General features: G+C 43.6%; 5 protein-coding genes across 5 annotated transcripts in view; 2 read left to right on the forward strand and 3 right to left on the reverse strand.

Moving 5' to 3' along the window:
- Positions 1–10,436: 10,436 nt before the first annotated feature.
- On the reverse strand, positions 10,437–11,697 carry LOC127192981 (centrosomal protein of 97 kDa-like). Its single transcript, XM_051150355.1, has 2 exons — positions 11,667–11,697; positions 10,437–11,373 (listed from the first exon to the last, which is right to left on the reverse strand). Exons 1-2 carry the CDS (start codon positions 11,695–11,697, stop codon positions 10,679–10,681), a joined length of 726 nt encoding a protein of 241 aa, XP_051006312.1. The 3' UTR covers positions 10,437–10,678.
- Positions 11,698–13,491: 1,794 nt separating this feature from the next.
- Cep97 (centrosomal protein 97) lies at positions 13,492–26,638 on the reverse strand. Its single transcript, XM_051150357.1, has 7 exons — positions 26,519–26,638; positions 25,909–26,075; positions 21,364–21,528; positions 20,503–20,627; positions 17,520–18,312; positions 14,229–14,304; positions 13,492–13,665 (listed from the first exon to the last, which is right to left on the reverse strand). Exons 1-7 carry the CDS (start codon positions 26,636–26,638, stop codon positions 13,492–13,494), a joined length of 1,620 nt encoding a protein of 539 aa, XP_051006314.1.
- A 3,329-nt stretch (positions 26,639–29,967) lies between these two features.
- Positions 29,968–37,134, reverse strand: LOC127192747 (centrosomal protein of 97 kDa-like). Its single transcript, XM_051150048.1, has 4 exons — positions 36,999–37,134; positions 33,494–33,636; positions 31,859–32,017; positions 29,968–30,096 (listed from the first exon to the last, which is right to left on the reverse strand). Exons 1-4 carry the CDS (start codon positions 37,039–37,041, stop codon positions 29,968–29,970), a joined length of 474 nt encoding a protein of 157 aa, XP_051006005.1. The 5' UTR covers positions 37,042–37,134.
- A 9,805-nt stretch (positions 37,135–46,939) lies between these two features.
- Positions 46,940–52,495, forward strand: Rpl24 (ribosomal protein L24). The gene is made up of 6 exons (XM_051150047.1): positions 46,940–47,056; positions 47,165–47,240; positions 47,851–47,961; positions 50,499–50,635; positions 51,072–51,135; positions 52,372–52,495. The coding sequence occupies exons 1-6, from the start codon at positions 47,052–47,054 to the stop codon at positions 52,450–52,452; spliced, it is 474 nt and encodes a 157-aa protein (XP_051006004.1). The 5' UTR covers positions 46,940–47,051; the 3' UTR covers positions 52,453–52,495.
- A 2,760-nt stretch (positions 52,496–55,255) lies between these two features.
- The window catches only part of Zbtb11 (zinc finger and BTB domain containing 11), a 30,010-nt gene continuing 14,941 nt past the window's right edge, over positions 55,256–70,324 (forward strand). Inside the window, exons 1-3 of the mRNA XM_051150041.1 lie at positions 55,256–55,944; positions 62,636–62,871; positions 64,379–64,610. Of these exons, the coding sequence (XP_051005998.1) occupies positions 55,635–55,944; positions 62,636–62,871; positions 64,379–64,610 (778 nt within the window). The 5' untranslated portion in view covers positions 55,256–55,634. The remainder of the gene's footprint in view (positions 55,945–62,635; positions 62,872–64,378; positions 64,611–70,324) is intronic.

Genomic DNA, 70,324 nt, shown 5'->3' on the forward strand with positions numbered 1-70,324 from the left:
AATAAATTATTAAAATAAGAGTAATACCTGCCTTCAGACTGCGCCCCCACGTTGAAGAAGAATTAATATAAATTACAGCTGGCATCAACTATCTTTGTATTTACTGACCACGGTGCTGTAGGAGCCCGGAGATCAGGGAGGACTGAAGCGAAACAGTTGTCTTTAGGACATGATAAGGTCTCCGCACCGATGAACTCAGGGCCCCAGCGGTTGCCTGCATGAGACCTAAGGGGGAATGGAGATACTTAAAGGGTGAGACCTAATGGGGAACGGAGATACTGTTTTCTTTAAGGGTGTGGACCCTGGTACGTCAACCGCTCTCCAGTGGATGGTCCCACACCTGTGAGTATTTGAGTAGCACAAATTGGACTAAGTGGTTGTTTAATTGATTGTTTGTTTGTTTGTTTAATTTAAGAAAGCACAAAGTTAGTGAAGGCTGCTGGAGAAGAATGGCAGAGGAGTTGAGGGTAAAAATGATCAACATAGATTGCACGGAGTTCTAAAGGGATTAATAAAAAGTTATAGATTCTGCCAGGCAGTGGTGGCGCACACCTTTACTCCCAGCACTCAGGAGGCAGAGGCAGAAAGCTCTGAGTTCGAGGCCAGCCTAGTCTACAGTGAGTTCCAGGGCAGCCAGGCCTACACAGAGAAACCTCACCTTGGAAAACAAAACAATCCAGGCATGGTGGCGCAGGCCTCTAATCCCAGCACATGAGAAGCAGAGGCAGGTAGATCTCTGTGAGTTCAAAGCCAGCCTGGTCCACAAAGTGAGTCCAGGACAACCAGGGTTACACAGGGAAAAAACAAAAAAACAAAAAAAACCCTGTTTTGAAAAAAACAAAACAAAATAAAGATTCTGAAGCTAGGGAGCAGGTAGTAGAGCCCTTGTCTGGTAGGTACAAGGCGCTGGGCTTGATCTCCATTGTCACTATCAGCTGGCTGAGGGTGCCACCATGTCCTCCGCCGTGCACTGGGCAGCAGGGTGTGGCAATCTGTCTATGAATTGAGCGTCGGAACCCTACTTGTGTTACAGTCCCTATTCAGGCCTTGATCAGGAGGACCCTTAACCCTTGACACGCAGCCTGTATACTACAACTCTCAGCCTGGGCTCTGAGGCCTTCTGACGGGAGGATTTGCTTGATCTCTGGTTCTAGAGACCAGGACTAGCGTGTTGTCTTCTTTGGTTCCTTACAGCCTTTTTTTTTTTTTTTTTTTTTTTAAACCAGCTTTCAGTCCTTATTTCTCTCCTTCCACTCACCTTCCTCCTGCCCCGGAGTCTCTTCAGCTGCACAGCTTCTTCTTCGGCTGTCAGGTAAGCTGTTGTCTGACACTTTTCCACAACTGGATAGCTGTGACTGGCCTGGCCTTGGCTCCTTGGCCTCTGTTGGGACTACATTCTGAGACTAGGCCACTCACCACACCTCTAGAGTATGGGTTCAGCTGGGCATACTGGTGCACACCTTTAGTCCGAGTACTTGGGAAGCAGAGGCAAGTGGACCTATGTGAGTCCGAGGCCAGCCTGGTCTACATAGTGAATTCGAGATAGCCAGAGCTACACAAGAGACCCTGTCTCAAAAAAAAAAAAAGGAAGGAAGGAAAAGAAGGCCTCATTGCCATATAACCCACTCTCTGAGTATGTGATGGAGAAATGGGAGAGAAAGAAGAAAAACAGTTTGAGCGCTATGAAGAGAAAAAGATCTGGAGACATGAGGGGGGGAAGAAGTAGGCCTGATGTGATTAGCCTGCACTGCCACCAGAGGCCATGGTGAAGTCCCAGCCTGTGCTGCTGCTGAGGGCCATGTCTGGATCCATAGCCTTATAGCAGCAGGGGTCTGTGTTGACATCCACGGCCCATGTTGCCACCAAAGACCATTGGGATGTCCCTAGTCTGGGCTGCAACCTGGGATCTGTTGATGTCCAAGGGCTGAGCAGCAGGTGGTAGAGCTGGTCCCACCCCTTGCCTGGGCAAAGAGAAGAGCTGGCCCTGGCCAAAGCAGCACTGCTGGAGGGCAAACCAACCCAGCTACCACACCTGGCAGGCCCAAATCCAGGGCTTTGAGTTGGCCCACGCCAATATTTATTCTATCTGTCAACTGCTGGAGCATGTGACCTGGCCTGTCATACAGATCCAAAGATGCAGGATCTTCATGACATGGGGCAACAACAGGATATCAGAGAGCAGTCCAGGTGAGGATCCAGTATTAATGGTGTAGCAGATGCCAGAGACCTCAAACCAGACCAATGACTCAGTGCAATGAACATTTGCAAGTAAAGATGTGTGGGCAAAGTATACAGTGTGGGACAAAAGGGTATAGTGTGAGATTTTGTTTGGTTGGTTTTCTTTTTTTCTTTTGGGAGGAGGTTTGCAAGGGTGGAGGGCAAATACAAAGGGACAGGGAGATGAATGGGATGGGGGTGCATAGTGTGAAATTCACAAAGAATCAATAAAAAGGGTTTTTTGGTTATGGTTTGTTTTGGCTTTTTGAGACAGGGTTTCTGTATTTTAGGCCTGGCTGTCCTGGAACTCACTCTGTAGACCAGGCCTCAAACAGAGATCTGCCGGCATGGTTGTAAATGCCTTAAATCCCAGAATTCGGGAGGCAGATGCAGGTGAATTGCTGTGAGTTCGAGGCCAGCCTGGTCGACAAAGTGAGTCTAGGACAGTCAAGGCTACACAGAGAAACCCTGTCTCAAAAAAACAAAACAAACAAACAGAACACAGAGATCTGCCTGTTGTCTGCCTCCTGAGTTCTGGGATTAAAGGTGTGTGCCACCACCGCCCAGCCAATAAAAAGTCTTTTTAAAGAAAAATAAAAGAGTACAGGGTGCCAGGCATGGCTTGTCATGATCACCTGAGCATAGCACCATGTGGCGTGTGCAGCAAGGGCCAAGGATCACCAGCCAAAGGACATTTGTCAGTGACCACGAAAGGCAGGCACCTTCAGGGGTAAGGGCCTGTGTTAATAACACTTTCAACACATCCATTCCTTTCTTTTCAGCTACAGCTTTTTGGTGTAGGGCTGGAGAACAGAGCTGAAGAGTGGCTCAGTGGTTACAAGCACTTGTTCCAGCAGAGGACCTGCAAGGGGTCCCTCCACCTACACAATGTTTCCCAATATTTATTACTCCAGTTCCAAAGGATCCAATACCCTCCTCTTGCCTCCATAAGCACACGTGGTGCACAGACAGCACATGCAAACTAAACACCCATGCACATAAAATAAAAATAAATCTTAAAAACAGTAAAACTGCATCACCCAAAAAATATTTATGAAACTTTGTAGTGCAGGCTGATCATGCTCAGAGGCATTTCTGTCCAACATTTAGTGGACCTAGAGCTAAGCACATCTAAATAACGTATCTGTCATTTCTTTTGTTGTTGTTGTTTGTTTTATTTTTTGTTTTTTGAGACAGGGTATCCCTATGTAGCCCTGGCTGTCCTGGAACTCTCTTTGTAGACCAGGTTGGCCTGGAACTCACAGAGATCCAACTGCCTCTGCCTCCCAGAGTGCTGGGATTACAGGCGTGCACCACCACATCCTGCTGCTGCTGCTGCTGGTGGTGCTTCTTTCTTTTCCATTTTCTTTTTCCTTTGGTTTTTCGAGACAGGATTTCTCTGTGTAGCCTTGGCTGTCCTGGACTCACTTCGTAGGCCAGGCTGGCCTTGAACTCACAGCAATCTGCCTGCTTCTGCCTCCCTAGTGCTGAGATTAAAGGCATGTGCCACCACGCCCAGCTGCTGCTTTTTCTTTTTCTTTTTCTTCTTCTTCTTCCTCCTCTTCTTATACATGTATATGTAAAGGAATCAAGTCAGCACCACCAAGATTCTTGCACATTCATGTTTGCTGTAGCACTATTCACAAATTCCAAAGTTGTGAAACCAACTTGCTGTCCACAAGCAGGAATGGGTCAAGAAAATATGTTACATGTATACATTAGAGTTCTATTCCACTGTTTAAAAAAAAAAAAAAAAAGAGTGACATTATATTATTTGCAAAAAGAAAAGAACAGAAATGAGGCCGGGCGCTGTGGTGCACACGCAACTGTGTCTATCATTTCTTATAAATTACTACTTTAAATTGACCATGTTCAGGAATGTACAGTTGGTTAGTTTGGTTTGGTTTCAAGACAGGGTTTCTCTGTTATAGCCCTGGCTGTCCTGGAACTCCCTGTAGACTAGGCTGGCCTTGAACACAAGAGATCCACCTTCCTCTGCCTCCCCAGTGCTGGGATTAAAGGCTTGCACCACCACCAGGCAGAAAAGTACTTAACTAAGCTTGTTCCCAGAGGGACTCAACCTCAAGAGAAGATGTAGCGCTCCCTTGGATAAAATTCCCTTGCTTCCTTTGTGGAGAAACAACAGTGCTTTGGAAATGACTCTCATGCGTTTTGTTTTGTTTTGTTTATATATATATATATATATATAAAATGTCAACACTCTAAACTTTTGGAATAAAATCGCTCTGAACTTTACCTACTCATAGCTGAGAGCACAGGGAGAAACAGCTGTGGCTACTGATCAGTGAAACAAACAGATGTCAAACCCAAATGTATAAAGCTTTTATTTAAAATTAGACAGACTCAAGTAGACAATATAAAATAGCAAGGCCTCATAAAACAGACTCCAGCCACCTTAAGTCGCACACTACTTATAGTAACATTTTTTAAAAACTGAGAAATAGGACAAAACCAAATTATTTTTAAACTCTTATTGCCAGCTTTAACGATATTCTGAGACATATGACTACGGTGTAGTACAGTGGTACAGTGCTTGTCTCACATGCCAGCACCACACACACAAAATTACTACAAAATATCCAAAGAAATGCATTAGTGCTGCCACTCTAAGGAGTCCTTATGACTACTAGAATCAATTAAAAGAATTAAAATCCAGTGTGATTTCTACCCATTTGCAAATAAGAAGCACCTCATTCTAAAAACACACGATCAACTTCTCTCCAAGGTTATAAGGACCACATGTGTAGTTGATTTTTAATTTTAATATGGCACAATAGGCTTTATCACTAAGGTTTAGAATTTAAATGTTTCTATGGAAATAGTCCCAAGTATGCAGGAGGTGGCTCATTTGAGGCTAGGAGTTCATGACCAGCCTAGGCAACATAGTGAGACCATCCCACCACCACCACCTCAAAAAAAGAAAAAAACGTAAAATGTTCCTTACAAACTACTTCTGTTTCACTTCAAGAATAAGGGTACTATGGCTGGGCACGGTGGCAAATTTTTTTTGCCTTGGATTCCAGCACTCAGAAGGCAGAGGCAAGCAGATCTCTGTGAATTCCAGGACAGCAAGAGCTTTATAGAGAGAGCCTGTCTTTAAAAAATTTAAAAACTAAAATAAAAGTATTACGTATTTAACATTTAAAACGTAACTACAGAGCCAGCACTCAGGAGGCAGAAGCAGGCGGATCTCTATGAGTTTGAGGCCAGCCAGATCTACAAAGCGAGTCCAGGACAACCAAGGCTACCTGTTTCAAACAAACAAACAAACAAACAAACACTACAATAAACCCCTTTTAACACAGATGTGGCAAAATAAGAATATGCAATGAACAACCATGTAACTGAGACTTTTTTTTAAGTGAACGGGAACTAACCCTATGACTGTATTTCCCCTTCCTACTTCAGGAAAAAATAATATTATTGTTATAAATGCAATCTTAATACTTTACATTAAAAAAGTGACCAGGAGAGATCACATAATATTTAAAGCTTGTATATTCCTGAAAGTATTTATGAAAAGTAGAACTAGACTTGTCCTAAATAGATAACAGAGAGATATACCATTATGATGCTTGTATATTTAAAATAACCTAATAAATCTAGGAAAAACATACACTCAAGAATGGCACCCATGTAATTAAAGAACAAAGTTATTCACAAATAACTATGTGGCCAGACAAACATTTTCTAAACCATGCATATTATAGTGTCCTCTTATAGTGAGACATGTAAGAGCAAACTACTGAACTATTTGACAATTATCACCTGCCATGGTTAGACCTTTCTCACACTAGGAACAGCAAGATGAAACAGCAAGCACAGTATTTCTTGAGAAAATTTTGTCTACTTTGGCAATCAATCACACTATCTGTCATCAAATACAGGATAAGAAGATACAGCGATTCCTTCTTAAAGTCTTAGCTTTACTGTTGCCGCTTGTGAAGACAGATTCCCAGGTGGCCCAGGCTGGCCTGAATCTCACTATGTAGCTAAAAGTGGCCTTGAACTCCGATCCTCCTGCCTCCATGTCCCAAGTGCTATGATTACAACTGTGTGCCACCAATGAGCTGTGGTGGCCTAGGCCTTTAATCCCAGCACTTAGGAGTTAGAGGCAAGCAGATCTGAGTTCAAGACCAGCCCGGTCTACAAAGTGAGTTCCAGGACAGCCAAAGCTACAGAGAGAAACTTTGTCAAAAAAAAAAAAAAAAAAAAAAAAAGGTGTGCTCTACCATTCCCTACTACTATTATTGCTTTTTACAGACAATTTTAAGGAAGTCATTTTTTGTGGGGGGAGAACACTTATTCAAGGTTCTGATAGATTTAGCTCTTTGCTACAACTCTGCCATTACAGGCCCTCTCTTAAAAGCTGTTTTTCTTCTTTAAAATGCAGATATTTTCTTACTAAATATAAAGATTAACAGAGAAGGTATAAGGAACACTTGAAATATAAACACGTTTTCACAGTTTACTACTGACTACTGCAACCTTAGACAAGTCACTTAGCATCCCGGGTTTCAGCTTCTTCTTCAAAATCAAGGAGTCAGTCCCTGCTGTGAGGCCAGCACCTCGTTAGAATTGTAGAATAACAACAACAACAGCAACAACAACAACACCAACAACAATAGCAACAACAACAGCAACAACAGCAACACACAATCTTAAGATTCCTTCTTTTTTTTTTTTAATTTTTTTATTAATTTATTCTTGTTACATCTCAATGGTTATCCCATCCCTTGTATCCTCCCATTCTTCCCTCCCTCTCATTTTCCCCTTATTCCCCTCCCCTATGACTGTTCCTGAGGGGGATTACCTCCCCCTGTATATGCTCATAGGGTATCAAGTCTCTTCTCGGTAACCTGCTGTCCTTCCTCTGAATGCCACCAGGTCTCCCCCTCCAGGGGACATGGTCAAATGTGAGGCACCAGAGTACGTGAGAAAGTCATATCCCACTCTCCACTCAACTGCGGAGAATGTTCTGACCATTGGCTAGATCTGGGAAGGGGTTTAAAGTTTACCTCCTGTATTGTCCTTGGCTGGTGCCTTAGTTTGAGTGGGACCCCTGGGCCCAAATCTGCCTATTAAGATTCCTTCTTATTCTTACATGATAGGCGGTTTTTTGAGCTATTGTGTTTTGGGGTTTTTGTTTTTGTTTTGGTTTTGTTTTTGTTTTTTGGTTTGTTCAAGACAGGGTTTTTCTGTGGAGCCCTGGCTATCCTGGAATTCACTCTGTAGACCAGACTGGCTTCCAACTCAGAGATTCGCCTGCCTCTACTTTCTGAGTGCTGGAATTAAAGGTGTGCGCCATCACCACCGCCACCTGGCTACATAGCAGGAGTTTAGGCTTCTGCAGTTAGTCCAACTGATAATTAAATGCTCTCTAGAGTAAGGAAAATTTATATGAGACAAAATAGCACAACTGGACAAACTATCCTGTCAAAAAAAGTTCAATGTTCAACTTCCAAGGCCCCCTGGTTTGTCCCCTCTCCAACCAAACTAACAAATAACCCATAGAGTCACATAAATTACTATTCCTTAGTTATATAAATTACCCTTAAACTTTATAAACCAATAAAAACCCGTTAAGTCTGTGCCTTAGCTTTTCTACATTCTGGCGTATAGTATTTTCATCTACATTCAAGATGCTCTACAGCTCAAAGCAGGCTATGTCACATGCTCATACTTACAGTCGCTAGTAAAAATAAAAGAAAGATAAAGCAGACTATTAGTAATTATCATATTCTGCCAAGTTTTTCATAAAACTATGTTGAACGCCATTTTTCAGACTAGAACAACGAGAAAAAGAACAATGGATTCTGCTGACAATGCCGATCAGCTCAAATGGCTGTACCTGCCATGACTCAAAAAAAGGAGGAAGAGGCTAGAGGAACCATACTCAGGGAGACTCAACTGTGGCGTTTCAGCTACTTCTGAAAATTAACCTGCAGTGAAGCAGTTTGGGTACTTGTGTCGAGAGATGGCTTTTCTTTAACTTTGGGCAGCAAATGAGGCACTTAACTGCAAAAATAGAAAATGCAAAAATAAGAAAATAAGAAAATGTCTTGTCTCATATTGAACAAGGAATGAAAAAGAGGCCTGAAGGATGACTCACAAACACCTGTAACTCCAAGTTCAAGAGAACTGACACCCACTTCCGGCTTCCTCCAGCAGGCTTACACACATGCGCGCGCGCACACACACACACACTCTCTCTCTCTCTCTCTCTCTCTCTCTCTCTCTCTCTCTCGCTCTCTCTCTCTCATATACACACACATATATATACATATATATACACATACAAACTCTCACACATACACACACACAAACACACTCTCTCCCACACACACATAAAATTAAATATTTTTTTAAATGCCAAGTTATAAGATGCAATTATTAGTCAGAAGGTTAAATTTTCAGTTTTTATCTGCCATGCATTTAATGTTACACATCTATACTAAAGAAAATATTCGGAAGACAAGACAGTTGTTCTGTGTATAAAGCACAGAAAACATGTCCTTTTCAAAAGACTTTGTACTTGTGAGAATGAAATGCAAGCCTTCCCAACCTGAATGCTATGTAATTACAAACTAGGCAAGTACAGCTCGCCATAACATAGGAATGTCTCCTCAGCAGAGAATACCATGTGGTCTTCAACTTTATTTTGGAAGGACCTGAACTTTTGTTTTACATACTTTCAGTTGAGAGGTTCTAATGGCTTTAACAGAATAATCGATGGCATTTAGCACCTAAGTTTAGAGAACAGAAGTATTGCCAGTATTTTAAAAAGTTGCTTGTCCACAGGTGGAAAAACAGATCTGTGTTGTGCTATTTAATGACAGCAGAACATTCTAAAAGACATAATGCCAAGCTCCTAATGTCATCTTTGACTGACAGATGTACCTTCAACATTCAAACACAATATTATTCATGAAAATATATTTTTTTTTTAGTTTTTGTTTTGCTGCTGCTGTTTTTATTGTTTTGTTGTTGGGGTTTTTTATTTGTTTGTTTATTTTGAGATAGGGTCTCACATGTAGCCCTGGCTGACCTGGAACACACTATGTAGACCAAGTTGTCCTTGAACTCTTAGAGATCTGCCTGCTTCTGCCTGCCAAAGTGCTGGGATTAAAGGCGTGCGCCATCAGGCCCAGCCTTCAGAGGTGGCACTTTTCAGATATTAAATTAACAACAAGAAAAAAACAGTCTTTAAGGAAAAAAAAAATCCCAGCCTATCAGTAGAAGGATTTTAAGTGTTCTTCATTATGGGACAAAGATCAAGAGTGAAATAAGGACTAAGACACAGCTCACTTACCTAGGATGCACAGGGCCCAGGTTGGTTCCCATTCTCTCCCCCTCTCTCTCCCCCCCTCTCTCTTTTTCTCTCTCTCTCTCTCTTACACACACACACACACACACACACACACACACACACACATACACACAAGAGAGAGAGACAGACAGAGACAGACAGAGACAGACAGAGAGAGAGAGAGATGAATAGTTTTGGCCCTTCTGCTCAAGTATATATAGAAATACAAGCATGAACATAATGATGAATGAATATTGATTTCTTACAATATATTTCTTCCCAAAATATTGGCACATAAATGTCATAATTAAAAAATAGTGAAAAGACAGACATTTGAGCAGCATTATCCCAAATGAGTAGGTTTCATGTCTCCATTCTCTACATCAAAGAAAAATATTCTTGCCCAAGTAATCTTGATCAAGTAAGCTTGATTTTAATCCTATGTGGAATACTTCAAAACTGATCCACAAATTAGCTAAAGTTTGTCATGAGACAATTTAATCACCCCACTTAAAAATCTTATAATCTAGGAGATAGGTGGACAGGTCAGTGGCAGGGCATACGCCTAGCATTCTCAAGGCTCTGGGTTTAACTGCCAGCATGCATGGGCACGCACGCACGCGCGCGCGCGCACGCGCGCGCGCACACACACACTCCTATAAGCCTTTTTCTCCCTAGATTTTCTTATACAAGAAGTCTTTCCTTAATGCAGAAACGGGGAAAAGCATGTTTTAGTCCAAGAAGACTGCCTGGCAAATTTCAGGTGTTCATAACCCTTACCCTCGTCATGTCCCCCACATTATATTCCTTACCATGTAGTGAAGAATTAAATTCCTCCTATTTAAATCACCAAAACTACTTCAAGGAACTGTTTTTGAAACAGTTATTGGTGTAATTATTAAAAAAGAAAGTGCATATGCCTTTTAATATCAATATTGTTTAGTACATTAGCACAATCGAAATGAAGACGTAGCTCAGTATCTCATACCTGAAAAGTATGGGACAAGAATACAAGTTGTAATATAAACAATAACAAAATGGGAGAAAGAGTTGCTCCCTGCAAAAGGAAAGAAGCAACTGAAAATATGAATAGACTCGGAAGTGCCTTTCTGCTTCCCATGCGATCAGAGGCTACACGGTGACACCCACGTGCAACACCTGAAATGCAGTGTCATGTTCCGGCTGCGGCCCTTGGACTCCTTCGTTTAACTTACAGTCCTCTGGTGTCTGGCTAATTTCATCCTGTAAGGCAGGAGATGCTCTTTGAGTCTCGCTGTCGGACAAGGCATCTAACCTTTCTGGAGAACAAGCTCCATGACACTTAGTGTCTCCGGCCACATCGTCTGGATCTGTCCTCTCATCAGCATCATCTAGTTGCTGGACTGAGGTTAAGTACTGTTCCAGCAAGGTGTTATCCTGCTCATAGCTTGAGCTCTCCTTACTACAGTCGCTGTGCTCCTCAGGCATGGCCTCTTTGGCGCATTTCACTGTGTCCGCGGAGTTCCCCAACATGGAGCTTTCGCTGCTTTCTATGAAACTTTTCTCAAAGTCCAAAGAATCCTGCAAACAGTGAACTTGTGTCAGGGAAGAGTGAAAGCCAGAGTCTGGAAATTCTGGCACAGATTTCTCTTGAGGAACTTCATCCTCAGCGATGAACCAATCCAAGTTCTGATCAGAAGACGGGTCCTGACATTGTGGAAATAACGGTGGCTTAGGTGACACCAGAGTGCTTGATATAGGAGGGACATCAGTATGCCAGGAAATTAGACGCTGTTCCACTGTCTGCTGCCAAGCCTGTAGAGATCTTACCTGTAAACCAGAAGATACTGTTTGTTATCAAGTAAAAACTATGCCTTTAAAACTGTCCTGAGGGGCTGGAGAAATGGCTCAGCGGTTAAGAGCACCTCCTGCTCTTCCAAAGGACCAGGGTTCAATTCCCAGCAACCATATGGCAGCTCACAACTGTCTGTAACTCCAAGATCTGACACCCTCACACCAACGCACATAGATTTAAAAAATTAAATAAAATGTTAAAAATATTTTTAAAAGAAACTGATAGTTTTTTAAAAATAAATAAATTAAGTAATTTAATTAAATAAAACTGTCCTGAGCTTTTTACCCCCAGAAGTCACGCAGTTGCCTTCCTTCATCACTCCCCTAGCCTCATCACAGGCCTGACTCCCAGCTTAATAGGTCAGGCACAGTGTTCTGTGTCATTGGTAGCAAAGGGCAATCCCCAGCACAGAGAGCAAGGCCAGAGAAGTACAACAGCATCTTTCTCACTAATTACTGGGTTGATATTGTACAAAATAGAGACAGGCATCTAGTCTCAGTAAGGGCCAATTGGCACCTCTGGGTATAATGGATCCTCTAAAATCATTCTATTTGAGATATACATGCAGACATAGGACTTCTAATTATTTTAAAATATAGTATTTATAACTTTATAAAATGACTAAAAATATTCCACATTCTTGACAATATGACCTTTTATATGTTTAATGTGTAGAAATAATTTCAATTTTTTTGCTATAAAAATTGCAAACTACAGCCAGGCACTCCAGAGGCAGGTGGATCTCTGAGTTCAAGACCAGCCTGGTCTACAAAGTGAGTTCCAGGAAGCCAGGGCTACACAGAGAACCCTTATCTCAAAAACAAACAAACCAAAAAGGGTGGGAGAAATGGCATTTGCTTTTCTTGCAGAAGACCAGAGTTCAGTTCCCAGCACTTGCACAGCAAATCAAAATTGTCTGTGACTCCAGGTCCAAGGCTTCCGCCACCCACTTCTGTCTCCAAGGGCACTGTACACACATAGATCACATACATACACAGGCAAAGCATATGCATAAATCTTTCTTTTTTTAATTGCAAGCAAGAAAGTGACAGAGCTAGGGATGTAGCACCATTGGTATAGCACTAGCCTAGCAGGCATGAGGCCCTGGTTTCGAATCCCAGACTCAGCTGTGGTGATATACACCTGTAGCCCCACCACTTGTGAGGTGCACACAGGAGGATTAGGAGTTCAATGTCATCATCAGTTATGCTGAGCTTATAGCTAGCCTGGAGCACATGAGAATTTATCTCAAAAATAAAATAGATACCTGGGGAGAGGAAAAGGCCATATATGGAAGTTTTAGTTTTGCTCTGACTACTCTCCAAGGTGATTTCTTCTCTTCTTTTTGAGGCAAGGTCTCATACATAGCCCTGTGCTAGCAAGGTACTTTCTAATAGTAGTTTAATGTGTATTTTTTTCAAAGTTTTTCTATACATTCTCAAATATTTATACTTTTAATATATATTTTCAACTTTTTAAATTATTTTTATTTATGGAGGAGCACATACATGCTTGTGGAGGTCAGAGGGAACTTGTAGGAGTGGCATCCCCAACTGCAGCACTCAGGAGAGGAGAGTGGCCCTGCATCTCACCTGGGTAGCATAGTAGAGTGGGGGCAGGAGGGGCATGGGTGAACCAGCCCTGAGGGTGAGAGCAAGGGAGCACTGACCCTGCCACTGTCTGTGGTCTGCTGGGAGGTAGTATGGGTATGGGGGATACCCTCCTACCACCTTCCCCCTCACTACCTTTGGCAGTTGGGAGAACTGGCCCTGGGGTTATGAGAGAGAGCTGGGTGAGCTGGCCCTGTCCCTTGCTGGCTGCAGCACTCAGAAGAGCTGGCCCTGGTGGGAGAAGCACAGATGAGCTAGCCCTAAGGACAAGAGCAAGCATCTCGCCTGCAGCACTTGGGAGAGTGGGTCCTGTGCTTTACTGGACAGCAGAATGGAGCTGGCTCTGGAGGTATGGGTGCCGCTCAGCTGGGCTGGAGGGCATGAAAACAGGAGAGCTGCCCCTGCCTGCTCCTGACAGCTGCACTGGGTGACCTGGGGGAGCAGTGCTGGAGAGTTCACCCCAGTGGAGAGGACAAGGGAGAGCAGGTGCACTGACCAGGTCAGCTACCACCCAGGCCCAGATCCAGGGCTTCAAGTTGGTCCACCCCAAAATCTCCGTCATCTGTGAACTGTTGAGACTCATGAAAGGGCCAGTCCTGCTGCAAAGCTGCAGGATCTCCACGGCACAGAGCAATAGCTGGATAACTGGGAGGACTCCCAGTGAGGATCCAACACTAATGGTGTCACAGAAGCCAGAGAGCACCAACCAAACCAGACTCACTGCAATGGGCATTTGCAAGTGAAGAGGTGTGGGCAGAGAGAGATTCTGTGGGACACACTACAGCTTCCACTACAGGATAGTTTCTATGCTTTGTTTTGGTCTGGCTTTTTGGTTGGTTGGTTGGTTGTTGGTTTTTTTTTGGGGGGGGGGGCAAAGGGACAGCGAGATGAGTGGGACTGGGGTACATGAATCAATAAAAAGGTTTTTTAAAAATTGACTTTGGGGCTGGAGAGATGGCTCAGAGGTTAAGAGGACTGGCTGCTCTTCCAAAGGTCTTGAGTTCAATTCCCAGCAACCATATGATAGCTCACAACCATCTACAATGCAATCTGGTGCCCTCTTCTGGCCTGTAGGTGTTACATGCAGGCAGAACACTGCATACATAATAAATCTTAAAAAAAATATTTAAAAAAAAATTTTAATAGATTAAAAAAAAAATAAAAATTGACTCTGGTGTCTCTGAGTAGAAATGTTCTTTGCTCACATACACTAAAGGAATCAGCAGTAGGGGTTTACCTCGTTCCAGAGGAATCTGACAGCTTCTTCCTGCACACAATTTTTCACACGTTCTTCATCCCTTTCTTTTCTTAATCTACAATGATTCAAAAGATCATGTTGACACAAGGAAGAACGCTCTGAGTTAAACTTCTTGTTACAACTACTAAACAAATGCATTAGAAAGAGATTAATAACCTAATAACAACTGTTTCCACTTTTTGAATATCTAAGCTCAAACTTTACTTAAAATTAAGCTTCAAAACAGAGGCCAAATGAGACATGTCTGAAATTGACATTCACATATTCATTCCATAAATTAGGGGTAGCGTCTGTATGACTGTGAGTGTGTACACATAAGCTTATGTATAAAGCATCCCTTTAGCTGCTCTTCAACTTCCCAGCCAGAGACAAGGTGACAGGAGGCACAGGAAAGGCTGGTTATTCAAAGCTTGCAAACAGTTAATGACCACACAGAAGTACTCAGGATCGCAGAGGGACAATTTTCCCGAGACATTAGCAGAACTAACACATCAGACACCACTTTCCTGTTGGCCCCATGCCGGCGCTCACTGGTATCACAGGCCTCTCCCATCTGTTACTTGCTCTCATACCTCAGTCTCTGCTCTGAGATCACTGACGCCAACTCAATTCTGAGGCCTCCTCCAAAGGAAAGGCTTCCTTAGTTGCTATCCACTACCACTCCGAATATCACCCTCACTCTGTCCTGTATTTTGTTTTGTGTTCACTTTTTAATTTTTGCAGCACTGGAAATAGAAACCATGGCCTTGTACCTGCTAGACAAAGACTCTAGCCCCGAGCTATACCTCATCCCCTTTCAGAACTTCAAACATGATTATCCACTTTCTCTAGACTCGCCACGACATTCTGATATACCATCTGGCAGTCCTGAATTGTAAGCAGCACGCTCCCTTATAGTCTACCTTTCTTGGAACTTTTCCTTAGCCAAAACAGACCCATTTGTACGAACACTGTAGCTCTCTCAAGTAGAAGCCTTTTTTCTTCTTTAATACATCAGGATCATCAAACTGTTCCTCACTGCTTTTTGTTTGCTTTGTTTTTTTCAAGACAGGGCTTCTTGTATAGGCTTACTTGTCCTGGACTCTATTTGTAGACCAGGCTGGCCTCGAACTCACAGAGATCCGCCTACATGTGCCACCCCAGTTCCCTCGCTGCTATTTTCAAGTGATTCTTTATCTAACTCCTTGTGCTGGTTGAGTTCTTTTGCAGCTTGACACAAACCCACAGAATTTTCAATTGAAGGCATGCCTCCATAAGCTAGTCTATGGGGCATTTTCTTGATTAATATGGGAGAGCCCAGCCCACCGAGGCGACGCTAACCCTGGGCAGGTGGTCCTGAGTCGTATAAGAAAGCAGACTGACGCGTGACACAGTGGTGCAATTGATGCACAGATGTTGTGGGAGTAACCAACAACTCTCTGATTGGATTTAAGGGTCACTCCATGATAGAGGAGATGTAGGAGGGGAGGAGGATATGTGTATGAAAAAAAATTATTTTCAATAAAAAGAAAGGAAGGAAGAACATTTTCGAAGGAAGCGAGCACGCTGAGGCAGCTGAACAAGCTATGAGGAAGCAGGCCAATAAGCAATGTTCCACCATGGCTTCTGCTTCAGTTTCTGGCGCCAGGGCCCTGCTTTGAGTTCCTGAACTGATTTCCCTCAGGGATGGAGTGTGACGAGAGAGTTATAAGCTGTAATAAAGCTTTTCCTCCCCACACTGCCTTTAGTCATGGTGTTTTAGCACAGCAGTAGAAACCCTAAGACCCTTCTAAGGTGCCTACAATCTTGGTAAGTTCTCCCTCTCCCCACACTATTCACTGACGTCTCAGCACCAGTCTTTCTCTCTGCCCCATGCCTGTCGTTTGGGCTGTGAAGACTCAACATTCAAACAGATAGTCTACCTAAGAAAACCCCAGGAATCTACTTGTCATAATCTCACCCTATGCCCAAACATTTTTAACCACACCACTTTTAAAACGTCTTCCAAGGACTGGGAAGATGCCTTTGGGGGAAAAAGTGTCTGCCAACAAGACTGAAGACATGAGTTCAATTCCTGGGACCCATGGAGTAGGAAAGACCCTTTACCTCAATTCCCTATCAGCAACTACCTACTCTCTCGTCCTCATTGAAATAAACATTCCCAAAGAGCTGCCACCGAATTCTTTAAGCCTGTCATGGTTTTACTCATTATGCAGGCCATCCCAAACTGGCTTTCATCCCCATGCCACTACAGCCACTTTCCGGTGACCCAGTGGAGAGTTAGCCCATCAGAACTGGGACGTAAGATGTTCATGCCCTGCATGCTACAGACACAGGACAGGGACTAAGGCAGCCTCTGAGCCCTTAAAGTAGCTACTGCAGAGTCTCTTTGTACACCTGAGCTATTGAGTTGTAGTGGAATTTATGCTAACAATGTGATTCCTAATGAACACGCATTTTGTTCTCCTGAGAACCAATTTGCCTGTGGGGAACAAGAAATCTAAGTCAGTCACATGAGTACTCAATGCCTAAATAAGTGACACCAATTGAAAAAACATGGCCTGAGATGTTCAGGAAAGCTTCTCTGGTTGGCACTACTTTGTGCGTGTTAGCACATACCAACATGATAGGATGTAAGCTGCGAGGGAACTGGAAGAGGGCACCAGGAAGCCTGTGAGGTAACTGAGAGAGGACACCTGCAAGCCTGTGAGGTAACTGAGAGAGGGCACCTGCAAGCCTGCACCTGGCCTGCCCTATGGGACTCTCCCTATTTTAATTTGTATGCAACTTCTATAATAAACAGCAAACAGCAACCAAGAACAGAACAATTCCTGAGTTCTTTTTTTGAGACAGGGTTTCTCTGTGTAGCAGGCCTTGCTGTCCTGGAGGTGTCTTGTACACCAGGCTGGCCTCAAACTCAATGATCCACCTGCCTCTGCCTCCCGAGTGCTGGGATTAAAGGTGTGTGCCACCACACCCAGCTCCTTTCGGATCTCTTATGTCAACTACTTGTTCTGTGTGGATTCCCTCATCCCCCTTGTCAAGTTTTTCCACAGTATCTGCTTCTGCCTTGAGAATCATAGACCTAGTCACTCAACGTCTTTCACAATACTACATCCATGTACCAATTGCTACGCTGGGAAAGGAGGTGTGTATGGCGATCTATACTCTCAAGACGCTGTCAATCACAGGAGGTGAAGTACACCAACAGTGGCCACCTGGTGTCATGGCCACAGCAGCAGAGTTCTAAAGCCACTTCAGAACCTGGCACCCCAAGCCGACAGAACCTACCTCCTTACTTCATCTGCTAGGCAGACAATGTGCTCCTGCATTCTGCGTAGCCGGATTTCATAACGTACCCCTTTGGCTTGCGGATTGTAGTTCCTGGTATAAAAGCCCCGCCAACAGGCCTGAAGCTTAGTGGCAGCTGCATTCAGTTTCTGGAGGGTGACTTTATCTTGTCCCAAAGCAACAGGTGTCTGGGTAAAAATCCTGCAGGAAAATTTCTCTGAAGTGGTAGGAGACTTGGCTTCTTCACTATGTGGTCCTGTGTGGGACACACTGTGTCCAACTGACTCAGGAAAGGATGTAAGAGCATGCCTATCCTCCGCCAAGACAGCATCGTTGATCACTGACTCGGGATGGAGTAACAGCCCAGCTTTCTCATTTACTTCCGTACTGATCTTACTTTTCAGCCTTGAAACAGAACTCTCTTTTGTATCCCATAAAGACTTTTCCTTGTCCTTAGCCGAGTCCTGGCTTTCCAGCCCTTTCATGGATTCATCTGCAACATCATCATCATCATCTAGGTCCAAGGCAATGCCTTGTAGCCTCAGCTCCACAGTGGGTGATACTGGAGACAGTCCTGACGCAACCGGCATAAACGTGGACTCTGAAGAGAGCAGGCTACAGTTGAGCTTGTCCTCATCGGTCTGTATATCTTCCAGGTGAAGGTCATTCCGAGAATATCGTGTCGTGTGTGCAGAGGCTGGGAAGTTATTCTTGACAGCATATAACTGCTCATCATTACTGCTTATCCCAACCCAAGAATTGATTTGGAGGACAGGTTCTAGAAGAATCAAGAGAGCATTATTTAAAACAGCAAGTTAGTTATATGAAGAGCCTTTTTAATTGAATACTTAAAACATTTTTTATATTTATTTAAAACATTTTTATATTTATTTATGTACTCTGTGTGTGTGTGTGTGTGTGTCCATGGAGCCCAGAAGAGGGTATTGGATCCCTTATAAGTAGAGTTACAGTTAGCTATGAGCCGCCTGATGTGGATGCTGAACTCTGGTCCTCTGGAAGACTATGAGACACTATTTAAATTAAAAATGTGTATTGATTCTTTGTGAATTTTGTATCAGGTACTCCAATATCACTCATATGCACCCTCCCCCCCCCTTGTGCCCTCTAAAAGAAAACAAAACAAAAATAAAGATAAACAACAACAGCAGCAGTAAGCTCTCACAGTGGGGACTGTGGTGTGCCATAGTATATGCCATAGGATAACCTTTTTACCCAAACACCTTTACTTGTAAATGTTCATTAATGACTCGTTGGTGTGGCTCGAGGCCTCTGGCTTCTGCTACACTAACGATACTGGATCCTCCCCGGACTCCTCTCAGACATCACTATCGTTGCCCTGTGTCATGGAGATCCCGAAACTTTGGATCTGCAGAACTGGCCCCCTCACACACTCCAACAGTTCATAGCGTGTGTGTTGGTGTGGGCCAACTCAGAGGCCTGGATCTGGGCTTGGGTGGAAGCTGAGTTGGTCGGCCCTGTAGCTCTCCTGCACCCTCACCACCAGGATCAGCTCTCCCACTCTGTCCAGGTGAGGGTTGGGACCAGCTCTCCCACTCTCATATCCTCGCCCTTGGCTGGCTCTCCCATGCCCAAACCACCAGGGCTAACTCTACTGTACAGCCCAGAAGGCACTATCTACTGAACCGTATCTCCAGCCCCAAAGAAAATACTTTTAAAAATTAGAAATATTGGGCCGGGGTTATGATTCAATGGTAGAACACTTGTTTAACATGCCTGAGGTCCTAGGTTCAATCCTCAGTAGCGCGCGCGCGCGCGCACACACACACACACACACACACACACACACACACACACACACGGAATATAGGGACCAGCAAGATGGCTCAATGGCTGAAGGTACTTGCTGCACTAGCCTGGTGACCTGAGTTCAATCACCTAAGCACACGTAAAGGAACAAGAAGAAAATTCCAGCCGGGAGTGACGGCACATTCCTTTAATCCCAGCACTTGGGAGGCAGAGGCAGGCAGATGTCTGTGAGTTCAAGGACAGCCTGGTCTACAAAGGGCAGCCAGGGCTACACAGAGAAACCCTGTCTCAAAAGAAGAAGGAGCAGGAGGAGGAGAAAAAGGAGGAGGAGGAGAAGAAGAAGGCGACCAACTCCACAGAGGAATCCTCTGTCTTTCACACATGTAACCATTGCACATGTACCCACCTTCACACCACATACATGATAAAAAAATTTTTTTTTTTAATCAATTGCAGAGGGGCTAAAGATATGGCTCAGTGGTTAACAGTACTAGCTGCTCTTCCAGAGGTCGTGAGTTCAGCACACAATGGCAGCTCACAGCTGTCTATAATGGTCTGATACCACCTTCTGGTGTGCAGACATACATGTAGATAAAACATTCATATACATACATATGTGTGTGTGTATGTGTATATATATATAATACATATACATCTTTTTGAAAAGTTAATTAGAAGTATAACATACACACACATATTTGTGCACATATATGACATGTGTGCATATATAAAGTATGCATGTATGTGTACTCATATATACATATATGTGTGTATCTATGAATCAGAATCAAATGATCACTAAAATTAAAGTAATCAAATATTACAAAAATACATACTTTTCAGGTAGGCTTAGTGGCACACGTCTACACCATCTCAGCCCTCAGGAGGAGGGGAAGGGACTGCAGAGATGGCCCTGTGGTCAAGAGCACTGGCTGCTCTTGCAGAGCAAGCAGGTTTTAGTTCCTAGAACCCACATGATGGTACACAGCTGTCTGCGACCACAGTTCCAAGGGATCTGCTGCCCCCTTCTGACCTCCAGGCTCCTGTATGCATGTGATACAACACATACATAAAGTAAATACTGACAAAAAAAAAGAGGAATCGAGAATCGAGTCAGGAAGATTTGAAACAAGTTCAGGACCAGCTGGAGTGGACCAGGCAGATCTTAGGCACTGGGTATAAATGACTTCCTTACCACTTTCCTGCACCTCTTGACCAGGGCTGGAACACTCAGGTGGAAGGGGCGCCCTGGTTTCAACAGGAGCAAGAGGAGAAAGCTCTTCGTTTTGGCTTTGGTTCATCAACTGCCTCTGGTGAAACCTAAAAAGCAATAACATCTGCTGTCATCTAACACAAACTAAGAAGGGACAGCTCTCCTGCTACCAGAGCTGACAAGGAGTGTCTTTAGCCATTGGCAAACTATAGTCTCCTTTGAATGCATCGTGTTTTAAAAAAAAAAAAAAGGTTACATTTTCTTTAATTGCTAGACAGAGAAGGGAGTGGCAATGCATGCCTATAAAGCCAGCGCTGTGGAGGAAGAGGCAGCAGAATCAGGCATTCAAAGTCACCCTCTCCTACATAATAAGCTAAAGGCCAATCTGGTTTACAGGAGACCCTGCCTCACATCTATATAATTAATCATGCACAGAACCTTAAACCAACACAATCTCATATACAAAAACACTGAAAGACAGGAACTCTGATAAGGAAAGTGATTACTAAACACTTCTGGCCATGCTTGCTAATACTAGCACTTACCATACTACATGACGTGCCTACGTTCAAAGGCCAAGAACTCTTCTTCAGGCGTTGAGGCTTGAACCTACGGCTTCACACACGCAAGGCAAATCTAGGCCAGAACCTTGGCCTATTCTTCCATTATCATATTGTTTGGTTCTCCCAGCCAAGAAATGGTTAGCAAAGCAGCTGCCGAGGGACATGCCACACTGTGTAACTCAGCTTCTGTGCAGTGACTTATGGCCCGAGTGCCGTGATGTGAGCTCTCAGAGGTACGCTCACCTCCAAATCCCTCAGCTGCCACAAATAACAGGCTTACCTCTGTTTGCTCAGAATCTTCTCCAGTTTGGCATCCTCTGCAGTTTGAAGGCCCAGCGCAGAAATAAGAGGACAGACTGTAGCCAGGTACTGGACAAGCTGGATGTGCTGGCCAGGCCGATACGCTCGTCCCTTGCCTTGACTATAGAGCCATTCAGCCTTCAGACTGGGGGTACAGAAGAGACAAGAGCACAGGGGTGGACAATGCCTCGTTAGGCAGCAGTGACTTCCTTGTGAACTTACTTTATAAAAACCACTGGAAATTTCTCATTTTTAAAAAATTACTCAAGTTTTACATACTTATTTTTAGTTAATTTTGAGGGGTGGGGTATAAGTGTGCATGCGCACATGCATACAAGCAAGTGCACACATGTTCCTGCATGAGCACGGGTATGAATACTCATGTGCATGTGCAGCAGAAGGCAGGAGCTGAGGGGTTAGGTATCTTCTATTGCTCCCCACTTTATTTTCTGAGATGAGGTGTCTCTTGGAGCTCACCTTTGGGCCAGGCTGGCTGGCCAGCAAGCTCCAGCAATCTGCCTATCTCCACCCCTCAGCAGCAGGATTACAATCCCTGGTTTTCAATCTATTCCTAATTGATTTCCCTTGGTCTTATGTTTTAATTTTTTTTCATAATTAGACCACTCTGTTCATACTAGCGGCTCCAAATATTTTTAAATTATTCTCAAGGAAGCAATGAGCCTTCTCTCCATTTGCTTCATCAAACAGAAGAAATCTAAAAGCTCTTAATAGCAGTTTTTAAAAATACTTAATTGGTCACTTTTTAAAACTGGTAAATAGTGGAAATTAAATATTGTTAATTCTGGCCGGGCATGGTGGCACACACCTTTCATCCCAGCACCTGAGAGGCAGAGACAAGTGGATCTCTGTGAGTTCTAGGCCAGCCTGATCTAGAAAGAGAGAGTTCCAGGACAGCCAGGCCTATTACACAGAGAAACCCTGTCTCCAAAAACAACAAGAACAGGGGCTGGAGAGATGGCTCAGTGCTTAAGAACACTGCCTGCTCTTCCAAAGGACCCAGGTTCAATTCCCAGCACCCACATGGCAGCTCACGACTGTCTGTAACTCTAAGATCTGACATCCTCACACCAATGCACATAAATTAAAATTAAATAAAATATTAAAAAAGAACAAGAACAACAAATATATATGTGTGTGTGTGCATATATATTGTTATTAATCCTTTATTTTCTATACAAAATTTGCCACTAAATACTTATTTTACATAAGTAATATAACTAATAAAAATGACAGATGTGCACCATTTTGTAACCCTTAGTGAATTTATGGTTTTGGGCATAGGTCATTTATAGCTACTAATAATAAGTTAGACACTAAGTATAATCCAATAGGATCTACAGAGTAGTCCTTCCTTTAAAACCTCAAAACTAGCTGGGCACAGTGGCACATGCCTTTAATCCCAGCACTTGGGAGGCAAAGGCAGTCAGATCTCTGTGAGTTCCAGGCCAGCCTGGTCTCCACAGTAAGTTCCAGAGCAGCCAGGGCTATGAAAAAAGATCTTGTCTCACAATAAATAAATAAAAAAGTCAAAACTGAATCCGAGCACATCTTCATATCCAACCACCAATTTTTAAGTAGTAGAGAGGAGAAGATGTCAAACACACAGCAAATTGACTAAAAACGACCCAGTCACCATAGCCAATCTATGGAGTATACTACTGTAATAGACTGGATGGTTTTGATTAATTTTGTTGTTGTCTTTGGAAACAAGGTCTCAAGCAGCCAGGACTAGCCTTGAACTTGCTATGTAGCTGAAGCTGGCCTTCCCACCTCTACCTCCTAAGTGTTATGACTACCAACTTGCTTGATATTTTAAGATACTAAAAAGTTAGAGCAGGTTGAAGGTGTGGTTTAGGTGGTAGAGCACTGGCCTAGCGTGCAAGAAGCCCCGAATTCAATCCCTAGGGCCATAGAACAGGCTTGGAATCCTGGCTCTGAGGTGGTGAAGGCACGGGGGTCAGCCTCAAGGACAGCCTGGGCTATGTAAGACCCTGGAGAGAGAGAGAGAGAGAGAGAGAGAGAGAGAGAGAGAGAGAGAGAGAGAGAGAGAGAGAGAGAGAGAGAGAGAGAGATTTACAATTAGAGTATGTGGTATGCATCATGTAAGCCGTATTTTCATTTTTAAAATGAATTTATAGGGTCAGCAAGATGACTAAGCAGGTAAATGTGCTTGTCATTCAGACCGTTCTAATGACCTAAATTCAATTCCTGAATCTACATAAAAAGTCGGATTCAGCAATGTGTATCTGTAATCCCTGCATTCTACTGCAAAATTGGAAGGTGGAAACAAAACCAAGCTAGGTGGTGGGACACCAAGCACTGAGTAGGAACAAGAAAAGAAAAGCAGGAACAAGAAAAGAAACATTGTTCCCAAGAGGTGAGGAAAAGAAAACCAATTCCCAGAAGGATTTTAGAAGAAAAGGCTAGCAAGGTGATGGTTATGCACACCGTTAATGCCAGCACCTGGGAGGCAGAGGCAAGAGGATCTCTGTGAGTTTGAGGCCAGCCTGGTCTACAAAGCAAGTTCTGGGACAGTCAAGGCTACATAGTCTCAAAAACAAAACAAAAAAGGACTAAATACATATTCTCTGAGGGCAGAAAATGAAAGGAGGCACATAAAGAGAATAATGCGTGATCCCTTCTATCTCTACATCCAGTTTCCCTAAGGCTCTGATGGATCATGCAACAGTCGCTGGAAGATGCAGCCCTGGTGGGGGACAGGTTCCCAGCTCCAAGGTAGAGACTGTCAGTGATCTAAGGATGGGTTCACAAGCATCAGAAGGTGAGAACCAAACAGTTTGGTATGGCTGCTACAAGTCTCAAATTGAAACACCATGATCATTTTCCTAGACACATCAGAAAGGCCACTGGATTCTACAATAGTGTTAGGGATTAACCCGAGATGCTAATACCACATCCACAGCATGGTTTCTAGAAAAGAGTGTTACAGTTTCCAAGCTACCAACAAAAGAACTTTTAGGAACTAGACTGTTGTAAGTTTGGCATTTAGACTTACTAGTTCCAACCTCTAGAGCTATATTCACTTTTAAAATATTTTTTAATGTGTATTGGTATTTTGGCTACATGTGCATCTATGTGCCACATGCACTTGGAGGACATAAGAGAGCTCAGCATCCCCTAGAACTGGAGTTACAGACAGTTGTGAGCCAGCATGTAGACACAGAGAATGGGACCCAAAAAGAGTAGGCCACGCTCATATCTGCTGAGTCATCTTCTCAGCCCCCACCCCCTTTTTTTTGCATATATAGCTGCCCAGTAGCTGAGTATGATTTTCAATTTCTGACCTTCCTGCTTCCGTCTCTCCAGGGCTGGAGTCCCAGGCATGCACCACCATGGCCAGAGCTTTGAAATACTCTACCACCTCCTCCCCATGTTGCTAAGGCACCAGGAAGCTATATCTGGCTTTTTATATGGGTTCTGGGGATTCAAACTCGGGCCCTCATGCTTGCAGAGCAAGAGCTTCCAACCCAGTGGGCAAGCATTCCACCAACTTGTATTCCCTAGCACTGAGGCTAAGGGCTTATGTAGCAAGGCTGTTCTAGAACCAAGTGTATCCTGGGATGACAATCCTTCTGCCTCTACTTCTCAAGGGCTGGGATTACTGACACATCATCTAGCTCCCAGGTGTTGGGATTAAAGGCGTGCACCACCACCGCCCAGCTAGCATTTTTATTTCTAAACACACACTGTAAAATATTAAATGACTAGCCAGATGGTGGTGGTATGCACCTCTAATTCTAGCACTCAGGAGGCAGAGGCAGATGGATATCTGAATTAAAGGCTAGCCTGGTCTACAGAGCAAGTTCCAGGACAGCCAAGGCTACAAAAAGAAATCCTGTCTAAGAAAAAAGAAAGAAAGAAAAGAAAAGAAAAACAAAACAAAAAAAAAACCAAAATCAACAATCTGTAGCAAACTAGAAATGGTCTTTCCCGGGCTGGAGAGATGGCTCAGAGGTTAGGAGCATTGACTGCTTTTCCAGAGATCCTGAGTTCAATTCCTAGCAACCACATAGTGGTTTCACAACCATCTATAATGTGATCTAATGTGCACTGTATACATAATAAATAAATAAATCCTTTTTTAAGTCTCTTCTTGGCTACCTGCTGTCCTTCCTCTGAGTGCCACCAGGTCTCCCCCTCCAGGGGACATGGTCAAATGTGAGGCACCATAGTACGTGAGAAAGTCATATCACACTCTCCACTCAACTGTGGAGAATATTCTGACTTGATACCCTATGAGAATATATAGGGGGAGGTAATCCCCCTCAGAAACAGTCATAGGGGAGGGGAATAATGGGAAAATGGGGGGGGAGGAATGGGAGGATACAAGGGATGGGATAAATATTGAAATGTAACAAGAATAAATTAATAAAAAAAAATCCTTTTTTAAAAGAAGAGGAAGAAGAAGGAGGAGGAGGAAAGAAAGAAATAGTCTTTCTCAAAGCTTCTTTGATTGATGCCATGTTAAACAGAGCATGTTTACCTTTCCTTCTGAGAAATCACGTATCCATCCAGGACTCTGAGATTCAAACACCAGCTAACGATGTATGGCCGATAGTCAAACCCGGGAATGGACGGGGTGGCCATCACACAAGGATTGTTCATAATTGACAACTGCTCCAATTCACTTAGAGAGGCCAGAAACGAGATCTACAACAAAAGACGTCCTTGTTGAGCAAAATGAATAGTCTGTGTCAAGCACAGGGTTTCCGCTGATTGCCTAACTTTGGCAGCATTTGAGAATGCCACAATTTCCCACTTGTTCTAAAAAGCATCAAGCAATACTCTACTATTAGCCACTGAGTTCCAAAACACTAAAAACCTGGCCATTTGTCCTTGCTGAACAACAGAAAAGGATCGGAATTATCTCCCAGTTAAGAAAACCCTCTTTACTTTTTGTGAGGCACGGTCTCATTCAGCCAGGCTGGCCTTTAGCTTCTAATCCTCCTGCCTCCATTTACCAAGCACTGAGCTTACAGGCATGCAAGGCTATGCCTGGCTTGAAAACAACTCTTTAAAAACATAACAGCAGCCAGGGAAACATGGATGTATATTACTGGCCCCTATAGAGATGTCTCTCTCCTACCAATCACCAGCGTGATGGTAATTGCAGCATCACAACTGAAGCTCAGCCTGATAACCTGCCCATGTGAAGAAGAATCGTGATGCTCTAGGGCCGAGTGTTTCACCGTGGCAGCATTTTCCCCCAACATGGTCGTAGTCTAAAAGTAAGCTGGAGCAACTGTCCTGTCTCTCCTGGACTCTCCCCTTCCTGGATCCCACGGAGCAGCTTCAAATTTTACCTCATTTAAGTCTCGGATTTCATTTTCTGCCAAAGACAGTATAGAAAGACTTCTGGGCAGGTAAGCAGGTGCCATTCTAAGAGAGGTGATGATGTTCCCATGTAAAAGCAAGGTCTTGAAAGAGAAAATTTACAAATTAACAAATCATGAGTAGACAGTCGGGTATGGTGGCACATGCCTTTAATCCCAGCACTGGGGAGGCAGAGACCAGCCTGGTCTACAAAGCAAATTCCAGGACAGCCAAGATTACACAGAAAAGCCCTGTCTCAAAAAACCAAAAAATACAAATAAGTTGCTAGGTGCGGTGGTGCACACCTTTAGTCCCAGAACTTGGGAGGCAGAGGCAGGCTGATCTCTGTGAGTTTGAGGCCAGGCTAGTCTACAAAGCAAGCCCAGGACAACTAGGGCTTGTTACACAGAGAAATCCTATCTTGAAAAACCAAAGTAGATAGATAGATAGATAGATAGATAGATAGATAGATAGATAGATAGGCAGGCAGGCAGGCAGACAGGCAGGCAGGCAGACTACACAGTGCCAAAACGATGCCTATAAGAATAAAGATTATACAGCCAGACGGGGTGTACACGCCTGTGGGAAGGATTGTAAACTTTCTGAAAGCAGTCTTGGCTGGCTTTGCCCTTCGACACACCATGGATACTCCCTGAGATTAACCTTGAGATAGACTGGGTAGAGCCATCCTGGGCCTGGAATTCAGGAAGCTGACCTGGACTATTGTTTCTAACCGACTGGATAGCTAGCTTGGCGGATAAGTGCTTTATAACCATGAGCATCTGTTATCAAATCCCCACCACACACTTAAAAAGCTGGACATGGGGGCTGGAGAGATGGCTCAGAGGTTAAGGGCGCTGACTGCTCCTCCAGAGGTCCTGAGTTCATTTCCAAGCAACCACATGGTGGCTCACACCATCTATAATGTGATCTAATGTCCTCTTTTGGCATGCAGGTGTACATGCAGGCAGACAGAGCACTGTGTACATAATAATAAATAATTTTTTAAAAAGCTGAACATGGTGGCTCATACTTATAACCCAGCGCTGGGGGGAGGGGGCAGAAATAAGTGGATTTTTAGCCAGCCAGTCAACAGCTAAGAACGTGAGCTTCTGGTTCAGTGATACAATATTTCAAAGTAATAAGATGGAGAGGGCTAAAGAAAGATGCCCAACATCCTGTTCTACCCTCCACATGTGCACACATAGGTATGTTCATCTACACTCATGTCCATGCACCACACCCATATCTACCACACACACACACACACACACACACACACACCTCATGCATGCACATGTGCACATGCACATAAAATAAATCACACACAAAGCACATTTCACAAAGGAGATAGATAAGCCACAATTCATACTTTAACAACTACATTTCTGGCTTGCTAGAAGCCAAAGAAAGGTGGAAAGTGTCACTTGCAGACACGGCTAACTCATATTACGTCAGTGATGATAGTCCAAGGGACTGAGGGATGTTGCAGTGGTTAAGAGTGCTTCCTACTCTTGCAGAGGCCTAGGTTTAGTTGCTGTACCAGCGGCTCACAGCCACCTGTGACTGCAGTCCAGGATATCCAGTGCCTGTTTCTGTCCTCCTGCGCACCTGTGTGCATACAGACTGCCAGACACACATGCGTGCACATGCACATAAATTGTTTAGAATTACTGCTGCTATAAAATGACTACTGCTCAGGATGCAGGGAAAGTAGAGCTTCACATTCCACTTCTTTGAGAGTCTATCTGCTGCTAATAATATTCAATTAAGCACAAAATACAGGGGAAAGTTCCAGGCCAGCCTGGTCTACTAAATGAGTCCAAGACAGTCAAGGCTACACAGAGAAACCCTATCTCAAAAAACAAAACAAAACACACACACACACACACACACACACACACATATACAGGGGGGAAACCTATGTATGATTTTTGGTTTAGATTTTATTATTTATTTTATTATTTATGTACTGTACATGTTTTGCCTACATGTATGTGTGTGTACCATGTGTGTGCCTGGTGCCTGTGGAGGCCAGAGGAGGGAATTAGATCCCCTGAAACTAGGATTACACATAGTTGTTAGCTACCATATGGTACTGGGAATTAAGCCCAGGTCTTCTGGCACAGCAGCCAGTGCTCTTAACCACTGAGCCATCTTTCCACCCTCCATGTTTATTAAGTGAAGTTAATTTTATTAATTAAGTTATACTTCATATTGAAAACAGCATTCCTACAAATAGGAAAAATACACACACACACACCAAATAGACAAGTGGACAAAGAGTTAGGCAAATGGATCACTTGAGCCCAGGAGTTCAAGACCAACCTAGACACAGAGTGCTGCCTCATCTAAAAACAAGATAAGGCTGGCCTTGATGGCATACACCTTTAACCCTAGTCTTGGGAGACAGAGGCAGGTGGATCTCTGAGAATGTAAGACAAGCCTGGTCTACATAGCTAGTTCGAAGACAGAATGACAGACAGACAGACATAGCTACATAACAGAAACCCTGTCTCAAAAAACAAACAACACAGACTCCTTTAGGATGAATTACTATCAGACTTTACCATTATATACTTACTAAAGCCCCTAGCATTAGCCAGCTTAAAATGAAGGAAATTCCTCACATTCAGAGGATGGGAAATAAGAAGTAACTGTAGGAATAAACAATCAATCTGGGAGGCATAAAAGGAGTGCTCTTGCGTTCACAAGTTCCAGAAACAGCCAGTGAAACTGTATCTAAAAAGAAAAAATATGGGCTAGAGAGATGACTCCGAGGTTAAGAGCACTGTCTGCTCTTCTAAAGGTCCCGAGTTCAATTCCCAGCAACCACATGGTGACACACAACCATCTATAATGTGATCTGATGCCTTCTTCTGGCCTGCAGGTGTAAATGCAGATAGAGCACTCATACATAAAATAATCTTTAAAAACTAAAAAAGAAAAGAAAAAGAAAAACTTAGAGAAGAAAAAACAGAAAGTTCCTAAGTTTTTACAACAAAGACAACCTGGCAAGCATAGTGGCAAACACATGAAATTTCCAGCACTCCGGCAAGAGGCAGGAAGATTATGATAACTCTGAGACATTAGTGTGGGCTTTACCGGGAGACTCTCTGAGACAAAGATAAAGACGTGGGGGGGGGGGGGATCTTGATATAAAGTATATGGCAGGCTGAGATTATGCCAATGAGACATTTTTAGCAATTATTTGTATTTATGATAATTTTTAAGAAGTGACAGAAGACCCACTTACCTTCAAAGACACCAGCTTCGATAGATCGCCTATCTGGGGTATGTTATTGTCGGACAAATCTAGGTGTTGTAGAGCTGTGCAGCTATTTATTTGTTCCATGGTCTATTACAAAAAAAGCATCACATTACTCAGTACATGAAGATCAACATACAAAATGGACCCCTAAGTCTTTATAGCTGAGCCCCTGCCTCTTCTTGTCATTAGAAGCAGAGTTGAGGAGGAAAAAGGGAGAGTAGGATTTAGAAATTAGTCACATTGCAAGCTTTCAAGGCTGTCAAGAAACGCAAACCATCCCAAATATTGAAAGCCCAAGGAAATGTCAGTGACATCTGTTAGTAGAGAAAAGAATGTACAGAGTTAGAGTGAAGCCAAACAGCCTATGTTAACTCTTGCCTCTGTGGTCAGGGAGGACCAGAGCTAAGCAGTGTCTTTTAGACAGTGCAGGCCCACTGTGCTCATCTGCACAAGGCCAGCCAGCACAAGATCAAGCCAGTTAACATTTAGCATAGAGGCAGCAGGGCTTCCAAGGCACACCCCTGAGGACCTATGGACAGTTAATGGCTTCTGAGAAAGGGAAAGTAGGTTTTCCAGGGGCTGGAGAGATGGCTCAGTGGTTAAGAGCACTGACTACTCTTCCAAAGGACCTAGGTTCAATTCCCAGCACCCACAATGCAGCTCACAACTGCCTGTAACTTCAAGATCTGGCACCCTCCCAGAGACATGCATGCAGGCAAAAACACCTATGCACATGGAATAAAATTAAATAAATTAAAAAAAAAAAAAAAAAAAAAGAGTATGGCCCCTAGTAAGTCAACCATAGTGCATTGGATGGCACTGCACCCACAAATACATGGACAGTAACAATTGGACTCAATGGGTTATTTAAAAAAAGAGAGAGAGGACATCAAATGGGGTAGGGACGGGCGGATCTGCAGAGTTAGGAAAGGAGCATTAGATAAATATGATCAAAATAGGCTGTAAGTTGTATGAAATCCTCCAAGAAAGAATTCATTTTTAACAATTTTGGGCTCTGCAATGTCTCAGATGTATGAACTGGGGCAGGTTATTAAAATTTTCTTAACGATTTAATTTATTTATCTTACGTATATGAGTGCTCTATCTGCATGTACACCTGCAGGCTAGAAGACAGCACCAGATCTCATTATAGATGGTTGTGAGCCACCATGTTGACTGCCGAGATTGAACTCAGAACCTCTGGAAGAGCAGCCAGTGCTCTTAACCTCTGAGCCATCTCTCCAGCCCAGGTTTTTATGCTTCAGTTCTCTTCTCTCCATAATAAGCGTGGTAACTACACCTACCTCACAGGCTGCCCTGAGCTTCCTACAGACCAGGGGCTTAGAGAAGCACCCAGCATCAGGGAAGTGCTCAACAGAGGCAACTGGTATTATCAATTACCTTAGTCCCTCACCCAGCACATCAGAAAGTAAGATATAGAAATGGCTGCTAATTTATCCAAGATGATATAGCTCCTGGGTGGCAGGTATAGGAGTTGATAGAATCCAGACCTCTCGACTTTCAAAATCTTTTTTCCAGGTACCATTAAACTTTTACTTAAAGTTGAACTCCATGGGACGGAATCTCTTTCCCCGTGATTCTGGTATTTTATTTATTTTCAAGTATAATATAGATTCTCTGTTCACATTTTAAAGTATACTATAGTGTAGTATGTATTTCCAAATGGGAGCTTTTTAAAGTTTCTGCTAACGCAGATTGTAGAAGCAGACATTTTCATATTTTAGTCTACTTATTTATATACTTGCCAAGTTTCTTTTTCACAGAGAATAGATTCACAACAACAACAAAATCTCAAAAAATTCATTATCAAGAAGAAAAGGCCATTCACCTTCAGATTATTTCCTGCTAAATTCAGCCATTCCAGATGTACCAGGTCCTTCAGCCCTTCCATGCAGCCAATACTATTATGAGGTAAATTTAATACCCGGAGTTGAGTCAGTTTGGCCACACCCATCATCCGAACCAGCCGGTTATTAGCCACTGACAACTGTGAAAAGGAAACACTATTATTTCTGGAAACAAAATATATATGTCCATACATATTACTTTCACAGTATTGTAGATGGTCAAACATTCCCAAATACGCAAACCTAATTTATATTTTTACACATATTATTTACATCTATTACCTACAAATATAACTACTGGAGTTTATTGTTCTAAATGGGGTAGCCAGCCAATGCCTGGTCCACAGGAAGGAATTCATATGTGAACTGTAAATGCAGTCCAAAGCCCATGGCTGGAGAGGACAAAAACCCTAGTGAAGAAGCTACTGATGTTTTTTGCCAGTGGATACAATGTGCCTGTCAATTGCATCCTAAATAAATACATATAGGCCCACAGAACATGCTGCAGCCAGCTCTACTCACAGAAGCGTTTGTGGTGGTTAGTGGTGACTGCAGAGACTCATGATGGATCAAAGTGCAGGGAAGGAACAGCTGTTAAATTCCCAGGCCTAAAAGGGACATCTATAGCATCCCCTCCGAGGTCGAGGAGTACAGAGGAAGAAGGGCAGAAAGATGCAAGAGGAGGCGGAAAGAGAGGAAGAGGAATATTGACTTCTGCGTATTACATGGCCATTGTACTCTTGAACTCAAAGCAGCAAAAGAGCTCTCTAAGACTGGTCTGCTCATCAAGCTGGAGGGGAGCTTGGAAGACCCTACCCCTCCCTGAGGATTAGCAGACAGTTAATGGTTGGTAGAGGAGGGAAAGATACTTTCTTCAGTGGTTTAGCCACTGGTAAGGCATCTATGCTCCTGTAAACAGATTCTCACCCACGCCCCTCATGAAATTCACTGTGTCACAAAAGGGGAGGTCGGGGAGAAGGAGGAGAAGACATAAAAAAACAGGAGAGGCCACTTTAGAAGAAAAATGGGATTAGAGAGTGGAAAGGAAACAAGATGGTAATGAGATGGTAACGAGATGAGTATCATAGCAATATATTTATATACATATCAGAAAAATGAAACTCAGCATCATGCATAATCAATATATGCTTACGCGTCCTAAAATACAGGCAAAGCTGAATAAGACTTCCGCCAATTACTAAAGATGTCTGTGAGCGGATGGTGTATGTTTGGGGGTTATGTATGTGTCATTTATGTTTATGCACACACACACACACACACATTTGCAGGTACCCTTGAGCAAGAGCACATGTGCAAACGCCATCAGCATACACTCAGAAGTCAGTTCTCTCCTTCTACCTTGCGGCCTGAGGGGATCAAACTGAGGTCTTCAGACCTTGGCACACGCACTCCTACCTACTGAGCCCTCCCGCGGCCCTGTCTTCACTTTCTGACACTGCTTCTCCTTCTAGTTCACTGTAAATGTAGGGCATGTATTGGTCTTCAGAAGCTAGCACATAAAGATCTAAGGCAACATTTACTGTTTTCCAGGCATCCATGGAGTGACTTTTTGGGTTGGTTTATTAATAACTTCCTCTTACGTAACCCATACCCACCTGTATTAACTGTTTGCATTTCTCTAGATTTTCCAGTTTAATAATCTGATTTTTATCCAGAATCAATGTGTGAACGTCGGCTTCACAGGGCAAGTTGGGACCCAATTTCTGCAGGCCCTGCCCTGACCAGTTCACCACTGACCCTTGAGAAGAGAAGATAGCTTGTTAGAAAGCAGATATGGCAGTGGAGCTTAGCATTTTACACCGAGAAAAAAGTACGTATACACCTTTAAAATACACCAGAGCACAAGTATCAAAAGTTTAAAGCTATAGTAATCTAGAGCTGTAATGATACTTTTTTCCCCCAGAATTTACAAATTACAGGCTGGAGATAAAGCATGCAAGGTCCCAAGATTCCCCTATTTTGTACCTAATAATAGCATTTTTCAAATTTGGGGGGTTTTGTTTTTCTGGATTTTGTTTTCCTTTGGGTTTTTATTGTTGTTGTCATTGTCTTGTTTGTTTGTCTTCAAGACAGAGTTTCTTCTCTCTATACAGCCCTGGCTGTCCTGGAACTGGCCCTGTAGACCAGGCTGGCCTCACACTCCGAGATCCGCCTGCCTCTGCCTCCCAAGTGCCAGGGTTAAGGTGCGTTGCACCACTGCTCGGCCAATTTCCCCCTTTTTAATCTTTCATTGTTTTGAACTGTTTTCCTTTTCCCGCAGTGTTGTTCTGAAACTGGATCTGATCCTAACCAGGCTAACAAAAACTCTCTGTGTGCCAGAAGCTGGATCTGAACTCCTAATCTTCTTTCCTCCACCTCCCCATCCCCACCCCCACCCTGCCAAGTACTGGGATTATAGCTGTGGTCACACCAAGCACTAAAACTGAACTTTTCATAGAGATCAATTGTTTATAATCTAAGCACAAGTTTATCTTCAAATGCCCTAAGCAGAGTGTATGTATGTATGTGTTGGGGGAGGAGGGGAGCATCATGCATGCCCAGGGAGGCTGGAAGCCTAGAGCTAGACTGGAAATCAGCAAGCCTCCATAGCACTAGGCATGGGGGCTTTGCACATGGAGGCCGGGCATTTGAACTGCAGTCCTTGTGCCTTCGCTCTAAGTGTTCTTACCCGCTGGGCCATCCCTACAACCCACACTTTGCTCTTTTTCTTTCTTTTTTTTTTTTTTTTTTTTTTTTTGTTTGTTTTTTTTTTTTTTTTTCAAGACAGGGTTTCTCTGTGTCGCCCTAACTGTCCTGAACTAGCTTTGTAGACCAGGCTTGCCTCGAACTCACAGTGATCCCCCTGCTAGGATTAAAGGCATGTTCCACCACCCCACCCCTACCACCTCAGCTCCTCACTTTATTCTTGGAGGCGGGTTCTCTCACTGGCCTGGAACTCACCAAATAGGGTACGCTGCTTGGCCAGCAAGCCCCAACCATCTGCCTATATACACCTTCCCAGACAGATTACAAGCTCCTGCCACCAAATTCGACTTTTTTGGGGGGGTTTCGAGACAGGGTTTCTCTGTATAGCCTTGACTGTTCTGGACTCATCTTCTAGACCTGCTGGCCTCGAACTCACAGAGATCCGCCTGCCTCTGCCTCCCAAGTGCTGGGATTAAATGCGTGGGCTGCCACCACCACCCGACCCAAATTCGACTTTTTACCTTGGTTTCGAGGATTAAGCTTGGGTCCTCCTGTTTGCACAGCAAGCACTGTGCCAACTAAACTCTCCCCAGTCCCGCCAAAGCATTTTGAAAATTAAAGTACAGGCTGGTGTGAAGAAACCAACAATCGGTGCTTAGCCTCAGACCTGACAGTCGGTGCTCAACAAAGCACCGCAGCATGAATTCAAACTGTAGCAGCTCCTCGGGCTAACTAGTATGGAAAGTTTCCTTTTCTTTTCTTTTCCTCATCTATTTTTCATAGTCTGAAAGCCCCCAAAATTAAAGGGGTGTTGGCAGGTTTGGTAACTTGAGTCCTAGCGTCTGGCTGCCTCCTCACTCTGTCAGCCAGTGTCTTTCCTCTACACCTGCAGATAACCAGTCACTCTCTTTGCCTCTCCCACCTCCATTTCTTCTTTTATTGAGTTAACTTTTCTACTGTGTAATATGTGGATAACAGCCAGGGCTAAGGGCGCACGCCTTAAATCCCAGCATTCAGGAGGCAGAGGCAGACGGATCTCTCAGTTCAAGGCCAGCCTGGTCTACAGATTGAATTCCAGGACAGCCAGGGATTCACAGAGAAAGAAACCCTGTCTGAGGGAGTGGGTGTGTGGATGAGCTGAACACACTTTTAATCCCAGCACTTGGGGACGCAAAGGCTGGAGGATTTTTTGTGAGTTTTAGACTAGCCCTGGCTACAGAATGACAAGGGTCTAGGGAGAAAAAAAAGAAAGAAAAAGAAAAAGAAAACACACACACACACAATATAAACATTGATCTACATAGAAGCATGAGATAATGTAAGAAAAGCAACCAAAATATCATCTGGCTCTTTTTTAAAATGGCTCTGTAAATGCTAACTGCTGCTGTGGTCTGTTGTGTTGGTGGGCTAGAGAGGTTTAGGAAGGAGCTATCAGGGGGGCGGGGCCAGAGTAACTGCCAATTTCAAATCTATGATCAGACTGGAATTACCGTGGGGAAGTAATTTTTCTGGACTGCTCTGTTCGAAGGTTTCAATGTTTTATGTGACATGTTTTCTTATCACGTGAGGCTTCGTGACCCCCCTCTTCAAAATGAAAACTATGCTGTCCCGGAAAAGCGCACCTAGCGTTCGCACACAATTCCGAAGGGTCGACACATCTTTTAGCCGAACTCCTCCCCACAAGAATGCAGGGTCCCCAGATTATGAGCCCGACTCTAGCTGGGTCTGCCCCAATCCAATCAGCTGCTACCACACCTCAGAGTGTAACCAAAACAAAAGCTCAGGTCCGGCGCCCCACAGAGGTAGCATCTCCCAGGCACAGGCACACCCCGAGCCTGCGCCCTGCCAAACAAAGACCAAACTCGACCCCAAGACTCCGCCTGCAGAATGATGGGGGAGCGCAACGCGTGTCTAGGTCACCCCAGATTCTATCACGGATACTAGCCACTTCCAAAGAAGAGTTCAGGCAGACTATGATGCGGCATCATCAGATAAGATGCTTCATAAACATTCTCGGAATCGACGAGGAAGAGGGGCACGGGAAATAAAGAGACTCTGCCAATTTCCCTTGGGCACTCGGAACTCAAAGTAAACGTCCCAGAAAGGTCACCGCAGTCAGAAGCCCACTGCCCAGTCAGGCTAAAGAGAGCGCGGGACAGGGGCGCCAGGCACTGCGAAGGATCCTGGGGGCTGAAGTCCCTCATCCAGCCTTCCCCACAATGCTGCAGGACTGGACCAAAGAGCGGGACTACAACTCCCAGTAGGTAGTGCTCCTCCGCGCTGCCTACAGCCTCACATCAAAAGAACTGGTCCAAAACTGCACCTCTAAACCCAGATTTTCTCTTTACAACAGGCAACTATTTAATATGATTTAGTGAAGTAAACTTTGGAATTTAGGGGTGGGTATCATCGTACCTTCTCCCGGAGCCACAGCCCCGTCAGCTCGCGCCACCGCCATACTTGCCGCTTGCTAATGACACCAGGCAACCGTCCTCAGCCGTTCTGTAGAGCGTGTAGTCAGCCGTGGTGAACTGCAAACTACAACTCCCAGGATGCACAGCACTCAGCCGGCCCAATTAGCTGCCTGACCGGACTCTCAGGCTAGAAAGTAAGTGGTAAACAGTTCAGAGAACTGTGGACACCTACAGTTGATCTGCGAACAAACTGCATTGTTAAACCGTTTCACTCCAGGACCAGGTGTTTGAGAAATTTGACACCTTTACCACCTGGCACATTATAAGGACGTTATTTAAAATAAACTGGTTTTGAGAGCTCGTTGCTAGAAGCCTCTATGGCAGCTACCCATTTTGACAATTCTGAATTAAGTTTAAAAGGTTTCAGCCTTGCTATAGGAATTTTGAGAGTTAAAAATGTATACATTGTATTTACAATTTTACCTAATTACATAGATTTAAAGCCGCAGAAATTGACTTTTGTTCTGTTTTGTTTTTTGTGGGGTTTGTTTGTTTGTTTGGGGGGGGGGGGACGGTTTTCAAGACAGTGTTTTTCTGCGTAGCCTTGGCAGTCCTAGACCACGCTGGCTCGAACTCACAACGATCCACCGGCTTCTGCCTCCCGAGCGCTGGGATTAAAGGCGTGTTCCACCACCACCCAGGTGACGTTTTTGTTTTAAGTGATGGCTCTTACACGCTAAACAGAACTTTTGACCAAGAACTAAGTATATTTGACACATAAGTGACCAGAACTTTTTCTGTATTACTCCAAAAAAGTTCAAAATAGCTTCCAAGGTCAGGAACACTTTGCCTGGTTGGAAGGGCCCGGGCTTGTCTTTTTTTGATTTAGCTATGAACGCAGTAAAATCGGAAAATAGAAATTACAGTCTTTTGGAAAAACTTGATAGGGGAAGTGAAACTAAACTAGGGCTTTAAAAGTAACTCAGTGGCACAAAGGGAGACCCATTTTCTTCCAACAAGGGCTCTTAGTGCTGCAGGCCACTCTTGCTGAAGGCTCTCTCCAAACTCTGAGCGTTTCTGTTAAAAAAAAAAATGCAGTAACTCTCACTTCCAGCTCTTTCCAGCTCATAATTCTAAGAGCATTTCCTCTTTCCTGGATTCCCTTTTCTCTTTGACATCATTGCCCTTAAAACCCTTTTCTGTGTCCTATTGCTTCAGTCTAAAGATAATTTTCTAATCCTGAAGAAAGAGTAAGAATTCCCCTTTATTTTAACCAGGAGACCCCTTACTTGGAGAACAGTCTTGTAATTTATATGCATGAAAACAAAGCCAAACCAGGCATGGTGGTGCATGCCTTTAATCCCAGCACTCTGGAGACAGAAGCAGATGGACCTCTGTGAGTTCAAGGGGAGCCTGGTCTACAAAGAAGTCTAGGACATCCAGGGCTGTTACACAGAGAAACACTGTGCTGGGATTAAAGGAATGTGTCACCACATACTTGGCTTTAGTGTTTTTTAATGAGGAAAATTAACATCAGATACTTTGTAACTTTTGTAACATCAGTTACAAAAAGAAAGGAAGGAAGGAAGAAAAGAAAGAAAGAATGGAAGAAAGGAAGGAAGGATGCTGGAGAGATGGCTCAGTTAAGAGGGCTTTAAGGGGCTGGATGCTGTGGTGCACGCCTTTAACCCCAGCACTTGGGAGGCAGAGGCAGGTGGATTGTTGTGAGTTCCAGGCCAGCCTGGTCTACAAAGTGAGTCTAGGACAGTCAAGGCTACACAAAGAAACCCTGTCTCAAAAAACAAAAACAACAACAAAAAAACACTTTAAGGATCTTCCCAGGGTACTCCACATTAATCCTGAGTTCTGAGGAAAGGGCACAAAAGTCAGATGCTCTCATGATGAAGTGACTTGGCATACTTTCACAGGCATGGCACAGACATTCTTTGTGTTTCAGGCAAAAATCTAAAATCAAACTGTTAACCTTTTAGCTAAATTGCCTTCTTGCCTAAAATATCAAGCCCTGCACTTTCTGAATGAATTGGAGAGTTGTACCAATTAAACCTGAAAGCCTCCCAGAAAGGCAGTGGCAAAGCCAGGGGCCCTGCTCTTATTTCTATCAGCACTGTATATTCTATCCCCAACTCTGTCTCCCAAATTCATCTGCCCACTGTCACTGGAATGATCCGAGCAAGACAACGCCATTTATCACATCAGTCTCCCCCTTGTCAGAAGCCTCCCACGAAGATGGCCTCACCAGACTGTCCCACCATTCCTTCCCTTCATCCTCACCTGATGCTCTTCACTGAGCGACTGGCACAAAGAGACTTGTGTTTAGAAAAGCTAAACTGCTCATGTAACAAGGCTGAACTGAAATGGAGAAGAGCTCCGGAAGGAGACTCGTAAAAGTGCATGGAAACTTCCAATGAGGTTCCAGGAGAGGATTACACACAAAGTGCAGATAACACGTGCTGAGGAGACTAAGCCAACACGGGTCTGAGATTACATTAGTGTGTTTGGGGCTTTTGTTTGTTTTGCTGAGAGAGAAAAGGGCTTACTCTGCAGCCTAGGTTGGCCTCAAACTCACTAAGACAGTCCTTCTGCAGATGTCTGAGTGCTAAGATTACAGACATTGCCACCATGCCTGGATACAGGCGTGCATATTCTAATTTATTGTACAAGGAAGGTGCTTCAGTAGTTAGGGCTGAGTTTACCAGGTCTGAAAGACAAATACGCTGATGCGCACATGTAGAGGTCAAGGAACTTTTGTGGGAATTGGCTCTCTCCTACCATGTGAGTTTGGGGCATGGAAGTTGGGCTTGGCAGCAAGTCTCAACATTAAATAAATAATACAGGGGCTAGAGAGATGGGTCAGTACTTAAGGGCGCCTGCTGCTGTTTCAGAGGACTGGAGTTAAATCCGCAGTATGCACATCAGGTGCCTCAAAACTGCTTGTAACTCCACCTCTGGGCATCCATCTTCTTGCCTCCACAGGCACCTGCAAGCATGTGCACACACACATTCACACAAATAAAATATAAAATGATTTGCTGGGAACAATCACCTGCTGGATTGGCAAAAGCAAGCAAGGGAGCTTCCTGGAGGCAGCCTGCTTTGCACTGCAGATGAATGGGTGTGTCTCTGGTTTTGGCGAAGCCCTGGGGATTTTGCCACAAGACTGCTTCTTGTTGCTATACTGTCCTTCCATGCTTGCCCCATATGCCTGGCGTAATGCAGTTGAGCATGAATAGACCCTCACTGCCTAGAGAATAGTAATATCCCTCCATAGGTGCTACTCTCTGTGTTGAGCAGATTTCCCACAGATGATTTTATAATTCCTCATAACGGTTTCTACATATGCAGCGTTGCCTTGCCTCTGCTTTTACATCCAAAATGGAGTCACCCAGAGCAAGGCATAGCTTTACCACCACTGTCTTTACAAACTAGGGAGGAATTCAATGGCAGGTATCCTAGTTATTTTTTTGTTGAACTGAAGTTATCTAAGAGGAGGGAACCACAATTGAGAAAACACAACACCGCCATAATACTGACCTGTCGCCAGGCAATTTTTTAGTTAGTGATTGACATGGGAGGGCTTAGCCCACTGCTCATGGTGCCACCCCTGCCAGGTGGTCCAGGAGTGTAGGTGACAGTAGACTGAGGGCTAGAGAGTTGTCGTAGAGGGTTTTTTGTTTGTTTTTTGGGGTTTTTGTTTGTTTGTTTGTTTGTTTCCAGACAAGGTTTCTCTGTGTACCCTTGGTTGTCCTGGAACCAAGCTAGCCTCGAACTCACCAAGATCCACCTGCCTCTACCTCCCTGAGTGTTGGGATTGAAGGCGTGCTCCACCGTGCCCAGCTTGGCATAGAGGTTAAGAGCATGCATTGCTTGTGCAGAGGACACGCATGGTAGCTCGCAACCTTCTGTAACTCCAGTCCCAGGAAATCTGATGTTTTCTTCTGACCTCTGAGAGCACTGGGTAGACGTGTGCTGCATGGGCCTTCAGCGATGGACTGTGATATGAAAGTGTAAGCAAAAATAAAACCTCTCTCCCCAAGTTGCTTTTTTGTCATGGTGTTTTACTACAACAATAGAAATATTAAGACACTCAACCTCCTGAGTACTGGGACCACAGGGGTGTACCACTGCTACTTTGAGCAGGGTTTTATAGCCCTCTACACAAGTACAAAGGAAATTTCATATTTTAGAATAAACGACTCTACAATTGAACGTTCATCTAAATTCTAGTTAGAAATGTTTATCATTAGGCAAAACTAGAGAGAATATTATAAGCTATTTTGGTGAACCTTGATTTTCGATCATTACCCACTCCAGGCCAGTCTTTCACACATGCCTTTGTCATTAACCCTTCTTTTTTGTAAAAGGGGGGAGGGGGGGCAAATCCTAGACTTTGCTATATCACCTTTAATTATATAACACAGTTCTAAAAGCTAAGGCTAAAACCAAAAGTAACAGTCTTATTACAACACACCACAAAATTAACAGTAAATCTTAGCGTCACACAAAATCCAATAGAATTCTAACGTTCTTCCCAGTTTGTTTGTTCAAAGCAAATACTATATTTCAGTTACTGACTTTCCAAGAGATTAACGAATCCCCAAAGTGACTTCCTTTTGTCCTGGCTTTACTGGCCACATCCTGCTGAGCAGAGCATTCTCATGCAGCTGCACCTGCAGGCTTGTGTTTCACAATATAAAACACATCTCAACTTCTGAACTAAAAACACTTGAAAATTCTACACAGTGGCCTGCCTCTGGCATGATTCGATTGTGGGTTTTGGCTTTATAAAGCCCATCCTGCTTTTCTCTGGGCCAGAAGCTCCTTCCAGCCAAAGCCTGCCTCTTGACCTCCAGCAAATAGAGGACTTTTTAGCCTGACCTTTATTGAGAGGCATTCTCTTGTGTCTCAAGTAGGTACAAAAATTAACATGACAACTTACATGCTTAAATTGTTATCAGTATTGTGCGGTGTCTATCTGCCTACAAAGATACTTTTCTAAGATGAACTTCTAAAATCACATTCCCTCTCATGACTGAGAAGTGAACATTTAAAATTAATTTGATAACAGGCACCTTTTAAATATCTTTTTTGAAAAAAAAAAAAGCATTGTTTTTTAGAGTAAGAATTTTGGTTTCTTTAAAACCATAGAAATGTTGTTTAATTTTAATCCCAGATGTGGGATATGGGTGGGCTGATTCAGATTGACCACAGCAGCTAATTATGACTGGTCTCTTGCTCTAGCAGGATTGTAACTTTGTCTGCTGAAGATAGTTTATGTTTGGATTCCAGGGACTCTTCAGAGGGTATAGAAGGCCAGAACTCTGAACGGTGGGAAGGCTGCTGCTGCTGCTGCTGCTGCTGCTGCTGCTGCTGCTGTGTGCTTGCTTCTGTTCGCTGTGGTTTGTTGCTGTTTGCTCCTGATTGTTGCTGTTTGCTGGTTAGAGCTATCCTGAAGGTGAAGATGAAACTTGCCCTAAGGAACTGGATACCCCTAACCAGCAGGAAGTAGTCTAATGATATTGATTTCCCCTTTCCCCTCTAACCTTCTTTCTCTCCTACCTAGTGTTGGGGGCTTGGAAGGAATAGGGCTGACGTAGGGAGGTAAATAAAAGTACCCAATAAAGGGGCTGGAGAGATGGCTCAGGGTTATGAGCACTGTCTGCTCTTCCAGAGGTCCTGAGTTCAGTTCCCAGCAACCACATGGTGGCTCACACCCATCTGTAATGTGTTCTAATGCCCTCTTCTGGTGTGCAGGTGTATATGCAATAGAACATTCTACATAATAAATACTTTTTTTAAATGTACCCAATAAAGTAGACAAAAGTTCTGCTACAATTCTTTACTTCTGAAAAGATACAATGTAAAAAAGAATTTCTTATTAGTAGGCTTTAAATTTTTTTATCGTGTGTGTGTGTGTGTGTGTGTGTGTGTGTGTGTGTGTGTGTAAGCTCTCATGTCACATGTGGAGGGGTGTCAGAGGATAATTTACAGAACAGGTTCCCTCCTTCTTCTGTGTGGGCCTTAGGGCTCCAACTCAGGCTGTGAGGACAGGCAGCCTGAGATTTACCCAATGAGCCATCTCTCAGGCTAGTGACTTGTTTTTACACAAAGCTGTACTAGGTCTGGAGAAAGAGCTGTGTTTAGGAGAACTGACTACTCTTCAAGATGACCCGAGTCTGAGTCCCTGCATCCAGTGGTAGCTCATAATTGTCTGTAATGCCAGTCCCAGGGGATCGGATCCAACACCTTCTTCTGGCCACTGTGTTCAATACATGCATGCACATGGTACATGGACATACATACTGATAAAACTCCCATACCCACAAAATAAAAATAAAGGTTAAAAATTTTAATCTGCATAGCAAACTCTATGAGACAGGATGACATAGAGAGACCCTGTCTCAAAACAAAACAAATAAACAAAACCCAACAACAACAACAACAAAAAACCCAAAAATCCTTTATTTACTATATTAGAAATTGTGTCTGTTAGAATATTTTGTAAGCCGAGCATGGTGACATGCACCTTTAATTCCAGCACTCAGGGAGGCAGAGGAAGGCGAATTGCTGTGAGTTCGAGGCCAGCCTATTCTACATAGTGAGTCTAGGACAGCCAAGATAACATAGAAACCCTGTCTCAGAAAAAAGAAAGAGAAAAAGAATATTGTGTAAATTTGTTCTTTTCTTCTTGTCATATGTGTACCTACATGGTATCTTCAATTTTTCCTTTTTGCTGACAAGGCTGAAAGTAGCCCTTTACAGAAGACATTTGCCAATTCCTTTTCTAGAGGAAATAAAATGGAAGTAAGAATTTAGCCAGTGAAAGAAGAAAAGTCTTTCTAAACAAAAAGGAGAGGCTAAGCACATGAAGATGAGCCGATCGAGTTTGTGAAAAATAATAGACAAGCATTGCACACCAGGCCATGCAAAACGATGTTTCCCTTTCTGAGCCAATCTGTAATAACAGATTCTTCCAGAAGAGGGCTCCCTTTATTTAGTTTGTTGAAACACAGGCAATTTGAAACTTTACAGTAAACATTTATATCCTTATCACTTTGAATTTCATCCTCAAGAAATTGAAGTTACTTGCTCTCTCTCTCTCTCTCTCTCTCTCTCTCTCTCTCTCTCTCTCTCTCTCTCTCTCCCCCAGGGTTTCTCTGTGTAGATTTGGTTATCTTTGACTAGTTTTGTAGACCAGGCTGTCTTCAAACTCACAGTGATCCACTTGCCTCTGCCTCCCAGGTGCTGGGATTACAGGCACGTGTCACCACACCCAGCTCTTTATACTTGTTTTTAAATCACATATCTATTTATTTATCACTAAATCATGTACTCAATAAGACACTACACCTCTCTTGAGATAGGTTAGCATGGAGCCGGCTGTGATGGCTACCACGCCTTTAATCCCAGGACTTGGGAGGCAGAGGCAAGTGAATTTGAGGCCAGCCTGGTCTACAAAGTGAGTCCAAGACAGCCAGGGATACACAGAGAAACCTTGTTTCAAAAAACCAAAAACGAAGAAAGAAAGAATAGAGAGAGAGAGAGAGAAGGGTATGGTGTTGCTTGCAGTGGCAAGTGGATCTCTATATAAGTTCAAGGCCACCTAGATCTACATAGCCAGCTCCAGGACAGACAGGATTACATGGAGAGACCATGTCCCTTTTTTTTTTTAAAGGATTTATTTATGTATTACGTATGCAGTACTCTGCTTGCATGTGCATCTGCACATCAGAAAAGGACACCAGATCTCATTATAGATGGTAGTGAGCCATCATGTGGTTGCTGGGAATTGAACTCAGGACCTTTGGAAGAGCAGCCAGTGCTCTTAACCTCAGACCCATCTCTCCAGCCGTCTTAAAAGAGGGTTGAAGAGATGGCTTGGTGGGTAAGAACACTGGCCACTCCTCTGAAGGATATGGATTGGATTCCAAGCACCCACATGATTAGCTCACAACTGTCTGAAACTCCAGTTCCAGGGCTCTCTTCTGGCCTTCATGGGCACTGCATGCCTATGGTACACAGACATAATACAGGCAAGACACCCTTACACATAAAATAAGTACATCTCAAACATTTTTTTAAAGAGTTAGATAGACATAAGATAGCATCTTGGTTCTATTTCTGATAGTCAGGGGGTTGTTCTTGCTATACACACACACACACACACACACACACACAAATAAAATAATGAACATAAAAAACAAACCGAAGCAGGCAGGGTATGGTGGCAGAGGCAGGTGGATCGATGTAAGTTTGAGGCCAGTCTGGTTTCCAAAGGAAGTCCAGGACAGCCAAGGCTACACAGAGAAACCCTGTCTCAGAAAAAAAGATTTATTTATTTTTATGTGCATTGGTGTTTTGTCTGCATTTTATTTCTGTGTGAGGGTGCCAGATCCCCTGAAACTGGAGTTACAGACAGTTGTGAGGAGCCATGTGAATGCTAGGAGTTGAACTTGGGTCCTCTAAATAAGCAGCCAGTGGTCTTAAATACTGAGGCATCTCTCCAGCCTCCTAAAATAGCCTGCCTGCCTTCCTTCCTTCCTTCTTTTCTCCAGACAAGGTCTGTGTAACCTTGGTTGTCTTGAAATTTCCTCTGTAGACCAGGCTGACCCTGAACTCACAGAGAGATCTGCCTGTTTCTGCCTCCTCTGCCTGTTCTAGGATTAAAGGCGTGTGCCACCATGCCTGACTAAGAAAATTGTTTTTCTTAAAAACTAAAAGAGAAGAAAAAGGAAAAGAAGAAGTCAAGGGGGGAGGAGGAGGAGGTTTCCTTTTGTGTATGTGTGTGTGAGTTCAGAGTAAGGAAGTTACTGGAGTTACAGGCGGCTGAACTCTGGTCCTCTGCAAGAAAATAGTCATGTACACTCTTATCCTGCTCAGCTAACTCAAGCCCATAACTTAGGTTTTTGAGCAAGAGACTGCTCTCAAACTTGTGGCTGTTCGGCCTGAGTTCTGAGTGCTAGTATTACAATCTTGAGCTCTCTATTTAAACAAGTGGCTAATTATTTTTTGTTTTTGATATAGGGTGTCACTACGTAGCCTTGGCACTCTCTTGGTATGCAGACCAGCCTTAGAGTGTCTCATAGAGAACTGGATTAAAAGCTTGTGCCGCCAGGTGTGGTGGTGCACACCTTTAATCCCAGCAATCAGGAGACCCTGTCTCGAAAAAAAACAAAAACAAACAAACAAACAAAAAAAAGCTTGTGCCACCGTGCCAGGATCAAACTATTCAAAATTTTTTTCTGAACGTGGGAATTTAACTCAAGTTACTTTTTTCTCTCTTTCCTTTTTATTTATTTATTTATTTTTATTTTCGAGACAGGGTTTCTCTGTGTGCCTTGGCTGTCCTTGCTTTGTAGACCAGGCTGGCATTGAACTCACAGAAATCCACCTGCCTCTGCCTCCTGAGTGCTGGGATTAAAGGCGCGTGCCATCACTAGTCGCGCTATCTCTGGGCTATACTGTCCTCCGCTACGATTTAATTTTGTTTCAAGGAATAATCCAAAGAAAAAGGCAAAATGTGACCTTCAGGTTTTAGCAGAGATATTCGTCTGCAGCCTTCATAAGAAAAGGCACGTGGGCTGGGAGTTGGTGGCGCATGCCTTTAATCCCAGAACTACGGAGGCAGAGGCAGGAGGATCACTGTGAGTTCGAGGTCAGCCTGGTCTACAGACTGAGTCCCAGGACAGCCAAGGACACACAGAGAAACCCTGTCTCGAAAAAGAAAAGTCACGTGGAACACCCTCGTCTTTCGTTCATATTCCCTGCGAAATGCTGGCTCTAGATTCTAGGGCATTTGCTTGCTGGTAAGGGAATGACACAGAACAGCAGCTGCCAGTCTCCGCCCAGAATTTTGGAAGAAAGCTGTTGCTAGGAAACCGAGACCCGGCTCTCGGAAGTGACATCATCACAGGGCGCCGGGGTTAAGGAAGCTAATTTAAGGAGGAGATCCGCTCCCGCTGCCCTATAAGGTGTTCTCCCATGATCCTTTCTTTCTCTTCGCCATCTTCCCTCCGGCCGGCCGGCAGCTATCACCATGAAGTAAGCGGGCGCCCTGTATCCCAATCCGCCTCCATCCCGGGGCAGAGCGCCTGGGGATGGCTCTTCTTTGCAGCGCTCTTCCTAACGCGCTTTGGCCTTTCCTTACAGGGTCGAGCTGTGCAGTTTCAGCGGGTACAAGATCTACCCCGGGCACGGGCGGCGCTACGCCAGGACCGACGGGAAGGTAAGAGGCCGGCTGGGCCGAGCGCCGCCGGGGATGAAAGGCCGCTCGGCGGGGCCGCGAGGACCGCATGTGGGATGGGAAACCGCGTGAAGACAGATGGAGTGTGAGCCAGGCCGGAAATGAGCGCTCTGTGTAACTAAGCCATGGCAAAGGGACGTGACCAGGGCTCTGGCTCCTTAGTGGGCTTCGGGTCTTTTTGGAGTCTCAGGTTTCCTCAAAATTTCACGCCATCCGACCCTTGGCAAGGAGTGTAGCTTCTCTGCTCTTGAGAAAAGATGAAATATGTAAACAGTGACGCCACCCAGTTACCTGTCACTTGTGTTACAGCTATTTGGGCTCTTGCCCCGACTTTACATATTGAGGTGAGCCGGGCGGTGGTGGCGCACACAGTTAATTTAATCCCAGCACTTGGGAGGCAGAAGCAGGCGATCTCTGTGAGTTCCAGGACAGCCAGAGCTGTTACACAGAGAAACCCTGTCTGGAAAAACCAAAAAAAAGAAAAAAAGGAGAGAGAGAAATGGGATAAGAATTATAAAAAGCTTTCAATCTCAGCCTCTTCTATTTTGTATAAAAGGAGTGACTAATTTGAACATGGATTTGTTAACCGCAGGTTTTCCAGTTTCTTAATGCAAAATGCGAGTCTGCATTCCTTTCCAAAAGGAATCCTCGGCAGATAAACTGGACTGTCCTCTACAGAAGAAAACACAAGAAAGGACAGTCGGTAAGTGGTGGCCTCTTTTAAAATTACACTAAATAAGACTATGGCTGGGTGTGGTGGCATGCGCCTTTAATCCCAACATTCGGGAGGCAGAGGCAGGCAGATTTCTGTGAGTTCGAGGCCAGCCTGGTCTACAAAGTGAGTCTAGGACAGCCAAGGCCACACAGAGACCCTGTCTCCAAAAACCAGGGGAAAAAAGACTGCAATGTGCTCTTAAAACTGAATCATCAAACAAGTGCCAGAAATAACAAGTAATGTTGCCTTGTGTGCCATAGGCTCAGAACTGTGTGTGGAGATTTGAAAGGGTTCCCCTCTAAGTTTTTGGGTTGAAGAGAGGCCCTTAGGATCTCGGGCAGTGAGTAGAGCTGGTGGTAGGACTACAGCTAGTAGTTGGGAGGCTTGGCCTGTTTGAGCCTCATTAAAATAGTTATAGCTGGATATGACGTGACCCCAGATGTGAAGTATGGCGGGTAGGCATGGTGGCCCGCCCTGCAACCCCAGTGTTTGGAAGGAGGATCAGTAGTTCAAGGTAAACCTAGCCTATGTAGACCTTGCTTCCTAAAGCAGAACACAGGACAGAGTTAGTGGAAGGAAGAATTGATTTCACTGTTTGGATGCATACATGGAGGACCGTAAGAGCTGTTGGTGAGGGTGTAGAGGAGCAGGCATCCTGTTTAGTACACAGCTGGAGTGAAACCTCACAGCTGGTAGGTAGCCCTTTTGGTTAAAAATGTATTTTTAGTTGGGTTCTCTGTGTAGTGTTGGCTATCCTAGAACTCTATAGAGCAGGCTGGCATCTTACAATTGCATAGTAAGTACTGAAAGCGGGTGCTAAACTTATAAAATTTGGTATTCAACTGTTTGACGGTTGAGCCAGGAAAATTGACTTTGAGGCTAGTCAAGGCTACAAAGTAAAACCATTTCTTTAAAAAAGGAGGTGGGTGATGGAACCCAAGTCTAAAAGAACAGTTCCATTTCTCTTCTAGCTTAAGAGTGGTCTTTTTAAAGAAGCAATATTCATAGACCTGTAGTTTGACAGTGAACCCTTGCGTGTAGTCAGCAGTGGAATTTTCCATTTGTGGTTGCTCCCCAAAGACTAGGGATATTCAGCCATAGATAAATGACTTAGCCCTTTAAAGGAACTAGGGTAGGCTGGAGCAGTGGCTCTCAGCCTTCCTAATGCCCTTTAATACCATTAGTTCCTCGTGTTGTGACCATCAACCATGAAATTATTTTCATAGCTGTAATTTTGCTACTGTTACAAACTGTTATGTAGGAACTGGAGAGATGTCGCAGTGGGTAAGAGCACCAGCTGCTCTTCCAGAGGCCCCAGGTTCAATTTCTAATACCCACATGGCAGCTCATAACTGACTCCAATTCCAGGAGATCTGACACTCTGACACATACATGGAGGCAAAACACCAATGCATACAAAATAAAGATAAATAAATTAATGTGAATATCTGGTATATGACCCCAGTGAAAGGGTCTGTTTACCCTAGATCTCTGAAGGGGCCGTCTAGCCCGTTGGGGTGGAGGCCCACAGGTTTTGGGACCACTGGGTTAGACAATTGGATAACTCCATAGTTTAACATTTAATGGAGAGTTAATTGTTTTAAGAAGGATTTGGGGTTTCAAATTATGAAACTTTCTGGCATTTTTCTACTCTAGGATTTAATCTTGGTAAAATTTTCTTTTTAATGAGACTACCTGCGGTAGATAATTTTTTCAAGACTATTTGTTCTTGGATTTAGAGGTACCCTGTGAGATCTTGTTTCTCATAATTATAGGTTTCCAGTATAGCAGAAGCTACAGCAAACTCTGGATTCCTGGATACTGAGGGTGGTTTTCTTATCATAAATCATTTAGCTTGAGTCTTCTCTGACTAAGCCCATTTCTCAAGTCTATAAGTAGTCTTGGTAAACCATTTTTATTTAGTTTTTGGATTTATTTTCATGTGTGTAAATGTTTGCCTGCATGCCTGTAAGTGTACTATGTGTGCTTGATGTCTGCAGGGTCAGAAAATGTCAGATCCTTTGGTGCTAGAATTGTGATCCTCCCTGTAGTTGTTGGGAGCTAGACCTGGGTCCTCAGCAAAAGCAGCCAGTGATCGTAACTGATAAAGCCACCTGTCTAGCCCCTTAGAATTTTTTTTAAGTATCATCCAGTTGCTGAAGTGATTCAATCTTCCTGAAAGGTCAAGATTATTTTTTGTTTCTTTTCGGTAGTAAAAAGAGTCATTATTTGTGATAGAAGCTTTAAAATAATTAATAATCTTGAAATCAATTTTTTCATATAATTGGCATGAATTAACTTATTGAGTATGAAATTTAAAAGCTCTGATAAAGTGGCCAGGCATGGTACATGCCTCTAATCTCAGCTGTAGGGGTGGCAGTGCCATGGCTGGTTTGCAGAGTGTCAGGACTAGAGAAAGAAACTTGCCTCAAAACATCTCCAAACTCGCCCCCCCCCATAAAGTCCTTTGACTTTAATTTCTGCTTTATGAGTGAGGTTAATAAGGCATAATCTTTGCTTTATAGGAAGAAATTCAAAAGAAAAGAACCCGCCGTGCAGTCAAATTCCAGCGGGCCATCACTGGTGCGTCTCTTGCTGATATAATGGCCAAGAGGAACCAGAAGCCAGAAGTTAGGAAAGCTCAGCGAGAGCAGGCTATCAGGTAAGGTGTGCTCTGTCAGGACCATTTCAGCCTTGGTTGTGATGGTCTGCAGGTACTGAAACCCAGTCATGTTGGTTGTTAGAGGCATAACATAGGCATATACTCTAATTTGCTAAACCTCAGTTGTTGCTCTATAATTTCATCAGTTGTCTTGGATAATGGAATTTATCAGCAACTCTTTAGATATGGTGTTTGTGGGGTTCTTTGCCAAGTTCTCCACGGCTTGGCTGGCCTTGCATCTTGTCTGGGGTCTTCCTGCTGGCTATATAACTGTAGGTATGCATCACTGTGCCTGGCTCTGGGTTTTGGATTTTATTTACAAACATGGAGAAAGAATATATCATCCTACTTGTCCAGAACTCTATAGCTTCTTACCAATAAGTTGTTCTTAAAGAGGAAAGTGTTTTGCTTAATGTTACTTATATTGATACTACAGGGCTGCCAAGGAAGCAAAAAAGGCTAAGCAGGCATCAAAGAAGACAGCAATGGCTGCTGCCAAGGTAACTGAAGGCTTCTCTTGGGGTTTTGTTTGTTTTTGGGTGGGGGGGGGTTCAAGACAGGGATTCTCTGTGTTAGCCTTGGCTATCTTGGACTTTCTTTGTAGACCAGGCTGGCCTCGAACTCAGGGATCTATCTGCCTGCCTCTGCGTCCCCAGTGCTGGGATTAAAGGCGTGTGCCACCACTGTCTGGTTTTCTAGTGAGTCTTAAGTGTTAGAGAAGGGAAAATAAAGATAGGTTTTGAGTTTTGGTGGGTTTCTTTTTCTGAGATGCAGTGTTACTGTAACTCAGGCTGGCTTGGAACTATCAACTGGACTTGTTTTGATTTAGAACAATCCTGCTGCCTAGCTAGGATTATGGGTGTGATTCCCTGTGTGCAGCTTGGCTTTCCTGTTTTTAAGAATTAGTTTTTAATTTTATAATCTGATTAACTGTACAATAGTTTGAGTTTACTCAGCTTTTTCTAATGGTTAAAAATTTAAAGCCAGAGCCAGGCAGTGTTGGCCCACACCTTTAATCCCAGCACTTGGGAGGCAGAGGGACCCACAAAGTGAAAGGAAAGAACCAACTTCTTTCACTCATGTGTCATGCAAGCCCCTGCTCCCTCACATGAAGTGAAATGAATCATTGTGGGCCAGCAAGATGGCTCAGCAGATGGAGGCACCTGTGGGAACCCTGTAGTAGTAGAAGAATTGATTCCCACAGGTTGTCTGATCTCTACACTTGTGCTGTGGTGTGCCCTCCCCAAAATAAAAAGGCTGTGCAGTAGTGTGAGCCTCCATCTCAGCACTTGAAGAGTGGGGACAGGATCAGTACAAAGCCAGTCTGGATATCCTTTAAAAAGCTGCAGATTTTACTACTAAAAATTCAGGATCCCACACTGCATCTTCCTACTGTCTAATCTGTAACAATGTCTATTATGTGGTGGAAATGGACTCTCAAACATGAGTTACTTTGAAATTGATGAGGTAGTTAAATTATAAAACAATGAAAGGTGTGTAAAGAATCCGACCAAGAGCCAGGCATCGTGGTACACACCTCTTAATCCCAGCACTCTGGAGGCAGAGGCAGGCGGGTCACTGAGCTTGAGGCCAGCCTGCTCTACAAAGCTAGTCTAGGACAGCCAGGGTTACACGGTGAAACCCTGTCTCAAGCCCCCCTCCCCCCAAAAAAGAATCTGAACAGTAAGGGTAAGGTAACAGTTCCATGAAGTAATGTGATTTTTTTTTTCTTACAGGCCCCCACAAAGGCAGCACCTAAACAAAAGATAGTGAAACCTGTGAAGGTCTCTGCTCCCCGAGTTGGTGGAAAACGCTAACTTAGTAGATCAGAATTTAAAAATAAAGATGTTTCTAACTCTAGGTGGTGGTATTTTATTTTTTCCTTTCACAAAAGCACTTAGACTTATTTGGGGGCTGGAGGCGGGTGCTTTAGCCACAGACTGCGTGCTTAGCTTGCTTGTTCCTACGTTCAATGTCCAGCTAAGAATGCTTATTAACTTCACTTGTTAAGTGGTGTTAAACACATTTAATCTCAGGAGGCAGAGGGAAGTGGATCTGAGTCAGGACATGTCAGCAACAGTGCCTCCTAATACAACCTTAGATGAAGAGATGGGAAACAAAACTATATGCTTGTGAACTGTTGGAGCACAGCTATGATTTCAACAGCTCCATGAAGCTCCTCACTATCCTTAGACATTTGGGGTTTTCTTGCAGTGCTAGGGATCAAGCCCACCCAAGTGCATATGACAGGCGTTACAGATGCCGCTTTTCCATTCCAAAGCCTCAATCCTAGCATGCTACAGCATTCTGTTTTATCTAAATTGGTAAGATATCTTTTAGTGATAGACTTATCTTACATGGAGCTTGTTTAGAACCTCACCATCAGCAGTTAGGAGAAAACTGTTAAATCTGTTGCTCCATTGAGCCTCAGTGAGACCTGGAGCCTCAGGATTCTATGTGGAATTGCAACCACACCTTTTTCTGTTGAGAAAGGGTCTCACCGTTACTGGCCTAGAATCATCAAGAGACTCACCTGATTCTACCTCCTGGGTGCTGGAATTAGAGGCATGTGCCACTACACCCAGCTTTTTGAGAAAGGCAGAGACATACTGCCTTTTCTGGCCTTTAACTCAGTTACCTTCCTGTTTGATCAGATAACTAGCTTTCAGTACTGCTTAAGCATGGTGCATTTTATTTGTTTCCTGGGTTAAGAGTACAAAGCCACATCAAATTTTAATTTTTCTTAAAAGTGGGCCTGGAGACGGCTCAGAGGTTAACTGTTCTTCCAAAGGTCCTCTTGAGTTTCCCAGCAACCACATAGTGGCTTACAACCATCTATAATGATTTCTGGTGTGCAGGCACACGTGGGCAGAATACTGTATAAATAGTAAATGTTAAAAACGGGGACCTGAGTATAGGGAATGCCAGTAAACTGGAGGCCTCAGTTCAAGATCATCTTGGCTACATAAATGAATTTGAGTCAACCTTGGAGTACATGAGATCCTTTCAAATGACCTCTCTCCAACTATCTCCCCCCCCCCATTTTGTCAGCCTATTAATATGTGTTTACAAAAGTGATGCAACAGGCGAAACTGCCTGTAATTTCAGCATTTAGGAATCTGAGGGAGGACAATCATGGTGGTATATGCCTTTAGCCCCAACACTTGGGAGGCAGAGGTAAACTGATCTTTTAATTTAAGGCCAGCTTGGTCAACAAAGCTGTCTTGGACAGCTAAGGCTACACAGAGAAACCCTGTCTCCGAAAAAAGAATCTGAGGTTAGATTGTTAAGGGTTTGAGATCAGCCTAGTAGCAAGAAAAAATTGCCATTAATTTGTGTAAGAATATAGTTAGCATAAGGAACACACACCTTTGTAAGGACACAACTGAACAGGACAGTCTTTAAAAGAACAGTTGAAGGGGCTGGAGAGACGCCCAGAGGTTAGGGGCACTGCTCCTCCAGATGTCATGAATTCAATTCTCAGCAATCACATGGTGGCTCGAGACCATGTATAACGTGATCTGATGCCTTCTACTGGCCTGCAGGTGTATATGCAGCCAGAGCACTGTATGCACACACACACATACCTTTACTCCCAGCATTTGGGAGGCAGAGGCAAGTGGAACTTAGTTCAAGGCCAGCCTGGACTACAGAGCGAGTTCCAGGACAGCCAGAGCTGTTACACAGAGAAACCCTGTAGTAGAAGGGTCATAATGCCGCACCCAATACAAACCAAGTTTCTTAGATAGGTTTGGATACCTGCACCATCATAGGGGTTGTCTACATTTTCACTCTTAATTTCCATTATAGCTAATGGAAAAATCCTCATCACTGCCTGGTTTCTGAGCCCACTGCCACCTGCTTGCTAGTCACCTGACATCCCATAAAAGTCTAAAAGCATCATAGATCTATACCCGCCACGCAGGGGGAAAACGTATCTCCAGCTAAAGTCCGTGGGTTGAAAAGCCTGGAACCTTCTAGCTTCAGCAAATCAGTGCCAAGTGTCCCGGCAATACAAGAAGAGCACAGGTGAATTGAGACTAGGAAGGGTATGTCTGGGTTTCTTACCCAAGCAATTTAATCATCTAAATAATCTGGTGACGACTCTAGAAAAATCTTACTTTCTCGGTAGTTTGGAGATAATTTTGAAAGGATAATTCATAACATCGAGGTACTTTTTTTTTTTTTTTTTGGTTTTTCGAGAAAGGGTCTCTCTGTGTGGCCTAGGCTGTCCTGGACTTGCTTTGTAGATCAGGCTGGCCTTAAAACTCACTTCGATCCTCCTGCCTCAGCCTCCCGAGTGCTAGGATTAAAGGCGTGCGCCACCCTGCCCGGCTGAGGTACTTAACGCCTTGATAATACTGCGCCTGTCTCTGGCGCAGAAGCCCAGACAGTGGCAATTAACTGCTAGTTTGAAAATCGGCGAAATCTAGTATATCGAGAGCCTCAGGTAGACAGAAAAATGGACTGATTTACCCTTTGTAGGAGGGTCTCTGTTGGGGCAACAAACACCGGACAGCTCAAACACGTGGCTTTTCAGAGAGCGTGGGAAAGGGGAGGGAAAAAAAAAAAAAAGAAGGAAACTGCCAGGACTTAAGATGCCTGCTCAAGACCCTTGTATCGGCCAGAAAGAGCGTACCCTCTTCCAAAATGTCCTCCCGCAGTATTGACGTCACTCCCACAGCTCCTCCTGAGCCAGAAAGTGAGAGCGCTCCAATCAGGGCATAGTCCCTGCCCCACAGGTGCCGTCACTTCCGGTGGTGCAGCAGCCATTTTGTCAGTCGCCAGCGGATCCCGCGCGCTGCAGAAGTGCAGTTCCCCCTGGTTACCAAGTCGTCCGTTCTTCCTTCGCGTCGCGGGCGCCCGGGAAGAGCGCCCACCAAAGGCGTAGCCGTTCCTCCTGAAAGCGTTGCCGCTGCTGTTGCACCTCTACGGAGCCAGGGCGCTGTCTGCCTTTCCCTACCACTGACAGGCGCCCTGAAAGGCGCTGCCACCAGCGATGTCAAGCGAGGAGAGCTACCGGGCCATCCTGCGCTATCTGACGAACGAACGCGAGCCGTATGCACCGGGCACCGAGGGCAATGTCAAGCGTAAAATCCGCAAGGCTGCCGCCTGCTACGTAGTCCGGGGCGGGACACTGTACTACCAGCGGCGGCAGCGGCACCGCAAGACGTTTGCGGAGTTGGAAGTAGTGCTGCAGCCGGAGCGGCGCCAGGGCCTCATAGAGGCCGCCCACCTGGGCCCCGGAGGCACCCACCACACCCGGCATCAGACCTGGCACGACCTGTCCAAGACGTACTGGTGGCGAGGTGAGCGCTGGCCCGGGGCGACCCGGCCGCAGCAGGGTTTTGCGGGGGGTACGGCCCCGCGGCGAGGCCTAGCGTGCGCAGCTCGCGAGCCTGAGGTCCTCGGATCGCTGTCCCCTGACTGACTGACTGACTGACTGGCTGGCGTTCGGCTGCGCGGCGGTCGCGGGACCGAAGTCGAGCGGGTGGGGGGACGCGAAAGCAGCCGCACTTCCCCACAGGAAGGAGGCCCGGGAGGCTTGGGGGCGGACCCTGGCCCCGGGGTGGGGCTTCGGGGGCTTTCCTCCCCCCGCGGGGGGGCTGGGCCAGCGGAAGGAGGGCGTGGCGCGGACTCTGTGGGCCCGCCCCCCTCAGGCCCCTGGGCAAGGGTGGGTAGCCCGGAGGCAGAGCAGAACCTTTCTCCTTTCAGCCTTAGAAAGCTGGCCCAAACCCTGGGCTCCTATCTCCAGTGAGCGCGGCTCGGAGCTATGCGCTGGGTTTGCGGGGTGGAGGTGTCTCTGGATCTTCCTGCCCGCATTTCTCTGATTCTGCAACTGCGACATAGAAAAGAAATAATGTAGTTATTAAGTGCAACTGCTCAGTCGTGTTACAGTCTCGGTTTTGGAGCATTATATAGCCTTAAAGATTGTCAGATACACGTTTTCCTTGGGAGAAGGGAAAAGAAAGGCACACCATCATAAGAGAAGTTTGTTAGGAAGAAACATGGCATTTTTGGCATGCTGTTTTCTTCTTGACTGTGGCAACCTCACCTCAGCCTCTCAAGGGTTGAGGTTACAGCCCTGATTCACCAGTCATGGTGATGAATATGATGCTGGATCCTGTTTTCTGATGTTTTCGTGTTGAGTGTGAGTGTGTGTGAAAATGGTTTCAGGAACAGTGCTGCACTATGTATGTTTATTGACAGATTCTTTATTTCTCTTATTTGGCCTTGAATTTAAGGATCTGAATGCCTCAGTAGCTGGGATTACAGTCCTTCTACCAGACCTGACTTAATTGAGGTTAGAAAACAGTAATCTTAACATTGATCCCTTGGAAAGCAGATGAGAGCAGAAAATCTTGGTTTGGGTGTTTGTTTGTTTTTTCTTCTTCTTTTCTTTTCTGGCTTTTTGGTCTTGTGTAGTCAAGGCAACAGAAGAAACTTTGTCTCAAAAAACAAAACAAACAAAAACCCAACAAAACAAAAACCCAGATAAAGTCAGGTAGCTGGGTGTGGTGGCGCAGGCCTTTAATTCCAGCACCTGGGAGGCAGAGACAGGCTGATCTTTGTGAGTTCAAGGCCAGCCTGGTCTACAAAGTGAGTCCAGGATAGCCAGGGCTACACGGAGAAACCTAGTCTGGAAAAACCTAAAAAATAAAAAAATAAAGCCAAGTATGGTGGAGCATGCCTTTAATCCCAGCACTTGGGAAGCAGAGGCAGGTGGATCTCTGTGAGTCCCCGCCAGTCTGGTCTCCAAAGAGAGTCCAGGAGAGCCAAGGCTACACAGAGAAACCAACCAAACAAACAAAACAAAACCCAGATAAATAAAATGAAAAAAACATTTGAATTAAGCCAGACTTGTGATCTCAGTACTTCCATTGTCCAGAGGCAGAGGCCAGAGGATCAGTGCAAAATTGAGGCCAGCCTGGGCTGCATACTTAGTGTCAGGACTACACAGGGAAAACTTTTCTCTACTCCATCTTTCAAGAAATCTGAGCTAAATAAATTTCCAGGGCGATATAGCTGTGAAGAGTAAAACTGGAGTCATGACCTAGTGGGCAGGTGTTATTGGACAGATATTTCAGGTATAGTATGTTACAACAGGTTAAAGACAATTATATCTAAAGGTAAAGGATCCCACCACTTGTGAGGGTGCCTCGTCTATACAGTGAGTCTGAGGCCAGCCACCTAGTGATAACTGCTAGATGTCCCGGTATTCTACAGTCCTATGATGCTTGATAGATTAGGCAAATTAAATAAAATTGCACTTAAGGATCTGATCTTTTCTGTTTCTTTCTTTCTTTCTTTTTTTTTTTTTTTTTTTTTTTCAGACAGGGTTTCTCTGTGTGACCTTGGCTGTCCTGGACTACAGGACTCACAGTTCTGCCTCCCGAGGGCTCAGATTTAAAGGTGTATGCCATCACACCCAGCTAGTTTATGAGGAGATTATTGGGACTATGATCTCATCATAAATTGAAACATTTATATTGCTGAGGTGCAAAAGCACTTACCAGGCATAGTGGTGTACTACTTTAATCCCAGCACTTGGGTGGCAGAGGCAGACCCATCTTTGTGAGTTCCAGGACAAGCACAGCTATATGAGACCTTGTCTTGAAAAGAACCAACCAAACAAAACCCTTGTTCTAGCTCAAGAAATTGCTCAAGGCAATTTTATGAATCCCCTCTAAGAATACTTGACTTAAGGCACTTAGAAACAGTTTTTTGTTTGTTTTTTTGTCTTGGTTTTTTTTTTTTTTTTTTTTTTAAGAAGGGTGCTCAATGTAGAAGTTATTTCTCTCTGATTTCTCTCTGATTCTATACTCTATGAACAATCTTTTTATTAGTAGCTGACATCCAAAGAACTATCCCAGGAGACCTTGTTGGGAAAATATAGAAACTTGCATTGAAGAGCATAAAACCAGTTGTTTCCCTAAATATAAAGTGGGATTTTCCGCAAGTGGAGCTTGGTACATGCTTGGAGTGCCAACATAGACAGGAAAACCAAACACACTGTAGATATGATTTGTTTTCGTTTTTTGTTGTTGTTTTTGAGACAGAGTTTTTCTGTGTAGCCTTGGCTGTCCTGGACTTGCTCTGTAGACCAGGCAGCACCATGTGGGTGCTGGGAACACAGAGATCCACTTGCCTCTGCCTCTGTAGTACTGGCATTAAAGGCATGTGCCACCAAGCTTTTGTGTCACATAGTTTAAATGTTTCTCATTGGACAATATAGTTATTTAGGAGAAACATCATAAGAGCACCCAGCATGCGTATCACAACTGCCTTTGCCTGAAGACATGCTTTTAGCAGTAATTACGTGATGCCCTCATAAAATGTGCTGTAAATTTTTCTGTGCTGTTATTTTGAGGCAGGGTCTCTGTAGATCTGACTATCCTGGAACTTTCTAGATCAGAATGGCTTTGAATTTACAGAGATCTTCCTGCTTCTGTCTCTAGAGTGCTAGGATTAATGGTGTGTGTGTGTGTGTGTGTGTGTGTGTGTGTGTGTGTGTTTCCAGACAGACTTTTTTTTGTGTAGCTCTGGCTGTCCTAGAACTTACTTTTTAGACCACACTGACCTCAAACTTAGAGATCCACCTGCCTGTGCTTCCTGTGTGCTAGAATTACAGGCGTGTACCACTGGCTGATCATTCCCGATTGGATGTGCTACTTCTACTCTCATCTTGTCGTTTCTTGGAAGTTATAAAATAGTTCTCAGGCATTCTTGTACTAGATAGGGACATAGGTTTCTTGTCCTTTTTATCCTTAATCAGATGCTTCTAATGAAGTTTCTCAAGTGCTACTTGAACTCCATCACCTAATACCTTTTTAAAAAAGATTTAATGTGTATTAGTGTTTTATCTGCATGTATGTATGTGCACACCTGATGTTCACAAATGTCAAGAGAGGGCGTTGGATCCTGTCACAGATGGTTGTAAGCTACCATGTGGGTGCTGGGAACCAAAACTGGATCCTCTGCAGAAACAGTAAGTGCTCCTAACCACTAAGCCATTCCTCCAGCCTTCCTTGTTTTTTCAAAATTTTTTCTAATTTTTAAGAATTTTGTATACATGTATACAATGAATATGGTCATATCTTCCCCAGCCTACCTGTCTTCTCCAGTGTCTCTCCTAAAACACTAGTTATGCATCTCTGTTTGACTACAAGAACAGTGAGAGCTCCTAACAACTGAGCCATCTCTCCAGCCCCAAATGCATTGTATTTTCATCCTTCACCAACTATATTACATCCTGTGAGTTGTTAAGGTCTGGGTGATCTGCTGAAGAAAGACCTCAAGGCAGTATGCAAAAACAAAGAGTGTTCTTCTAGCATGCTAGGATCACCTCTCTCTAGAGGGTGACCCCAACTGAGCATGCAGGCTCAGTTTATAGGCAGTTGGAGGGATCTGTGATAAGCTTTAACTGATTGGTCAGAATTGAGTCAGAGTGTACCAGGGGATTCAGGATTGGCTGTTTGGTTGCTGAGGACTTTTTGAGTCACTGAGGTTTTGGCTCTTATTCAGAAGTTGGCCTTTAATTTGATTGGATGGGGCCAGCTGTTTTTGTTGTTGTTGTTGTTGTTGCTGTTTTTGGTTTTTTGAGACAGGGTTTCTCTGTGTAACAGCTCTGACTGTCCTGGAACTCACTCTGTAGTCCAGGCTGGCCTCAAACTCACGGAGATCCACCTGCGTCTGCCTCCCAAGTGCTAGGATTAAAGGCTTGTGCCCCCACTGCCCAGCGCCAGCTGTGTTCTTTACCAAGGCCATGAGGTAATAAAAACATAGTATTTAGTCTTTTGTTCTATAAACTGATTAGCTGCCCATGAGATGTCCATAACTTGTGGGTTTTCCAGGAATTGTTAGAAACTTGGCCTAGTTAGGCAGAGTGAAAACCTGAAGCCTGTCATGGAGTCAAGCAAACTGGGATCTTTGGGGGCTTGGGGTCCCTGAGGTCGGGTCCTTCAAGGTAAAGATTTTTTGTGGAGGGTGTGGAGAGATAGCAAAGCAGTTATAAACACTTTGTAATCTTGCAGAAGACCCAGGTTCAGGTCCCAGCACTCACATGGCAGTTTACAGTCATCTATGTAGCACCATTTCTATGAGAACAAACATTCTGTCCTGACTTCTGTTGGCACTTGGCACACATGTGGTGCTCAAATATACCTGTAACCAACTAGTCATACACATAAAATGCAATTAAGTCTTAAAAAAAAAAAAACTCACAGAGATCCACCTGCTTCTGCCTCCCAAGTGCTGGGATTGAAGGCATGCGTTACCACACCCAGCAAAAAAAAGTTGTTGGTTTGTTTTGTTTTTTCGAAACAGAGTCTCTCTGTGTTAGCCCTGGCTGTCCTGGACTCGCTTTGTAGACCAGGCTGGCTCGAAGTGCTTGGATTAAAGGCATGGGCCACCACGACCGGCCTGGCACATGCCTTTAATCCTAGCACTCAGGAGGCAGAGGCAGGTGGATCTCTGAATTCCAGGCCAGCCTGGTCTACAGAGTGAGTTTTGGGACAGCCAAGGCTACACAGAGAATCCTGTCTTGAAAAACAAAACAAGAACTCTCACTTCTACAGTGATCTATTGAACCTAGGAATTTGCCAAATCTATTGGTTCACAGTAGACTGAATTGTTATGGTTTGAATGTATCAACCCAAAATTCATGCATTAGAAATTTTATGTCACTGCAGTATTAATAAGCAGTACCTTTTTAATGTCATTATAGCAAGAGTAGAGTCATTATAGAAAGGAGGTTTGGAAGGACAGAGGATTCGGCCTCCCTAGCTGTTTGTTGTCATGTTTTCTGCTGTTATGAAGTAGCAGGCAAACTTTAATCAGATGTTGGCCTTTAGTCTTACACTCCAGAACTGACCAAATAAACTTTCATTACAAATGACTCAATATTTGATGCTCTATTATAAAGCAGTACTAAACAAATTAACACACACACAAATAAGTGGGTTAAGGTTTAGTATAAGTTTATCCAAGAAACATTTAGAAAGGCATACACCTAGAGACCAACAGAGTTGTAGCTAGTGTCTGAAAGGCTTATATATAGTAACAAATTTATTTCTTCTTAAAAAAAAAAAAAAAAAAAACTAATTTGCAGAGGCAAGTGGATCTCCAAGTTTGAGGCCAGCCTGGTCTACTAAGTGAGTTCCAGGACAGGCAAGGCTACACAGAGAAACTGTGTCTCAAAACAAAAGAAAACAACAACTACCCCCCCCAATAACCACTTAGTTTTATTTGTGTGTGTGTGAGTGTCCACAGAGGCCAGAAGAGGGACCCGCTAAAGTTGATGTTATAGGCAGTTGTGAGCTGCTGCTTTGTGGCCTGGGAACTGAACTCAGGTCTCTGGAAAAGGACTCTTAACTACTAAACTATCTCTCCAGCTCAATAGATTTATTTCTGCATGAGGTATAGTGGCAATTTTTAAAATAGTTTGGAAAAATTACTTCTCATTATGGCTTGAGCCATATTAACTTTGTGTAGATCAAGACAGCTGAGTATTTGTTTCATGTATATTTAACAACAGGAGTATATTATAGGTACTGAGAAATGTACTAGGTGATTTTTATGATCATAGAATATATTTATGAGTCTAGATGATACGGGCTATATTACAATAGCATTGTTATATATTTGGTCCATAGCTAATAGAAACATCATTATGTAGTATGTAGCTGTACTTTATTTCATGAATGCCTTGTAATGCACACAGAAATGGGCATGGATATATAATTATCTCATGCCAGAGGAAATTGAATACTTGGTAATAGATAAGAAAAAGTCTATCTCAATGTGGAAACAAACCAAAATTTGTATGCTTACATTTTTGAGATAATTTAGCTCACATTTTGAAGACGTCACTCTACGTTCTCTGTGAGTATGAGTGCCTGCACATATGCATCTAAACATAAATTAGTGTATGTATTAAGTGATACGTTTTCAAGTAGGAACACTTAAATTTGATGCTTTGTTTTTGTTTTTTTACTGAAGGTATATTAAAGCAAGTTAAAGATTACATAAAACAGTGTAGCAAATGTCAGGAGAAACTTGATCGCTCCCGTCCAATATCAGATGCTTCAGAAATGTTGGAAGAATTGGGATTGGACCTGGAGTCTGGAGAAGAGAGTAATGAATCTGAGGATGACCTGAGCAATTTTACTTCACCTACAGCTACAGCCTCCAAGTCTTCAAAGAAGAAGCCAGTATCCAAACACGAACTTGTGTTTGTAAGTGGTGTTTTTTATCCAACTTTCAGTCTTTAAGGGTTGTTTGTTGTTGTTGCTGTTGTTTGTTTTTCCAAATCACTAACAGTGTTTGACTATAGGTGCTGAAGCTGAAAGGGATATTTGTCTAAAGCTGCAGTTCTCAACTTCCTGATGCTAAGACCCTTTAATACAGTTCCTCATGTTGTGCTAACCTCCAACCGTGGAATTATTTTTGATGCTATTTTATAACTGTAATGTTATTACTGTCATGAACTGTAATGTACATGTGTGCTGTGCGGGCTATGCGACCCCTCTGAAAGGGTTGTATGACTACCAAGGGGCCGTTACCCACAGGCTTCAAGCCACTGATGTAAAGGGAAAGCTTAATGTTTAAGACATGTTAATCGGTGCATTGGCACAGTGTACAGAATATTTTCCTGAATTAGACTGTGGGTCACATAACAAGGTAAAATTGTAGCTTGTTTGGTGTTTTTGAGACAGGGTCTCATGTAGCCAAGGCTGGCCTTGAAATAGTTACATAGGTGAGGATGACCTTGAATGTCCTGGCTCTGCCTCAGTGCTGGAATTACAGACATATTCTACAGATGTGGTTTATGAGGTACCGGCATCAAACCCAGGTCTTCCATACATGTTATGCAAACACTCTACCAACTGAGCTACATCCCTGGCTCCTTGGTATGTTTTTATTGTTGGTTTTGAGACATGTATCCCTGGCTATCCTTGAAATTTCTATGTAGACTAAGATGGCCCAGAATTCAGAGATCCACCTGCCTCTGCTTCCCAAATGCTGGAATTACGTTTTTGTGACACCATGCCTAATTCCTGGCTAGGTTTTTAGTTGTGTTTGTTTACTTGTTCTTTTTTTTTTTTTTTTTTTGTTTTTTGAGACAGAGTTTCTCTGTGTATCCTTGGCTGTCCTGGACTCATTCTGTAGACCAGGCTGGCCTTGAACTCACAGCAATCTGCCTGCCTCTGCCTCCCAAGTGCTGGGTTTAAAGGCGTGCGCCACCACACGTGGCAGTTTCATTTATGCCAGAAAGTAGAGACAATAAAAAGTAGGAAAGATTTTTGGTAGAATCTAGTAAAATAGCATGGCTTGCTGGGGGAGGTGGGGACTGCACACCTTTAATCCCAGCACTTGGGAGGCACAGGCTGGAGGAGTTCTAGGCCTGCTTGGTCTAGGTCAGCCAAAGCTAAAGCTACAGACACTAATTTGCATGTGTTTTATTGAGAGTGGGTTTCTCTGTGTAGCCTTGGCTGTCCTAGACTTGCTTTGTAGATGAGGCTGGCCTCGGAACTCACAGACACCCACCAGCCTCTGCCTGAGTGCTGGGAATAAAGGCCCATACCCGGCTTAGACCTTGTCTTTTAAAAAGGCAGAAAATAGTAATGAATTTTATTTAAGTATATATAGATAACAAAGAATAACAAATTGTTTGTCTGATAAAAAGTAATTGGATATAGATGACATATAATACTCCTCTTGATCTCAAACCTATTTTGACAGGTTGACACCAAAGGAGTAGTAAAACGTTCTTCTCCAAAACATTGTCAAGCAGTTTTGAAACAGCTGAACGAACAGAGACTTTCCAACCAGTTCTGTGATGTTACACTGTTAATCGAAGGAGAGGAGTACAAAGCTCACAAGTCTGTGCTGTCAGCTAATAGTGAATACTTTCGAGATCTTTTCATTGAGAAAGGAGCTGTTTCTAGTCATGAGGCTGTCGTGGATCTTTCTGGTAAGATTATCTTTTAAAAATACCTTTGCTGTTTGTTAATAACTACATTCTAGAACAGAAATAGATAATACATCTTTCTTTTTGTTTGTTTGGTTGTTGGGGTTTGGTTTTTTTTTTTTTTTTTTTTTTTTTGAGACAGGGTTTCTCTGTGTAGCCTTGGCTGTCCTGGACTCATTTGTAGACCAAGATGGCCTCGAACTCACAGAGATCAACCTGCCTCTGCCTCCCAGAGTGCTGGGATTACAGGTGTGCCCCACCATACCAGGCCTAGATAATACATCTTTCAAACAAACAGAATTTACGCCAAAATCAAGGTCTGTTTTCTCAGTGGAAAAGGTCCTTTTAAAGCAAGAAGGCTTCTAAGTTTGTTGTGGAAAGGCTATTGCTTATTTTTGTTCGTTTATTTTCCAGACAGGATTTCTCTTTGTAGGCCTGGATATCCTCGAACTCACTCATAGACTAGGCTGGCCTCTGAACTCACAGATCTGTATGCCTTTGCCTCCCAAACACTGAGATTTAAGATGTGGGCAACCATACTTGGCATAAAGGCTGCCTTCTCTTACCACTGGGAATTGTAGCAGGGTTATTCCTTGAGCTGCGATGAAACAGTTGGAGAGAAATCTACAATTGAGTATTATTACACTGAGTGAAAATACATTTTAAAACGACCTATTTAAAATACCTTGTCTTAAGCCGGGCATGGTGGCACACGCCTTTAATCCCAGCACTCAGGAGGCAGAGGCAGGTGGATCGCTGTGAGTTTAAGGCCAGCCTGGTCTATAAAGCGAGACTAGGACAGCCAAGGCTATCCAGAGAAACCCTGTCTCAAAACCAAAACCAACCAAACAAAAAAAACCCAAAAACCCTTGTCTTGTGGAACATGGGGTTTTATATATTGTACTTGTGTGTTTGTAGTTGTGTGTCTGTAATGGATGTACTTGTTGGTGTGTACATGTATATAGAGGTCTATATCAGGCGTCTTTTTTTCTATTGCTTTCCACCTTTATATTTTGAGACCTGTTCTCAGTCTTGTCATCAAACCTGAAGCTCATCACTTGGGTGATTGAGGTTGCAGGAGCCTGTTCTTATACTAGAGCCATGCTTTTTGTTGTTGTTGCTGCTATAGCCAGAATTTAGCGTTTGTATACATGTACCACCAGACCAGCCTCCAATAGTAGAGGACTAGCTTTGTTTGTTTTGTTTAGAACACTATTATTAATGAGGTTTTCTCCCTAATTTCTTTCTTGGCAGATTTGTCATTGGTTATAAAAAACCTACTGAGTTTTAACATGTTGATTTTAGTGTCTGTCCTGTTTTTCTGAAAACACTTTTCTAATGTTTCCAGTGTTTTTACAGTCTTTTAATTATAGAATCATGTCATTTGCAAATAAGGATTTTTTTTTTACTCTATGATTTGTATTTGGTTTTTTTCCCCCCTCTTGCTTTATTGCTCTAAGACTTAAAACAGTATATTCAAAAAGGATGGAGAGAATGGACATCAATTTCTGGTCACATTCTTCAATAGGCCTCCCTTTGTATGATGGTGTCTATAGGTTTGTTGTAGATAGATAGACTTTATTATATTTTCCTATGTTCCTTTTATTCCTAGTTTATTTGGAGCTTTTATCAGGAAGGGATGTTGAACTTTGTTGAAGGTCCTTTCTGTTGTATGATGTGCTTTTCTTTTTTAGACAAGGAGCTTTTTTTTTTTAAACCTTCATTTCATGTGCATTGGTGTTTTGCCTGCATGTATGTATATGTGAAACTGTCAGATTTTGGAATTATAGACAGTTGTGAGCTACCATGTGGGTGAGTGCTGAGACTTGAACTTGGGTCCTCTGGACAAGAAGTCAGTGCCCTTAACTACTGAGCCATATCTCCAGCTCCAGACAAGGTGTTTCTATAAAGCCTCGTTGGTCTGAAACTTGCTATATAGACCATGTTGACCTTAACTCACAGAGATTCACATGCCATTGCCTCCTGAGTGCTAGCATTAAAGGTGGTGGCTACCACTCAGGAGGCAGAGGCAGGTGGAGCACTGTGAGTTCAAGGCCAGCCTGGTCTACAAATCGAGTTCAGGATAGTCATGGCTACACAGAGCGACCCTGTCTCAGAAAAATAAAAGTGCTGGCTACCATGTCCTGCTCTTAACAATACTGTTCAGAATTCCTGTATCTTTTTTGGTTTTTCGAGACAGGGTTTCTCTGTGTAGCCTTGGCTTTTGTGGACTCTCTGTGGATCAGGTTGGCCTCAAACTCAGGAGATCCGCCTGCCTCTGCCTACCGGGTGCTGGGATTAAAGGCGTGCGCCACCACGCCCAGCAGAATCTCTATGTCTTTGTTCAACAAGGAACGAAGTCTGTAGTTGTTTTTTTTATTTTCCACGTTCTTATCCAGTTTTACACAAGGTTAAAATGGTGGCTTCATAGAATGAGCTCAGAGCAGTGATTCTTCCTTTTCTGTTTGATAAAGCATCTGAACAGTTTGTAGAAGCTGGTCAGTTTGAGCCTTCCTGGACTGCAGTTGTTCGTGTACTTAGGCATCCATGGGGGTTCGGGGTTTTTGGTTTTTTAAAAATTAGGATTATTTTTGTTTAATGTATATTGGTATTTTGCCTGTATGTATGTCTGTATGAGGGTGTTGGATCCCCTGGAATTGGAGTTACAGACAGTTGTGAGTTGCCATGTGGGTGCGGGAATTGAACTGGGGTCCTCTGGAAGAGGAGGCAGTATATTTAACTGTTGAGACATCTCTCCACCCCCCACCCCCCACCCCCGTTTTTGTTTCTTGAGACAGGGTTGAGATTAGCTATTCTAGAACTCACTCTGTAGATTAGGCTGGCCTCCAACTCAGAGATTCTGCTGCTTCTGCCTCCCGAGTGTACGCTACCAGGCCTGACAAAGGACACTATGGTGTCCAGCTGCTGGCCTCTGAGTTGTTCAGTGACATGGTAATTTCTTGCCTCCATTGCTGTCGACTCTTGCTGGAGGTTTGTTCTGAGATCAAGGCTCCCTATCTCTTCTTAGCTTTTGATATCTGTCTATTATCTCTTAACAGAGGATTTTCAGTGATTTAACTTCTTAATTTTTAATGATTCTTTAAACATATCACTCATTTTAAATACTTTGTCATTTGGAACTATGTTAATTCTTCCACAGGAAGTTTTCTTATTATTCATTTCCCCCCTCCTTCTCTTTGCATCTTTGACCTTAGAAATTAAAAAGGCATTAGATAAAATATCAAAGTCAGCCAGGCAGTGGTGGCGCACATCTTTGATACTAGTACCTAGGAAGAAGAGACAGGCGGATTGCTTGAGTTTGAGGCCAGCCTGGTCTACAGAGTGAGTCCAGGACAGCCAAAACTACACAGAGAAACGTCTCTCAAAAACAAAAATAAAAAACCCAAAAATTAAACAAACAAAACAAAATCAAAGTTTATTATAGTTAATATATGATTTAATGACTTGTCTATCTTCTGTCCATGAGTATATAAAAGTCCCATATTTTGCATACTTGAAATAAAATATTTGCTTTATCTCTATTAAAAATGTCTAATAATTTATCCCCTTAAGATAATATATCTCTATGTTTTGGGAGGAAAAGAAGAAGGTGTAGACAGAGTGTCTGAGAACACATGGTACATGGGGGTAGGGTAAGAACACTCTGTATAAAGAAACTTGGGAAGACACTGTATTGAAAGAACTGCCATGAAAAGGGATTGGTAGAATGAATATTGTAAAAATGACTATATTTCTAAAAACAATCTATACAAATTTAGTGTAATCTCTATCAAAATCCTTAACATTATTCACAGAACATTAAAAAAAAAACCCTAAAATTTATATGGAAACCAAAATAATTAAAGTAGCAAAAGCAATCCTTAGCAGAAAGTGCAGTGCTGGAGATATTATGATATGTGGCCTGGGGTTATACTGCAGGCTATAGACTTTTTGAAAAGGACTTGAGTATCACTGAAAATGATTCTAAGAATTGATGAATATGAGATTTCACAAAATTGAAAAGCAAAGAAAAAAACAAGGATAAAGAGATAACATAAAATGGGAATAAAAACACCGCAGCTACACATCAGACTGAGATCAATAACCAGATAAATAAAAATACCGCAGCTACACATCAGACTGAGATCAATAACCAGATAAATAAAAACTACAAAAATCAGGTGTGTGCCTGCAAATGCGCGCGCGTGTACACACACACACACACACACACCACCACCACCACCACCACCACCACCACCACCACCACCCAGTGAATTGGTAGACAAATGAACTGAATACTCAGTTTTCAAAAGCAGAGATACAAAGGCTAATAATAAATACTTGAACTAGAGTGTTCAGCATCCTTAGCAATCAGGCGAATGTGGATTAAAGTTGCTTTGAGAGGCTGGAGAGATGGCTCAGTAGCTAAGAGCATTGGTTGCTTTTCTAGTGGACCCAGGTTCAGTTCCCAGCACTCACATGGCAGCTCACAATCATCTTTAACTCCCACTCCAGAGGATCAGACTACTACTTCTGGTTTGAGGACAGCAGGCATGAAAGTAATATACAGAACTACATGCAAACAAAATACCTATATAAAAATTTTAAAAGTTTGAAAATTGATTTGAGATTCCTTTTCATCTAAGTCAGAATAGCAGTTATCAAGGAAACAAGTGACAACCAGTATCTACTGGTGAGAATGTGAGGCCAGCTAGATCTACAACATAGTCAGTTCTAGGATAGCCATGGCTATGTAGAGAAACCCTGTTTCAAAAAAGAAAAGAAATTATGTAAACAAACAAGCAAAGCAAAAATACTAAAAATAAACTACTAGAGATGACCCATTTATACTATTCTTGGGTGTATATACTAGAATGATTTTCTCTCTCTCACTCTCTCTCTTTTGTTTGTTTGTTTGTTCGTTTTTTGAGACTGGGTTTCTCTGTGTTATCTTGGCTGTTCTAGACTTGCTTTGTAGTCCAGGCAGACCTGGCCTCGAACTCACAGCGATCTGCCTGCCTCTGCCTCTGCCTCTGCCTCTGCCTCTGCCTCCGCCTCCTGAGTGCTGAGATTAACGGCATTTGCCACCATGCTAGAATTACTCTTTTTTCCCCCCTTCCCCGAGACCGGGTTTCTCTGTATAGCCTTGGCTTTCCTGGACTCACTTTGTAGACTAGGGTGGCCTTGAACTCACAGCAATCTTCCTGCCCCTGCCTCCCAAGTAGACTGACTCTTAAAGCCAATATGCTATGGAAATATTTGTACATCTATGTTTATTGCTTCACTACTCATAATAGGTAGGAAACAGAACCAGACTATATGTCCATCAAGATAAATGGATGAAGAATCTGTGGTGTGTTGGGCAGTGGTGGCACATGCCTTTAATCCCAACAGAGGCAGGTGGATCTCTGTGAGTTTGAGGGCAGCCTAGTCTGCAGAACAAGTCTCTGGACAGCAAGGCTACATAGAGAGAACCTGTCTTGGAAAAAAAAAACGTGTGAAAAATATATACATGTATGCCTATACTTCTTTCATTGAGCCTCTAACTAGTAAAGCCTTCTCCCTTCAATGATCCTCTCCTCCTCCTCTTTGCATTCATGTCATAGATATGCTGCTCCCTATTTCCTGTCTCCTTTATGATCCCTTCCTAGTTTTGTGATCACCAAGCACACACACTTAAATGTGGGGGATGCATATGAGAAATAACATGCAGTATT

This window comes from Acomys russatus, chromosome 8 (assembly GCF_903995435.1).
Source record: "Acomys russatus chromosome 8, mAcoRus1.1, whole genome shotgun sequence".
In the NCBI taxonomy this organism is placed as follows: Eukaryota; Metazoa; Chordata; class Mammalia; order Rodentia; family Muridae; genus Acomys; species Acomys russatus.

What these genes read in the sequence shown, in the direction of transcription:
- LOC127192981 (XM_051150355.1), bottom strand. Translation starts at nt 11,697, where the DNA reads ATGAAGGAAGGCAACTGCGTGACTTCTGGGG. An exon ending in CAACTGCGTGACTTCTGGGG is followed by an intron (nt 11,374 to 11,666) that starts GTAAAAAGCTCA and finishes GATAACAAACAG; the next exon opens with TATCTTCTGGTTTACAGGTA.
- Cep97 (XM_051150357.1), bottom strand. Translation starts at nt 26,638, where the DNA reads ATGTTGGGGGAAAATGCTGCCACGGTGAAACACTCGGCCCTAGAGCAT. An exon ending in CTGCAATTACCATCACGCTG is followed by an intron (nt 26,076 to 26,518) that starts GTGATTGGTAGG and finishes CTTTTGTTGTAG; the next exon opens with ATCTCGTTTCTGGCCTCTCT. An exon ending in TCAAGAGGTGCAGGAAAGTG is followed by an intron (nt 18,313 to 20,502) that starts GTAAGGAAGTCA and finishes TAAATAATGCTC; the next exon opens with TCTTGATTCTTCTAGAACCT.
- LOC127192747 (XM_051150048.1), bottom strand. Translation starts at nt 37,041, where the DNA reads ATGGCGGTGGCGCGAGCTGACGGGGCTGTGGCTCCGGGAGAAG. An exon ending in GGCTGTGGCTCCGGGAGAAG is followed by an intron (nt 33,637 to 36,998) that starts GTACGATGATAC and finishes TCTCTTCTCAAG; the next exon opens with GGTCAGTGGTGAACTGGTCA. An exon ending in AATGCAAACAGTTAATACAG is followed by an intron (nt 32,018 to 33,493) that starts GTGGGTATGGGT and finishes TCCTTTTCACAG; the next exon opens with TTGTCAGTGGCTAATAACCG.
- Rpl24 (XM_051150047.1), top strand. An exon ending in ACGCCAGGACCGACGGGAAG is followed by an intron (nt 47,241 to 47,850) that starts GTAAGAGGCCGG and finishes TGTTAACCGCAG; the next exon opens with GTTTTCCAGTTTCTTAATGC. An exon ending in CAGCGAGAGCAGGCTATCAG is followed by an intron (nt 50,636 to 51,071) that starts GTAAGGTGTGCT and finishes TTGATACTACAG; the next exon opens with GGCTGCCAAGGAAGCAAAAA.